The following is a 71584-nucleotide window of genomic DNA, read 5'->3' as shown; positions in this document are numbered from 1 at the left end:
GGCAGTTCAAAGTTAAAATTAAAGCATGGGTACTGCAAACAAATCTAGCATACAGTACTTGTAGCTATCCAATTATTGGCTGAAGGTGATTGTCCTAGCTATGAAGCTGTGTATACAGCTGATGCATCTGGGCTGGCCTGAGTTAAATTTTAAATTGATTTTAAATTGGGTTATCTTAATTTCGGCCAAAATATTTAATTATTTTAATACTGTTCTTAAATTTTGTATGCTTTGTTTTTATCTTGGCTGTGCACCGCCCTGAGTCCTATTTGGAGAAGGGCGGTATAGAAATTTAATTAATAAATAAATAATAATAAATAAATAAATAATTTGCGAAGTGGGACCAAGAGCTAGTTTGGTCTGGTGGTTAAGACACCAGGCTAGAAAGAGTGAGACCCTGAGTTCAAGTCCTGCCTTAGCCATGAAAGCCAACTGAATGACCTTGGACCAATCATTCTCTCAGCCCAATCCATCTCACAGGGTTGTTGTGGGGAAAATAGAAGGAGAAAGGTGTATTGGATATGTCTGCTACCTTGAAGGAAAAATAATAAAGGCAGGATATAAATTAAGTTCAAAATCTGATAGAAGGGGCTGTCTTCTGATATGTAATTTTTTTTTTAAAGGGTTACTCCATGGGTATGTTTGGGACTATGTTAGCCAAAGTTTGTTTATTAAGAAAAAGTGAGCAGTTGTATTGGCTTAGAATATGAAACAATCCAACTTCCCCAGGTTGACAGGTTTAAAATGTAGCATCCTATTTCTCATGGGTTATTTATTCATTTATGGGTTTATTTATTTGATTCAATTTACATAGCTGCCTATCTCAATAAACTAATATGGGTGGCAAACAATATCTAAAATGTAATTTAAAAAATACAAACCATACAATCAGAACTACAACATACGTAGCAGCATGCTGTATATATCCCTCCTCCTTCACCCAATATGTTGAACTGGTAATACTGCAAGGCCAATGTTTTTGGAGGGCGCTATTTTGGGGAAAGTGCTTGCCATTCTCATTTAGAAAACACCTGCTGTTCTTCTCTTTATTTTGTTCCGAAAAGCCTGTGTACTCAATATGGTCAAACTCTGCAACAGTACAGGACAAATAACAAGCCCAAACGGTAGTGATTTAACCTTCCAACTTCCAAAACATTATTTGAGGAAATAATGCTGGCTATTGTCATAGACTTCTAAATTAGTTCATAAACTTTATTCCAACTTCATGGTAACCTTAACAGGTAGACTTGGGTGGTTATTAAAGAGATGAGTTCTCATCTGAGATTCCCATAGCTCACTTTGGCTGAGAGCAGCAGGGTTCAGTGGGAAGTGGGAATTCATAATTGGCAAGATGACATCCAAAGTGTTAAGATAAAAGCCCCAGCTTTTTTTTTTTTTTAGCATGTGTGTGATGTCAATCCAAGTTCCAAAGGGGCGGGGCTTCATTATGCCATTCCTGTTGCCATCTTCCGATTTTTGACACTCCCTTGTGAATGCCGTTGGCAGGGAAATTTAAATAGATGGTGCTCACATACTGTAGGTGAGTTGAAAAAAATGTTTTTAAGCAATCAAAAGTAATAAAAAATGATTTTTTTATAATTAAGTTCATTATGCCTCATTTTGCCATTAAATCAATTTTAAACTCTTTCAAATAAATAGGATTATCACACTGCAATTAAAATACTGGCTAACAGGCAAGTGCAAGATAAAGGGATAAAGAAAGCAGATTTCACATTCCAGACAATTAATTTACTGCTGATTATTACTTAGTGTCTCTGTCTTAGCCTGGTGTCAGTGTGCAAAATTTGAACGAAGAAGACCCGGGAATTCAAATCCCTGCTCAACCAAATTCTTAGGCCTAATCACTGTAGCTCTATTTACCTATCTCTCCCATGTGACTCATGTAAGAGTATACTGTCAAATAATCCTACATTATCTTTGAAAAACAATAGAAAAAAATTAAAATTCATGCTTCAGGGAATATTTATCAAAATATGGCTGCATAGTATTATATGCTCTTGCTTGGGATAACTGAAATCAGTTGAACTTACCCTTGAGTAAACAAACATAATTTTTCTATTACCCGGAAGAAAAAAACTAAATACCGTACGTTTGTTTTTCTGAAAAGCTACTGAAAATAGTTTTGCATCAGCAGCAGTGGTGGGTTTCTACAGGTTCACCCCAGTTCGGGCGAACCGGTAGTGGCAGCGGCGGGAGGCTCCGCCCACCCGGCCGGATGTCATCATGGATGCTCTGCGCATGCACAGAAGGGCCACAAGCGAGCAAAGCGAGCGCACACGTGCACTCCCGGTTCTGAACCGATAGCAAACTAAGTGGAACCCACTACTGATCAGCAGCCTTCTAAAGGAAAAGTAATACATCCTCAATTAGTTTGTAAGTTTCAGCACACGTATATGATTATTACCAAAGGAGTAGGAATGCACGTCTGCTCAGAAATATAATCCTACCTAGATTCCCACCATACATCCAACCAGGTCAAAGACTAGGGTTACATTCTCAAAACATGCTGTTTGTTGATTGCAGATGCTTCTAGTTTCTGAGTACTGCTGATTCCAGGGTGCTTCTGTTTGCTCTCTCTCTCTCTCTCTCTCTGTGTATGTGTAACTGGAGCATTGTTTGCTGCTACCCTAACTGAGGCAGCTTCCAGAGACTATAGCAAAGCCCACTCCCCAAAGAGCCAGTTCACTGAGCAAGCAAACAGTGACTTGTCCCTGAGAGACTCTGAGTAAATTGGACAGTGTAGAAAGCTTTGTGGTGCTCTGCCAGGCATAAGCAGCGTTTGCTCTCTTGCCTGAAGTGAATCCAGGTGACACCCACTGAACATGCAAGCTTATTATTATAGAAATAGAAGTCAAAGAGCTTGAGGAGACAGTACTGTATCTACTTTTCAACAAATGAGGGAGGGTGAGAAGTTCCTGGACAAGATAAAGCTACTCAGAAGAGGCAAAGAAGGGGAGTAGCAAAAACACCATGTGGAAGCCATTTGGAAGCATATGATCAATAGTGAGAGGATCAAGAAAATGACGATGATGATAACAGCAATAGCACTTAGATTTATATAGTGATTTACAGCCCTGTCTAAGCGGTTTACAGAGTCAGCATATTGCCCTCAACAATCTGGGTCCTCATTTTACCCACCTCGGAAGGATGGAAGGCTGAGTCAACCTTGAGCTTGGTGAGATTTGAACCGCCAAATTGCAGGCAGTCAGCAGAAGTAGCCTGCAGTACTGCACTCTAAGCACTGTGCCACCATGGCTCTGATGATGATGATGATGATGATGATGATGATGATGGAGTTCAGCAACAAGTATCAAGCTTTCACTTTAGGAAATGATACAGAGAAATCCTGCCAACCCCAACAAATAGGACAGAAGACAGTTAGGCTTCTGTGAGGCAAAAAGACCCAAGAACTACTTTGAGGAAAAAATAGGTGTATTGTGCCCATGGTGATTTTCTGCTGAAAGGAACCAAGGCCACAGTAGACACACTTCATATGATATGTTGTCTTCAAAGTGGTGTTATCCAGGGTGCAACAGCAAACTGCCAAGACTCTTCTAACCATCCCTGTAAATAGCCATTCCTTCTGATTCAAGTAGAGATGAATGATACTGCCATAAGAACCTCAAATGTATCTCCAGAGACCACAAGAATCTGGCAGGCAGATGAAGGAATGGGAGCACACATGTAGTGTTTTCATCAGCCCTTCTAATTGAGAGTCTTACCATAAAAGATATCCTGGAAGCCAAAGCCTTTCTAAGTAAGTGGTGCCAAGGTGAAAGGAGTCAGCAGTAGTCAGAAACAGGGGGGAACTGCAATCAACAAACAATCCCTATCTCTCCCAGTTTCTTCACCCTCTTTTCTCTCCTCAAACGATCTCTTCTTGTTGCTCACTCAATGCTGTTCTCCATTCAGTTTTACTTTGCACTTGCCTTTAATGCAATCTAAAGTCACACAATTACCTGGCTATAAATATAAAATATATAACAATCTCCACTTCTGCTGGGCTGATCATTGGATTATATGGCAGACTTTTTACACTGTGCAGAACGCTTACTCACTGATAGTACTCCATGAAGGACTCCTGGCAAAAGATGATTCTATGTCACGAAATCTGGGTAGCAAAAGCCTGGAACTGAATATTTCACTGAGGACTGGAGCCAGTGATACAGGTGATAAAGCATCATGGGGGAATGGGCAGCAGACAGGAAAATGTCAGTAGGGAATTCCATTCATAATCTCAAATGTTTTATTTGGGAAATGAATAGGAAGCACAAATACATCATAGGTCTCCCTGAATCCTGGTGTAATGACAGATATAATCAAAATACAGACACACATAGTACACTGCAATGTTTTCCAAAGACTCAAAAAAAAAAAAAAAAAGGACAGGATGTTGCATTATTCATAAACAAATGCCTTCATAGAAATTCACAAATTGGAGCATGGAAATCCTAAGATAGTTTCAGTTAAAAAAAAAAAAAGGAAAACAAAGAGCTATCAGTTAAATATAGACACCTGAAGAGGCTGAAGATAAACAAGACCATTGTTTATCAGGTGACCAAAGCTTCAAAGAAGCATCCAAAAGTGACAATATAAGGTTTTCACTGTCTAACATTTGCTAGGAATCTAACTGTGCCAAAAGTTCTAGGTAAAAGAAAAAGGGAGTCTGCTAATTTGAACCTACTGTAATTCCTACTGACAGGAATGGGTAGAAGAAGTAAAAGTAGCCATGTTATTCTTGAATGAACAATAATAAGATTTCAACATGAAAAAACAGTTGTATAACCTTAACTGGTTATTATGTCATTAATGGAAGGAGAATAAAAGAATAATGAGTCAATCTAAATGAACTGAAGGCTCCAGGACCATCTGAAGGAACTCATATATGGGATTATAGAATTGTTAATTAATCATTAAGAACTCCTGGAGAATTGGCAAGGGCCCAGAAGACTGAAGAATAACATTTTCCATATCTTCAGATATGGATTGAGTGGAAAGTGTCTTCTACCTCTATATCACCAAACCCTAGCATTTATACCAGAACAAGTTAAGCCCTCTGCTTGAAAGCTGGGGTGACTGGGTTGGGATGGGCTGGAAACCTTTCTCCATTCCTAGAAAATGTAGTTAGAGATTCCTTCATCTGAGACATATCTTGTCCTGAGAGAAGGGCAGGAGGTGGTTGCTAAGAGAAAGCCCTTTCAGCAGCAGAAAGACTGATGGGATAGTCTCAAGATCAGTCATTGGCTGCTTAGAGTTAAATCAGTGCCTTCCTATCCTCAAGCACAGAAGACTCAGAGTCCCAAACGTGCTTTTTTCCCAAGAGGTAACTGGACTTTCTCGGTTTTTTTAAAAGAAGTTTCGCTTCTCATCCAAGAAGCTTCTTGGATGAGAAGCGAAACGTCTTCAAAGAAAAACCAGAAAGTCCACTTGCCTCTTGAAAAAAGCACCTTTGGGACAACTATGACCTGGATGACTGAGAATCTCCATAGATATTTAGAGAAGACTCAGAGATGCTTAGAGCCTAATTAAGTAGGCAGAATGCCCATGTGCTGCTAGGCAACACCCAGCGTGGTTGCTCAAAGATGGGACGGGAATCCTGATAGCATTTGGCATCCCTTTTTCACCTTGCCTTCAGGATAGATAAGCGGCCTTGTATGTGTGCAATAGCAGTGACAGAGAGACTAGTAAAGGTAGCTTCTTTTTCAATAATTTTTTTCTGGTAGTAAATAAATAAGAGGGATTCCCTCTGGAGGGAAAAATAGCTGTTTAAGGAAGAGAGATTTGTAATCTTGCCTATAACCAGCAGGAAGATTGTGCTGAGAGAAAGAGCTGTGTGGAAGGTGGTTGGAACACATTTACACCATGGAGGAAGGTGGCTGTTAGTCTCTCATGTTCTTTGGGCAATGATAGCAGTGATAATGGGGAGAAATATGAACACTGATGTTGAACTGCAGGCCTCTTGATTCTAAGCCTCAGTTGTGCCAAATGAACAAGTGATGGCTTCCACAAGTAACAAAGAAACCATGCAGAATACCTTCAGGTTATGAGGTTCCTTATGCTAGAGGCATCATGTTGCAAATACCCTGTTTCTCCCAAAATAAGACATCCCCTGATAATAAGCCCAATCAGGCTTTTGAGCACATGGCAATAAGGCCAAGCGCTTCTTTCAGGGTTCAAAAAAATATAAGACAGGGTCTTATAGAATACAATATAATTTTTTATTGGCCAAGTGTGATTGGACACACAAGGAATTTGTCTTGGTGCATACACTCTCAGTGTACATAAAATAAAAGATACGTATAAGGTACAACACTTAATGATAGTCATAGGGTACAAATAAGCAATCAGGAAACAATATCAATATAAATCGTAAGGATACAAGCAACAAAGTTATAGTCACACGGTCATAAGTGGAAGGAGATGGGTGATGAGAATGATGAGAAGATTAATAGTAGTGCAGACTTAGTGAATAGTTTGACAGTGTTGAGGGAATTATTTGTTTAGCATAGTGATGGTGTTTGGGAAAAAAAACTGTTCTTGTGTCTAGTTGTTCTGGTGTGCAGTGCTCTAGAGCATTGTTTTGAGGGTAGGAGTTGAAACAGTTTATATCCAGGATGTGAGGGGTCTGTAAATATTTTCACAGCCTTCTTTTTGACAGGGTCTTATTTTCAGGGAAACACAGTATATACTAATGACTAATCAATAAAGCTTCTACAGTTTGGGCAAAAATATATTACTTGCTATATTTAAATGACATGATACACAAATGCAGATTTCTTTTGTTTGCATATGGTAAATTAATTACATGAACATTGCTGACTTCTGATTCTAGATAAGGCATGCAATTTAGCCAAATTAACAATGGCAGTATGAAACATTAAATCACAGAATCATTGAGTTGGAAAGAGCCTCATAGGCCATCTAGTTCAACCCCCAACTCTGTGGGATTCACTAACTAAACCAGGGCTGCAGGGGCGGCTTCCAAATCCCGTCACTACTGGTTTGCTCGTGTGCGCGGGGTGCTTCTGCGCATGCACAGAAGCGTCTAGGCAGGTGGGTGGAGCCTCCTGCCGCCACCGCTACCTGTTCACCTGATCTGGTGTGACCCGGTAGCAACCCACCACTGCAGAGCTGTCAAACTCCCAGCCCATGGGCCGAATGTGTCATGCGCTGGCCACGGCCACACCCAGTTTAGCGAAAGGGGGAAAAGCTCCAATACGTCATTTGACACCGCCATGATGACGTGAGTTTGGCACCCCTGAACTAAGCCATCCAGCCTGTTTGAAGACTATCCATGAAGAGGAATAGATCAAGGCCACCAATCCACTGACTGATAACTCTGTCAGGAAATTCCTCCTAATATGTAATTTAACTCTACTTCCCTATATCTTCAACCCCCTGGTTTTGGTTCTACTCTCTGAGACAGCACAGAATAAGTCCTCTCCCTCCTTTACATGACAACCCTTTTGGTATCCGAAGACCGCTAACAGGTCTCCTCAATTTTATCTCCTGGGGCCTGGGCAAAACACCCCAGAACCTTTACTTTTTCCTCATAGAAAAGGGCTTCTTGTCCTCTTATCATTTTAGTAGATCTCTTCTGAATTTATTCTAGCTTGGGAATTTCCTTTTCTGACTTAAGTGCCTAGAACATTTGAAAGGGGGTTTGACCAAAGCAGAGTACAATGTATGACCATTACTTCTCATTACCTGGAACCTATGCCCTCTCAAAAGCATTTGCTTTTTTAACAACTGCATTACACTTGTGATTTACTGGAACAGTTAGAATCTTTTCCCGCATAATGCTATCAAGTCAAGTTCCATACATCCGTTGCTTTTTATTTTTCTCCCCTTATTTCACCTTTCTTCTCCTTAAATTTTAGCCTCCAATTTAAACCATTTTCAAGCATCACTGGTTAACAGTTAGATTTTGCGAATTGTTGCATTCCTATCCAAATGCTCTGCTACATTCTCTTTAATAATCTGCTTGACAACCTTGTTCAGTATAGAAATCACACTGACAGATCTATATATTTCATGGGCCTTTCTTCCACCAGTGAAGTAGTTATTGTAAGGTAGAAGTAGGCAGGCTCCAAGCATGATACAACTCTTTTGCTTTTACTAGGCTCCAAGATTCACTGACTGCAGCCATGTAGAAGACAGAGGCTGGTTCAAACATGATACAGAGCCATGCTTTAATTATGGTTTAGTGACAACCACAATTACAAAATTAATCAGTCAAAAGTTTTAAGGACTGGTATGAAAACTTAAGAACCAGTAAAATTATTGATGTTTTTAAAACACAATAAAAGAATATATTTAAATATTCATAATTGCTTACTATTGGAAGTAAGTTGTGAATAATTTCTCAGGAGAGTTTTTTTAAAAATTATATTTATCTGAGATAATAGAATCCAAATAATATAAAGATTTTAGGATTTTATCTATGTACACATACCGATACATACTGATACATACACACATGTAGTTTGGCTTGCTGGAGAATTCTGGGAATTGGAAGTCCATACATTTTAAAGTTTCCAAGATTAAGAAACAGTGGTTTAGATTTCTGATTTCCCTTTCTTCAACCCTGAAATATGATATAAAATGTTTGGGGACCTTTTGTAGTCAAGGTGCAAGGCAAAGGGAGGAAATATTCATGGCTTACCCTTGCATATAATCTTCAGGTTCCCTAACACCTGTTCTTTAATATAATATTGTATCCTAAATAATGAATCAGAATATAGATTTCCCTACTATTCACTTCAATATAAATTACTCTGGAAAATTGTACTTCCTTTTTATGATGGGCCTGCCTGCATGATTGATATTCCACCCAGAGATACAGGATGCATAGATAAAAAATAGGAATTTTGAAGGGGAAACAATAAAAAAAAAACCCATGGATCAGAAATCTTAGAGTTGAATTCACCAACTGAGTTAAATAAGTTTAGAAACTCTTTTTCCAACATGTTTTATTATCACAATCTCAAGTAATAGTGACTTCATGGTACTTTTCCAGCTTTCTTAATCATTAATACTGTAAATTAGTACAGAAGTCAGAAAAGTACTATGAAGTCATCATTAATCTATGGTAGTTGATGAGATCATTAGATCAGTATCTTTGAAGTCATCATCTTTATGGTATAGTATTTGACTTCTAATGAGCTCTTACTCAACTATGAGATTTTTTTTTCTTTCTTTCATGGAGCAAGGTGCTGGCATTGTTTTCAGGATATTTAGCATATTTTCTAAATCCTTACATAGGGAAATAAGATAGATTTCTATTAAATGTGGGCATTTTGTAACACTGAAAGGTGAAATAGAGCTGAGATTATAATTGTAATTTATGTTGTTTTCAAGTACTGCTTTGTTTTTTACAAGTGTAAATTTCCTGAGACAGTAAATCGAGATTATTTTTTAAAAAAATTAGGAATAAAATTAGCAAATTTATAATGGGATGCAGAAATTCAGTCTGAAATTTTCTCTATCATATCTTTGATTACACACACACACACAAATCCAAATACTTCCTCCATAAATTGCTGCTGTTAAAAGAAGAGAAGGTGTGGCAGAAGCTGGCAATCCATATAAATTGACTACAGGGGATTTAAGAGTTAGTGAAGCAATAAACCTGGTCAAATATATTTGTCACAGCAGGCAAGTTTAAATGCAGAATAAGATCAGGAAACAGTAATTTGCTTACAACACAATGTCTTTCATAGTAGAACACCAAGATTTTTATAAAAAAAAAAAAAAACCGGTACTCGCGATTTGTGACTATTAAATCAGCCTTTCAGACACTGGTAGTAAAGGCGCTCATTTTACACGCAAGAGAAAGGGATCTAGTAACAAAATTAGAGATGGTGCAGAATCCCACAGCTCTGAAATGCATAGAAGACGTGTGGTTTGGGGAGGGGGAGAGAAAGAAAGATTTAAGTTTCTCTGGTTTCGGGGTGTGTGTGAGGGAGTAGAAGGAGCAGGTGTACGATGTACCTGCAAGCAAACACTTGGCCGCGCCCCAATTCCTCAGGTAACTCGCCAGCCCAACGAACGAGCCAAGGGCGGGAAAAAAAGCGCGGAGAGAGCCGGGTGAGGGTGTGCAGCGGGAAACGACGCCTTGTCTGGCTTCCCCTGCCCCAGAGCAGCCTTGTTTACCCCGTACTCGCCCTTTTGAGGACAGATGTCCTGCTCGCAGGCCCCCCTTTAAAAAGAGAGCAACGTCGATCCGTTTTTCAACATCCAACCCGGAATTCAGCTATGCAAAAAAAAAAGGGGGGGGGAGGGAGGAAAGACTCCGGGAAGCAGGCTTCGGATAGATGTTTCCCCTCCTCCCCCAAGAGCTGCTTCCCGGCCTCGCCCGCCCCTCCCCCCCGAGTTTGGCTGTCAGCCTCGCCCCTCGCCTAGCCTGGGAGCAGAGAAGCAAAGCCTCCGGAAGTTGCCCATTGTGCTGGCCCAGCAACATTGGCCCTGCTCCCCTCTGTCTTGATTGGGAGGGGGGGCAGCGAGCAGGGACATTCACGCCTCTTTGGAGAAGAAAACGCACGCCGGAGCCCCTCTCCCCAACTCTCTGGAGGAAAGGCTTAATTCCAGACCGGCAGTATTAAGGAAGAGGGGCGTGTGTTGTAATATAAAGTCAATCGCTCGCTTAGTCAAATACAAAACGAAGTCCTTTGCAGTAATTAATTTTTTTACCCCCTGAACGGGGGATTTTGCAGATCAGGGAGATTTTCGTGCTAATTAAAGCCAAGAGGAAATAAATTCTGATTTCAGTGGTTCTTTGCTGGCGGCTTACAGCATTTTTACAGTTCCCCCGGTAAATGTTCCAGGCTCATCAAATTCACTCACCAGCGGGGCAAAATTCCTGACTCTCTCTCAGCCTCGCCTCGCCTTTTTGCTGAAATGCGAATTTGAGTTGCGCCGTTACTTCGTTCAGAGGGGGAGGGAGGGGTTGACGCATTGTCTGACATTTGTTCGGAGGGGGAAAGGTTATTGTTTTTAAGCGAGTTTTCACGTCGTTGCAGCGTCCCTTTCCCCTCTCCTTTTCCTTGGATCTTGGCTCTTCCCCCCCCCCACACACACACACATCCCCACCCCACGCGCACAAGTGATGAATGGGGAACTGTTCGGTCTCTTTGTCTGGAAGATGCAAGCAGACTTGGGATGCTGAGCAGAGGAAGGGGGGGGGAATTACCTCATCCTATGCGCCCGGAGCCAATCGCCGTCCTCCTCTCGTGCCTTCTCCTGGCAGATTGGGGGGTCTCGACCAACCGCAAAAAGCCTTGGCTGTCCCCATGGTGACGGGATTGTATATAGGCAGCCGCCTTAGACTATGTGCTACAAGTTCTCTTACATCGACCTCATAAGAGTCGCGCTGTAAGCAAGCACCCGCCTCTCTCCGGTTCGAGTACCCCAAAGCTCGGCGACAAAGCAGCAACCATGGTAAGTGCCCGCGGCGGGTCTCCAAAGAGAGGAAGCCGGGAAAATCGCCGCAAGGCGTGTGTCTATGACCCCTCCTGTGCGCATTTAGACAAATCTCCCCTGTTCCCCCTTTCTGAGTCTTTTCTCTGTCTTTTCCCGCTCCTTTATGGCGGGTCTTTGTTTTCCCGATCAGTTAAATCGTGCATAACTTTAAGATTCTCGGGAGAGCTGTGCAAATGCCGGGGAAAAAAGCTTTCCTCCTCCATTTCCAACCCCCCAAAGATGGACTTCTCCCCTAAAGGGCGGCAGGAGTCCACCTGCTGGTCCAATGACTTCAATCTAGAGAGGCAGTGAAAGACGCGGGTGACTCCCTACCCGCCTCCCCAGCCTTTCCTGCTGCAGAGGGTGAGCCCCACTTCGGACCGGAGGCGAGGGCTGACCGGGAGCGGATGAGGAGCAGTTTGCCTTTAAGGCTGCTCTCCTTTTAGGGAAAGAAAGCTCGTTGGGTGGATCTTACTTCCAGGTCAGGGTGTCTCTGCCGGTGCTTGCTTTAAAACACATCATACGGTTAGATCCCCTTTGAATGCATTTTTTTAAACAAAAAATCGGCTTGAAACGATTGAAGCCTGCAGGGGAACGCAATTCAAAATGCTGTGGCCGATTACCGCATCGCCTCATTCATCAGTCGGGAGGAAAGGCGTTACCAAATTGGGTGATGGGAACTTTTCGTGGTGGAGGAGGGAGGTTGGAGCTCGCCCTTAAAAAGCCGTATGTCTGAATGGGAGGGTCGGTGGATTGCAGCTCGACCCGCCTTTATGTGGAGTTAAATGTCATTGAATTCAAAGGGATTTGCACGGGAGGAAATTCTGGCCACTCGAGGAGGTCCCAGTACCCACTATTTCCTCTGAGAAAAGCGGGGATCATCATCTGGGCTGAAGATGCCACGCCCTTTCGAGGCTCTAAAAAAAACCCTTGCCTTAAAACGAAGCATTGTTCCATCATCTGTGGCCGCAGGGAGACACTGCCTAGTATCCCAGACTGCAGGGAAGAAAAAGTAGATCCCTCCCCTTAGAGCATCCATGCCCTGCAGCAGATTGGTCTGTCAGTGAATAGAAGGCAGAAGCTGCTGGCTGACGGAGCAGACAAAGAGTCTCCTCTGGCAGATGTGACCAGAATAATGAGTGGGAGACAATGCTTTTCAGAGTCCCTACAGTGGCTTGCTGTTTTCAACAAGTGCACTCCAATGGCTGGACTTTCTTTTAGAAACGTTTTCTAGCAGCCCATTTTTAATCCTGGCTGCAACATTCCTAATATATTAGGAATTAAGATTTCTAGTTCTGTAACACTCTTTATGTTGGGTATTTGGGTGTGGCGGAGGGTAAGACTAGTGGGCGCACAGTTTTACCCTTATTATATACCTCATACTTAATTTAGGGATTGATGTGGGAGCTTTATCTTCTGATCCAGCCACCCCATGGATTTAGTTCTCATTTCCAAGCATGGTTCTCAGTAGAGCTGAGTCAGAGGAAGGAAAACTGGCAAAACAGTTTAATAAGATCATGCAGAAATGACTCCAGCTATGTTAATTCAGGGCACTGCACACACACCGGCTGTCAGTGGGGGTGTTGCCAGAAAAATCATGGCTAGCTTTATGTTGAAGAGCATCTACCCATGTTCTTGGCCAGGGCGTGGCATTCCTTGGCAGTCTCTTTGGTTGAACTGGTCCTCTCATATGATAGAATGACCTCTAGAACAATAGGCAAGTAAAATGAGAACATAACTCAGGCTGAGCAGATTCAAATAAGAAAATGAAGAAAGAGTGGACGTGACATTTCAGCACTTTCACCAAGGTGTGTTAGAATCAGACTAATTACATGGCTTATTTTTTTTTATTATTTAGAATAGAATAGAATTCTGTATTGGCCAAGTGTGATTGGACACACAAGGAATTTGTCTTTGGTGCATATGCTCTCAGTGTACATAAAAGAAAAAAAATACATTCATCAAGAATCATCAAGTTACACCACTTATTGATGGTCGTTTCATTCTTAAATTGAGGGATTTCATGGGTTTTCCCCTTTTGGCCTCCCTAGTTTCCATTTGAAACTGGCTTGTTTTTAAGCAGGAACTAACAGCTGTGGTAATTGTTTTTAATTTTACTTGTGAATGTTTTTACCTTGAGTGACCAGCACACACACTGTGGGTGCATAAATTCTTAAATTCCCATATCCCACCAATAACAATGAAAGACTGCACAAATCATTACACATTAACCTTCTGTTTTTTTAGACAGAATATACCAATACATAAACCGATTTATACAATTTTTTTCACATTTAGCGTGAGTGCATCTCCATCCACGTTGGCCAAGCCGGTGTCCAGATTGGTAATGCCTGCTGGGAGCTCTACTGCCTTGAACATGGCATCCAACCAGATGGGCAGATGCCCAGTGATAAGACCATTGGGGGAGGAGATGACTCCTTCAACACCTTCTTCAGTGAGACTGGAGCTGGCAAACACGTCCCCAGGGCTGTATTTGTGGATTTGGAGCCAACAGTGATTGGTGAGTGTAAATATCAAAATGCCCAGCTGACTATGAGTCCAACTTTTCCCAAACACTAGGAAAAGATTAGTGAGGATGTGTCTTTACTATGATCTAATAAATTTCCTAATTCACTTATATAGAAGGCAAAGCATCTCCATTTAATTTAAATCTTTATTTGGCACATAACCTAATTAAGCATGCATTTGAATATGAATAGCAAAAGGATCGGTGACAACCAATGAGATCAAAGGAATATTTCACAAGAAAAAAACCTCAAAAATATAACTCCTACGTTGCATAATTAGATTGTGTCTTCTGATAGAAAGGTAATTTTTTTTTGCTCTTCATAGATGAAGTGCGCACTGGAACCTACCGCCAACTATTCCACCCTGAACAACTGATCACTGGCAAAGAAGATGCTGCTAACAACTATGCCAGGGGGCATTACACCATTGGCAAAGAGATCATTGACTTGGTCCTTGACAGGATTAGAAAACTGGTAACTATTTTGTTTTATGGATTATCTGTAATATAAAGAATAGAAAACAAGCAACAATGACTTATGTAATTCTGATGTATATCATTCCAAAACATTTCGGCCAACAAAAATACTTCACTCAGCTGGAATATACTTCCTGTATAATAATAATTATGAATATATATTCGAACTTGTAATATTTATGATCGGAAAATAGTAAGATAACTTAATTAAAAAGCTGATTGTTAAGTTTAAGAAAATAGACAAAAATATCTTTTACTTCTACCTATATTCTTTAGATGATTATTGGTATTATTCATGTTAACTTTTATTTGTTCTAACAGGCCGACCAGTGCACAGGTCTCCAGGGTTTTCTGGTCTTCCACAGCTTTGGTGGTGGCACTGGCTCTGGCTTTACATCCTTGCTGATGGAGCGCCTGTCCGTAGACTATGGCAAGAAGTCCAAGCTGGAGTTCTCCATCTACCCAGCTCCCCAAGTATCCACAGCTGTCGTTGAGCCCTACAACTCCATCCTGACCACCCACACCACCCTGGAGCACTCCGACTGTGCCTTCATGGTAGACAATGAAGCCATCTATGACATTTGCCGACGAAATCTTGACATTGAGCGCCCCACCTACACCAATTTGAACAGGTTGATAGGCCAGATCGTGTCCTCCATCACAGCTTCCCTGCGATTTGATGGTGCCCTGAATGTAGATCTGACAGAATTCCAGACCAACTTGGTGCCCTACCCTAGAATCCATTTCCCTCTGGCGACCTATGCTCCGGTCATCTCTGCTGAAAAAGCCTACCATGAGCAGCTTTCTGTAGCAGAGATCACTAATGCTTGCTTTGAGCCAGCTAATCAGATGGTGAAATGTGATCCCCGTCACGGTAAATACATGGCCTGTTGCCTGTTGTACCGTGGTGACGTTGTTCCCAAAGATGTCAATGCTGCTATTGCCACCATCAAGACCAAACGTACTATCCAGTTTGTAGACTGGTGCCCCACCGGTTTCAAGGTTGGTATCAACTACCAGCCCCCAACCGTGGTCCCTGGAGGTGACCTGGCCAAAGTGCAGCGCGCAGTCTGCATGCTGAGCAACACCACAGCCATTGCTGAGGCCTGGGCCCGCCTGGACCATAAGTTTGATCTGATGTATGCCAAGCGTGCCTTTGTCCACTGGTACGTTGGGGAAGGGATGGAAGAAGGGGAGTTCTCAGAGGCTCGGGAAGACATGGCTGCTCTGGAGAAGGATTATGAGGAAGTGGGTGTGGATTCTGTTGAAGGAGAGGGTGAAGAGGAAGGAGAGGAATACTAAAGCAAAATGTCACAATGGTGCTGCTCATACAGGGAATATTAAGCTATTTAACAACATTCAGGTTTTGGTCTGATCGGTTAATTTGTGCAAATTCAGATACCATTGTTATCCCTACAATAACTGATCTGTGCTTTAAAACATGAAATGTTACAAGCTCAAACCATCCACTAAGGTTTTGGGTTTGTGAATAAAAGGCATTCCCTGTCCTAGAGATGACTGTGTTCTGTCTTTATTTGTTGCATATTCCTGGATTGTGGTAGGATACTGGCCCAATGGTCACATTTTTACAGTGTGCAAGAAAAAAACACGGCACTACAACAACAATAATGGTACAGATTAGTGTGTTCAGTTTGGAAGGGGCAACTCCAGCCCCCCCAAAATTAAGTACATAAATGTAACATGACATATATGTCCCAATGTGTCTGGAAACACCCTATTATTTAAGGGCTGAGGCATATGTAGAATGAGCCAACTAAATCTGTTGGCATATTGTTGACAATTACAGATAGTATGTGGATATGTACAGTACTGTGATTGAGTTCAGCTCAAATTCTTCTTTAGCTTAGCTGGCCAGAATGACAGTCCCACATTCCACAATTTAAGCTAAATTATATCTTCCGTGAATCCACATAAAATTTTCAAAAAAGGCCATGATTTCTGCCACACACTCTTTAATTTCAGAGAGATAGGATAGTTTTTCTGGACAGCAAGAATTGCATTTATATCACATACTTAACCATTTTTATACACTGATTTCAAGATAAAACTAAGCAAAAAACAAAGGTCTTTTCTTAGCAAAAAATCTACAGATTTTATTTTTAAAAAGTGAAAGTGCAGTCCTGAATTCATTTACTTGGGAACAAGTTTCTCTGAAACTGTTAGGATTTCTTTCTGATTGCGTTTATTAAATTTATATGCTGCCCATATCGCCATCTAAAGGGTGTATACCCTATATGTATAGTGTTCTGCTGTAACTCGGTAAAACCCCAATAATTTTGTTCTTGAGTCTCAGTCATAGGAGTAAATATTTTATAAAATAATAAAAATGTAGAGACAGATGTAAAATTAGCTGTATTGAAAAAGGCCAGACTCATACAATTCATGTTTAGAATGAAAACCCCTAGGGGATATATTAAAACAGCATGCTAAATATATAAATATGACATGTTTTAACATCAATACATTGTTTCATCCTTAAGAATCTTACTAAAAAGTTATTTTTAGATCTTAAAGATCTGTTAACTCTCATGGAGGAAAGCAAGTGATATTATCTAGTAAGCTGCCATTAATTTACTAAATGCAATTAGGTAGGTTGTCCATAATTATAAAAAGTGATGCACCTGTAGATATGGGAGACTTGTGTCCAACACATGTTCCCCATAATTATAGGAATATGACAGGAGTTCATTTATTTAACACCAAATTGTTCCTATTTTTATTTGAGTTACATATTTTGTTACACTGGTTCATTTAGATACAATCATAATGGGTATACAAGTGTTGTTCAAATAAAGAGTATATTAGTGTTCTTCAAATATTTTTGAGCAGAGAAATGCATTTAATCATGCTCCAAAATTACACGGAGAACATTACAGAACAAAGAACATTGCTGGTCCAGGCAAAAACTATTTTTAACTGTATTAAAAGGCAATTAAATATATATATATTACTCCAATATATTTATCACTTTTCCCTTTCCAACGTTTGGAATAGCTCTAGAAATTTTTAAACAAATTGACAATACTATGATAAAGAATTATCATGCTACACATTTTCCTATCCTTTTAATTTTTTAAATTATTTGCACGAAAGAAAATGAAAGGAATTTTTTACACAAATATTCATTATTCAAGGACTATTGAATTCCTATATGCATAATATACATATAGGTATTTAGACTGACATAACTGAGTTGACTTTGGTAACTTCAGAGACATATCCATGTAATACTCTGGATAATCTGGGAGCAGATCCCCACTCAGCTACAATTTATTGGGTGAATTTGGGCCAATCATCTTCTCTCAGTTCAATTTACCCCACATGATTGCTATAGGGAAAATGAGGGGAGACTTCAGGGAAGAGATCTAGACTAGAGCATTAAGAGTAAAAGTGAATATAAATGCAATAATAACAGTATCAATAGATACATTACATTTCTTCCCTTTTGGTTTTGTATGACTATGATTCTTACTGCTTTGTGGGGAACTCTGTCTACTTCAGTCACTTTGCATACTATATCAAATACATTTTTATCAACCATGGTCATTCACTGCACCTTTGCTGAGCAGGTTTGAGATAATTGGGAGCTGGGGTGAACCTGGCAAGAGTATTGACAATTTCCCTTTCTATTCCCACATAACAAGACCAGTTGTTACGGCAACTTGGTAACATAGACAAGGAACCCAGACTGAAGCAAGAGACAGTTGTTTTAATGCAGTTATGTGAGCTTTGTCCTGCTCTACCCCACAATGTTCCTCTGCCTCACCAACCTGTCAACAGAACTATTTTGCAGCACATCTAGCAATTTTTATATGTATACAACCAATACAATACAAAAGAAAAAGAAAAAAAACCCATTCAAATTAACAGAAGAATAAAGATAGGAAATGTAGAAATAAAAAAATATAGTAAAGAAAATTAAATATATAAAGAAATTACTTTCCCTTTTAAGACAAGTATAAATAATTTTAATAACTTATCATCTTCTTTAAAAATAAAACAAATGATCTCTTCTTCTCACATCCCATTTTTTATCTATAAACAAATCCTTAAAAGTCTTGTAGTTTCAATCCTAATTAGCAAAAGTCCATTAAGGGTTACTAGAAATAACTTACCTATTTTAACCTTGATTAAATAAACCACATTTATAGTCCTTCATTTTACTTCTGATTTTTAGCCCCTTGAAACAATGACCTGGAACTTGATTTCTTTTCATTTCTTCTTTGTCTGTTCTACAAAATTATTCAAAGCTTTAACAAGTCCCTTTATAACTCTAATATAGAAAAATTATCTAGGTCACTTTCTTGGTTTGTTATTTGTATATTCCTTTTAATGATTAGACATCAGTCAGCTTCTTTTGCATATCCAATAGAGCATCTTTTTCCATATCATTCTTATAGCTGCCTTTTGTATTTAAATCCATATTCAGATCAGTCTCAGTGTTGTCAAATATAGCTTAGTTGTCAAACATCTTTCAAACACTAAGTATAGAGATAGATACAGATACTCTTAAAATTAATTTCAGAGTCCATTGTTCAAACATATCCTTCAATATGTCCAATATTACAATATTTTACTTCAATTTACAGTAAGTCACATTTAAATGTTCTTGTAAGGTGCTGGATTTTTTTCCGCTAATGGCTTGTTAACTTTTCTATAATTACCTTATTTATCTGAAGACCTTGGATTCTTAAGCACCTGTTTCAATGGATCTAGCCAGTAGTGAAATCCAATTTTTTTTTACTGCCAGTTCTGTGGACGTGGCTTGATGGGCATGGCATGTGAAGGATACTGCAAAATCTCCATTCCCACCCCACTCCAGGGGAAGGATATTGCAAAATTCCCACCCCACTCTGGGGCCAGCCAGAGGTGGTATTTGCCGGTTCTCTGAACTACTCAAAATTTCCACTACTGGTTCTCCAGAACCTATCAGAACCTGCTAGATTTCACCCCTGGATCTAGCCCAACATTGCCAGGTAAAAGCCTCACATTACACTAGTCCAAATCTGCCCTGCCATACTTTTGAGCTATTGATGGTGGCTCTCCTTATAGGCTGCTGAATCTGATGCTGAGAGGGAGATGGAATGAAGCTAAAAGAGTCTACAATCATTGCCTTTAAATTGTCCTACACAGTAACACTGTTAAGGGCAGGGCTATTCTCAAGTCTTGTTAGTGAGCCAGGCTATGGAATAGTTCCTGAAGAAACACAAATTATATTGCCAGCTCAAAGACTGGAGGAATCCACATTAACATGGCTGTGGAGAAGAGCGGTGTCCATCGCCGCCTACTATCCACAATACCTAGTTTCACAAGACATGTTAAAACCAAAACCAGATAGCAAGCTTTAATTAAATTAAGCTGAAATCTGCAAAGTGATATTACAGTTTACCGCTAGCCAACACATCAGACACACTTAATACCTAAGTGCATCATACTAATATGGAATGTTTAATCCTTGGCAGTCCAAGCTGTTATAGGGGAGTGTGCTATACATGCCACCCTGAGCTCCTGCAGTAAAAGATGAAATTATTTTCGGATGTTTTTAAAAAAAAGGCTGGAGAAAACACAGCGTCCAATTTTGTCCCCTGGCTGAAAGCAAAAAGATCGGCGACCACACGTGCCCCCAAAATGTGAGCGAATTGCGCAGCCTGGCTGCAGACAGGAAGTGGAAGAATCAGCGTGGCCCCTCCCTGTCTGGGGAATGTGTGTCACGGCTTCTGCCAGGTGCTGCCAGGGTTTGGTGGCGATTTAGGGCAGGCGATCACCCAAAATTAAACCCGATTTTGCCGTGTACCACACCATAGCGGGGCAAGGGGAGGCAGGGCAACATAAACCAGGACAGAGAGTCCAGCTCGTGTAAAACGGGAGCAGGGGGAGAAAAGGGGGCATCATCAATATCGTGCGCGCTTAGGAGGCTGAACAAGAAGCTGCAGTTCATCGGGAATGTTTGAGAGGATTAGAAAAGCGATTCGGTTTGTGGAAGGCTGCGGCTAGATGAGGGAGGGCCTGGTACAATGAATGTTGCAAGAGACGCCGCAATCTATAAACGGTACCGGCAGAGCGAGCACGTGCAAGAGTAAAGATGGCGCTTCCTTTGTAGAAGGCGTCCTCGCTTCCTTTCCCACTCCTCATTTTTCGGAGATTTAATTTTAACTTTTTGCCGTTGTACAGAATAGAATAGCAACGTCGGGAAAAAGGACTCTTTTTTCCCCCTTTTCTTCAGTCCCAGCCCGATTCTTCTCTTAGATGGCGCAACTGAGAACGCTTTGTTCATTATTCAGCATCTTTTTCGGCTTTTTTTTTTTTTTCTTTAACTCTGCGACAAGGACGTGGCGTTTAGGTGCCTCTGTCGGGAGGCTTGCAGACTGCAGCCGCAAAAACGCTGGTCGTCATCTGTGCCGCAGTTTTTCTCTGCAGGATGAAACTGCGGTCTCATTGCTTACTCTCACTTCGCCCCCGCTCTGCAGCTCTGTTATTTATGGCTTCCGGAACATTCCTAATGTTCTCCATCTTTTGATCCTATTTAATCCTTGCCCACGTCAACACGCAGGTTTCTTTGGTCTTTAAACTAAGATAAAGGGTATTTTTCTGAGCCGGGTTCAGCACCCGATCACGCTGCAGGTTCAATGAGCAACAAGCTAACTAATATAAAACGTAATCGTTACTTTATTTCTTTTCCTCAATTGCCCATCCTTACAAAACCCTCCCTCGATTCCGACGTCGGAAGGAAATGTGGAATGAACTTAAATTGAACCTCAGTTAAAAAAAAAACATGTCGGTTATTTGAACAAATATGCAGAAGCCTTTGCAGCTGTCGACCATTTGTCTTTTTCCCCACCCAATTCCAGCAAGACTTGGAGCATTACAAATGTTTGAATACTGCAAGCGACGTTGCATAATTTAAATGCTATTTTAAAAGTTTATCACACTTGCGCTGAAAAAGTACCGTAAATGAATATATTGAGATGTAGGGAGGATTGCAAACTACAATCCTTCCCCCACCCCTGCTTTAAATTAGAGTCCAAAAATTGTATGAATAAATGTATCTGTACTTTAAATGTCAAGGATTTTTTTTTTCCTTTAAGGCAGGCAGACTTAAATGGACGGTAAGTATCAATTTGTGGCGATTAACTCCTTGGGGATAGAGTATAACAGGAACTTCCGATGGGAGCATGCCTCGCCTAGTTTCTCTGCGGTTCTTCCTGTACAACTGATGTCTTAGATTTTGCCTCTGCCCCAAGAATTACGTGTATCTTTCTTGATTTACCACGTTAGAATTGCCACTCCGAAGAAACCAGTGATTCGTCTCTTTGGATTCCTCTCCTGAGTTGGTTAAAAGATGGGTGGCGTTATGTTTTAAATACTTTTTAAAAAAATAAAATATTAAAATGTTTATACCTTATCCTTGAACTACTCTAACTCGTTCCTGCAAGGCTTTTCAGTGCAAACAGACTTGAGCGATTACATAAAAATCTTTCGCTTAAGACTCTGCTGGGCTGCTTCCTAGTTAAAGAGGAAGAACGGATTACTTCGCCGCCTCAGCTATGCGATTTTTTTTCCTCTCTTCCACCCACCAAAAATCTCCTGTTTCCCATAGCAAACGGAGGGTCATCGGTCTCAGCCAATCACTGATTATGAGCTCACAGATGGACGTGGAGGTTGGCCCAATGGCAACCGCGTAATCAGTTCATTATACTAAATGCATGTAAGGCCAGCTTTCCCCATCCAGCCCTGAGAGTGAGATGTGATATAAAAGCAGCGGGGCGGCCCCTTCCTCTTCCATTCTGTTACTTACATCGACTCTTAGCTTGTCGGGAGAAGTAACATCCAAGGCTTCCATTTAATTCCCCCCTTCTCCTGTTTCTTGCCATTCCTTCGTCAGCATCATGGTAAGCGCTACCATGGAGGAGGAGGGGAGGGGTGAGATGGGTCGGGAGCGAATCATCCAAGAGAACTGAGCTGATCCAAGAGAACCTGGGGTGGGGGTGGGGGTGGGGGGAGACTGCGAGGGATGGGGCGGGTTGCGGGGGGAGGAGGCGAAAAGAACGCGAAGGCTGGGCGGGAATTCTCGGAAAGTCAGGAAAAAAAATCAGGGGAGGGAGGGGGAGATGCACTTATTAGCTTTCCCCAGCCACGCGCCCTCCAGATGGATAGAAGCTGCAAAGCACTAAAAGGGGGGAGAGGGAGGGAGGAAAGACCATAGATGGTTAATTCCTAGAAAGGGGTTCTGGTTCGGCTGTCCCGAGCGGATCGGAGAAGTGACGTAGGCTTGGAAGGCAATCCTTGGAAAGACACCCAGGGAAACGGGCGGAGAGGAGAGAACGATCTGGAAGGCGGTTCTGCTCGCTCTGGCCACGGCTTGAAATCGAAGGGCGGGAACGTGGGTCAGTCGCATTCCGAGGACTGCGGGGGTTGGGGGCGGAGTACGCGGGAAATGTTCTGGAACAGCCTTCCTTGCTCCGGGGTCCTCCGGATGCGCAACTACCTGGGTGTGTTTTTCTTTTAAAGGTACAGTAGGGCCAGGCGTCTGGAGGACGCCAATTGGATTACGCCAATTGAATTACGCTGTCCTGGAAAATGGGCGGGAGGCTCCCCCCGGGTTGGTTGTCATGAAAGAAACGACCCAGAGGTTGCTCGGGGGAGATCGTTAGGAAAAACTGGTCGCCTTTAGCCTTACGCCCATCATCCCGTTAGTCACGATACTCGCACAGAGTGATTCATTGTTTCTGGCTGCAGGTCCTGAAATGGACTACTAGGACTTCATAACGTCCCGCCTGTGTTGAAGAGAGCGCGAAAAAGCCCTCAGGTTTTTTTTAAGGATTGATTTGAATCCAGTCCTAACTAGTCTAACCCTAATAACTAGATCACTACATCGCCCTGGGCTGACGTAAGGCCGGCCAGCTGCGAAATGTTTCACTCGAAGGGAGAGATGGCCGCTTCCCTTCGCGGCAGAAAGCGGCGGTTTCCCTCGGCCCCTCCCACGACGGCCGTTACACTTTCCCGCGCTGGATGCCGATCTGCCTTGAGGTGAAAGAGCGGCGTGCGCATGCGCGCCCCCTCGAGATGGGCGCTGAAGCTGCTCTGGTGGAGCTGCGCGAGCGCTTTCAGTTACTTGAACAACTGCTCGGCTCGCCAAATGCGACTGGGATCATGAATCGGTTTTCCAAACGAGAAGCGTATCCAACCTCCTAACTCAGTGGGGGACATTACAAGTTCTAGAAGCCTCACAGGAGGCTAGGCAGGGTTGTGGGAAGCGGTCATCTGAATCAATAGCTAGAGGTAGGGCGGGTGCCTGGGCCCCACAGTTTAATGGAAGGGATATGAGGTCAAATAACCTGGCCCTGTGGATGAAGGGCTTTATGAGTGACTGAATTGAAGGGACTTGAAGTTTGTGAAATAGTGATATGGTATGGACGCATCATGGTATCCCCATCATAATTTGTGCTGCTGCATTCTGGCTTAGTTGTTCGTTAAAAGTGTGTAAAATACCTTGCAATTATTCAAGTGAGGTGGCCAGGGCATGGATCACTAGAGTCTCTCTTTGAAGAAAAAAAAAAGATACCAGGTGCAATTGGCATGCAAGGTGAGCCCATTCAAAGAATCTTTTTGTCATAACTGGCATTTGCTCTTAAGGCAGAAACCATGAGTATAGGAGGATTCTCAGATTGCACCCAGTTCTGACTTGGGGAATGCTATCCCTTTGGGAGCTAAAAATAGAATATCTACAAATCTAGCAGGTTCCAAAGCCCTTAATCTCCAGACTTTGAAGGCATCACTTGGTTGGCCACCTTAATACTATATTTAATATCCCTCCCGATACTGTCTGGAACTAACCTAGGATGAAAGAGGAAAACCATTGTAACATGGTACCTTCTATTCCTAACCTCCTCCCTCCCCCCCCCCAAATTTGTGCTGAGAACCAGGGTGGATAGACTACCCACAGATAGTAATGCCACATATCATCTGCAACTGTCATTAATGTCATCTCAGTGCTTTATTCCAATCTGAAAGTTGACTCAAAAGGATCTAGATAATCCATTCTTTCCACTGGACCTTATGGAGCTGCAAATTTGACCACCTTTCCTAAAAAGGGGAAGTTTAGTGATATGACAAAAATGGTCTAGAAACATTAGATCCAGGGGACAGACACACTATCTCTTTTAAGAAGTACCAGAACCATACTATTCCTTAAGGGCATATTTCATGCAACACACATCTTCCAATAGGCCTTTAGCCACTTAGGAGGGACACAGATATTTGAAGAGTGCTTATTTTCCCATGACCAACAGTCTCAACTCAGATAACTAGTGTAACCCAATCATCTCCAAAGGATGTAAATAGCCAAAAGTCCATTTCAGATCAGGTTCAAGCAATTTTGTCCCACAGATCCCTCAAATAGCCTTCATGGCAGTTCTGCAGATGTACTCCAGACCAAATCCTACCTAAGAGGGACTGGGTTACTTGAGTAGAACTGCTGGCTGTCTATCTGCAGATGCAATAAGAGGGAAGATATAATATTTTACCACACAATAATCATTAATAATAGCTCTTCTTGATTTGCTCTTCATTTTTCCCCAGAGGTGCTCTAGGTTATCTGCTTTATCCTTGAAAACCAGGGAATCCTCCCTGCAGAGGGGAGTGGCTGCATTAAGCAGCTCTGCAGTGCAGTGGGAAAGCTGATACAGTAGCAGTAATCCACTGACACTTAAACTTATCAACAAGACTTGTCTTTCAACTACAACCCTTTTTTGAGGTTATATTCATACTGTATATGTATCTATGCTGTTTGTTTAACTGGGATTTACTCTACCTATTTTTTAAATTGATAGGTCACACTGAATCATAAATCAGAAATCTGGAATACAAAAATCAAGATAATCACTAGATGATAGAAAAAATCTAATGCAGCCTGGATTTTTACTCTTGGAATGTGGTATCTCTGTCAAAACTAACCATTGACTGATAAGCTAACTAGCTATGGTTGGCTAATTTGTAGCTTAAAGTTCTTTGAATCCATTTCTACTCTGATATATAGTAAAATACATATGTACATATGGTTAAACTGTTTTCAATTCTTCAGGATCTAGATCTCATCCCTCTTAAAATCTTCCCTGCATTTTGTAATTGATTATCCTTTAGAATTTAAATGTACAAGTTTGCTTTGCACATGTCTCCAAATTGAACATATGTATAATGTATTTGCAGAGGTGCACTAATTATAAACTACATAATTATTTCATACAAATGCTGCAGATTGTATCAGACTTCTTGCAGATACAAGTATGTGCATTTGAGTGCATAAATTCCTAGTATCCTGCAGATGCCATCGCAGATCTAACACAAAAATCATGTTTTCATAGTGCATCCCTGTAGAAAAGTGCACACAGAAGTCAGTATAAATAGTGAAATGTGTGCATGTTTCAAGTACATGGCTGAAGCAACTGTTAGTGGTCATAAGAATTTAGTACAGTTCTCAGATTTGAACAGCTTATCTGCCTCTTTAGAAGGCAGTCTCCTGTCATTTAAAAGGCTTAATTGCCAGACATCTTTGTGCCATCTGTTGAGTGTAAGATTCTTAACAAGGTCTTCAAGGAATGTGTTACAACAGGTGGTGCTCAGCAGGTTGAGCTGGGTCTGTGTAATGAACACAAACTCATGAAGGGAGTGCAGGAGGATGGGCATGTGCCAGGAATTTAAAGCAAGGCCTTAGATAAATAGAGCAACAGGCTGTAAGCAGATGTTCCACAGAGGAAATCAATGCTAGGGGGAAAATCTGCTTGGCCTGCTTCCTCTGTAGACGTGGGAGGCTGACTGCGTCCTTTTTGCTTTCTGGCTTGCAAGAAATGCAACTACGGTACAGGGAGTGGCAGCAGGGAGTAGCTCATTCATGAAGGTTTTAGAGACTACAGAATTCCGATCAGACTAAGTCTTAGATATTAAATTTTATCGTACTTGGAAATAAAAACTAAAGAGTGCATTTCTTTAGTGTTGTAAACTGAAATAACAGTTTTAGTGGGATTCTAAACTGGAACATAAAATGTCCTCTGTTACATATTAATAATGTGTGTCTAGTCTAATACATTTATCAGTTTTATTTGAAAAAGTTTGAATGCTGAAGGTCTTCGTTTATGGCTTCTTTGGAACAACCTGGCTTAGATAGTCTTGTGCCATGGTCCTTGGCTTGTCATTGGTAATTTTTTGTTTTTTAACTTCAAACATGATATGAAGACATGCCAGACATGAAACAGAAAAACAAAGATAGGATAATGCAGAATTAAGTTGGCAGTGGTTTGTTTGTTTTTTTGTCACCATAATGGAGGCTAGGTTCTCTTTATAAGCTGCTGAGAATTGCCTCGAACTACAATATAGGCAGCATATAAATTTAATAAAATAAAATTTTAATAGGTAAATAGAAGAGGCTCAATAACAGATGTGGCAATATTTAAGAATCAAAAGATCTTGACATTTCCAAGAAAAATAATCTGTTTTTATCTTTAATTTTTGATTTGTTTTTTATACTATAGCTGGTCTTAAATTTTTTGTGAGAGCTTCCACAAAATGCTTCTTCCCATTAGATTTTCACATGCAATATCTGTTTATAACAATTTCCTTTTCAATAGAGATCTAATTTACATACAGTTATGTTTTATAAAGGATAACCCTCTTAATGCAGACCAAAAGCTCATTAAGTCTAACATCTGGTTTGCTGCAGTGGCTAATCAGATTTCCTGAAAGCCCTCAGCCAAGAATGATAATCTCTTCTTGGAAATTGACTGGCATGTAGTCTGGAGGTCTGCACTGACAGTTTTAAAGTTCAATATTTAATCTAGGCATGGGCTGATGTGAGTGAGAAAGGTAGAATGAAAGAGAATTTATCAAATTTTTATACCACCCATCTCACCTAAGTGAGAAATATGCAGCTTTACTGTTTCTCTATCCTTGCTACAGCGTGAGTGCATCTCCATCCATGTTGGCCAAGCCGGTGTCCAGATTGGCAATGCCTGCTGGGAGCTCTACTGCCTTGAACATGGTATCCAGCCAGATGGACAGATGCCCAGCGATAAGACCATTGGGGGAGGAGATGACTCCTTCAACACCTTCTTCAGTGAGACTGGAGCTGGCAAACACGTCCCCAGGGCTGTATTTGTGGATTTGGAGCCAACAGTGATTGGTAAGACAATTCATGTATGTTTTCTCATGCATACATATTTTTTATTAAAAGAATATAGAGGTCTTAATTTGGGGCATTTATTTTCCAAATAGATGAAGTGCGCACTGGAACATACCGCCAGCTATTCCACCCTGAGCAACTAATCACTGGCAAAGAAGATGCTGCTAACAACTATGCCAGGGGACATTACACCATTGGCAAAGAGATCATTGACTTGGTCCTTGACAGGATTAGAAAACTGGTAAATAACTTACATATTTGCATAAGTGAACATTTGGAATAATCTTGATAGAAGAAAAAGAACTTTTGAGTAGTTAGCATCTGATATTCTGGAAATAGACATTCTTTTAGGCTTATGTTATCTCAGCTTGAGTTATCTCAAGATGAGATTTTTTAAAAAAAGTTTAATTTAGTTTATTTGATTTATATAATTTGATGCCATTTTTTCTAAGTGGCAGTTAAACATAAATATGTTGCAACTGTGGTATAGTGGACTTGGGCTAAATATTTCACTTCCTGGCTTTGAAAGCTATTAATTGAATTGAAGAAATTTGACTCACCATAATCTTACAACACATTGCTGCTTTCTGGTCACCTTGGACAGTGAACAATATTAAAATACAATTATAACTACAATTATAAAAATTAAAATAGGTAGTCAAGCAAAGTATCACATTCAGGACTGAGCACCGCAATAGGACTTTAGGGCCTGCCAAAAGACCTGTGGGGTCAGGACCATCCTCCAGAGAGAATATTCCACAGGGCAAGTGCTATGATAAAGAGCCCACCTTCTGGATCCTGCAAACTGGGATCTCTTAGCTGATGGGACCCAGAGCATGCCCATTCTGCTGGACCAGACAGGACTGGTAGAAATCCTTTTTATCCTTTCCTAGGACCATAACCTTTTTTTCTTGAAGCTTGATAGGAGTTGATTACACATGAACAAAATTCAAAACAGCCCTGTTTGATATTGGCTTAGAATTTGCTTTCATAACTTTATATTAATTACCTAGTCTCTTTACTAGTATGATTAACTGTTTCTTGTATGCTTTAATATTGGGCTATTATTTATAGCACCATTTTGTTGGTGCTTACCCCCTGAGCAGAATCTTGATGGATTGGAATAATTAAAGTGGCAGCAGACTGGAAATTTACAAGCTTAATTTTGGTGGCAAGAATAGCATAAGCAGAGAGACAAAATGTAATACATATCTGTTCCTAACAACACTGATGCAAAAGGAGAAATGTACATTGAGGTCTCATTGCATGCAAATACATGTATGATACAGTTGCATCATGGTGCATGTGTCTTTCCTTCCCTGATCCATACAGTCTATGAAACTGAAAAATGCCCGGTTATTGCAAGCAGGTAAGGACAGAAATAAACTCCGTGACCTAGAAAAAATCATTCCATGAGGAATAATGACAGAAATATTGTTTTTGTAAGCTAAAAACTTAGGAAGTATCACATTTTGCACTGTAAGTAGTAACACTACTTTCAGTCCCTTAATTAGGCCTTGTTAATAACTTTATACTTTAAAATAATCTTAAAACAGGCATGTTTCTGTTGATTTAATGTATTCAAAGAGAGAGAAAGTTCCTGAAATTACTGCATGAAATCTCTTTGTTTTTTTCCCCAACAGGCTGACCAGTGCACAGGTCTCCAGGGTTTTCTGGTCTTCCACAGCTTTGGTGGTGGCACTGGCTCTGGCTTTACATCCTTGCTGATGGAGCGCCTGTCCGTAGACTATGGCAAGAAGTCCAAGCTGGAGTTCTCCATCTACCCTGCTCCCCAAGTATCCACAGCTGTCGTTGAGCCCTACAACTCCATCCTGACCACCCACACCACCCTGGAGCACTCCGACTGTGCCTTCATGGTAGACAACGAAGCCATCTATGACATTTGCCGACGAAATCTTGACATTGAGCGCCCCACCTACACCAATCTCAACCGCCTTATCAGCCAGATCGTGTCCTCCATCACAGCTTCTCTGCGATTTGATGGTGCCCTGAATGTAGATCTGACAGAATTCCAGACCAACTTGGTGCCCTACCCTAGAATCCATTTCCCTCTGGCGACCTATGCTCCGGTCATCTCTGCTGAAAAAGCCTACCATGAGCAGCTTTCTGTAGCAGAGATCACTAATGCATGCTTTGAGCCAGCTAATCAGATGGTGAAATGTGATCCCCGTCACGGTAAATACATGGCCTGTTGCCTGTTGTACCGTGGTGACGTTGTTCCCAAAGATGTCAATGCTGCTATTGCCACCATCAAGACCAAACGCAGCATCCAGTTTGTAGACTGGTGCCCCACTGGTTTTAAGGTTGGCATCAACTACCAGCCCCCAACCGTGGTCCCCGGAGGTGACCTGGCCAAAGTGCAGCGTGCAGTCTGCATGCTGAGCAACACCACAGCCATTGCTGAGGCCTGGGCCCGCCTGGACCATAAGTTTGATCTGATGTATGCCAAGCGTGCCTTTGTCCACTGGTACGTTGGGGAAGGGATGGAAGAAGGGGAGTTCTCAGAGGCTCGGGAGGACATGGCTGCTCTAGAGAAGGATTATGAGGAAGTGGGTGTGGATTCTATTGAAGGAGAGGGTGAAGAGGAAGGAGAAGAATATTAGATCTGCTTTGCCACATCTCTGCTGCATGGCTCGTCTCCATGATGTTTCATTTAACACACTTAGCTTACTAGTTACCTGGGGCAGTGATACTACAAAGGAATGCAGCAGACACTAGGATGTCTTGCCATTCCACCATGTGATCATGTCAATTTTCCATGTCTTTTAAACGTATCATGTCTGTGAAATAAAAAGCTATAAAACATTTTGAGTACGTGCCATTCAATACATTCTTTTAACAAATGTCTCGAGTGTTAAGATTTTCTGCAACATAAATATAAAATCTATTTTAGGCAATTAACTTCGGTGTACTACCTACCTTGGCTAATTCACAAAATCAGCCATACAAGTTAAGTTATAGGCGTTAAAGTTTCTTGGCGTTATTAACCTGTAAAATAACTAGGCAAAAATTTTATACAGATAATTTCTTTTGATTTTAGGTTCTAAATTGGTATACATGTGCATGGTCTCTGATTAAATCTTTCCTATATTGAAAGAAATTGGTAAATTCCAACAATCGTCCATCAATTATTTCACTCTTCTATGGCTGAAGAGGATGGTCTATAATCTGTTAACACAAGGGACAAATTCAAGATATTGGGGTATACGTTACTTTTGTAACAAAGCATTTTACTCACTTTAAAAATTGGTCAGAACTGACTTCCAGTTGGCTTTTATTAAGCCTGACCTATTGAACTAATTTTTGAGATTTCATGGTTTGAGTACTTCCTTTTGGTCATGTCTTCAATTTTGCTTATATCTGCCCAAGACGGCAAAATGTTTGAGATTATCTAGCATGACACAATTTTATTTATCTGGAAATGCTATGCTCTGCAATTGACTGATACATAACACCAACAAGCAAATTGAATTAGAAGCCTACTTTTAGTAATCCCACATATCCAAAGAGGCTGGGTTTGATTTGGGTGTCAGCCATAATGGCATCTTGATTGCTGGGATCTCTACAGAGCCCATCCGTTCTGACATATTTTCCACTTTGAACTGCAGCAAACCAACCAACACCGCATTTAAACTGGGAATGGTGGCAATTTTAATTTACATAAATGCTCCAATGCTTAAGATTTGTAGAAAGTTAAGAGTGTCGAAATGCTTACTAATCTTAAAATATAGCTTCCGATGAATTACAACACTTGTATGTTTTGTAAAATCTACTATCCCAAATAACACTTTTTGGTCTTATATTTATTATGTTACTTATTTTTAATTAAGTATATATTGGACTGCAATCTCAAAAAAGATTTTGCTGGCTTGGAAGCATAATGGATACATAAAGAAAAAAAGTGAAATTTGATAACTAAATCAAGTTTCAAGATTTTACTAAACGATCATATGGCTAAATTTCTATTTGCCTTTAAATATTATCCTGTATTTCCTTTTTACAAGCCCCATTACATCAGACCCATCAAATTAAGAAAGAAAATTAATTGGCGCCACTGCTGAACACTTAAAAAATGAAGAGTTTTGGGAAGTGATTTTTTTATTTAAGGCAGTGGGTCTCAACCTTCCTAATGCCGCGACCCTTTAATACAGTTCCTCATGTTGTGAACCCCAACCATAAAATTATTCCTAAGGCCATTGAAAATATGTGTTTTCCGATGGTCTTAGGCGACCCCTGTGAAAGGGTCATTCGACCCCCAAAGGGGTCCCGACCCACAGGTTGAGAATCACTGATTTAAGGCATACATAAAACAATGAAAAAAGCATAATAGAGAGGGAAGCCCACATAAGAAACATCCTGATAATTCAAAAGCCTTTTTAATATTAAAGCAAGATGCAGCTTTTAAAAAAATGCAATATTTCTATAGAAAAAACACGTCCAAGAGCAATTTATGAGAAACTACATCCTAATTGCTGAAAATGAACAACGAAACCTAAATAAAACCATAATTAAAGAATTTTATTAATTTTTCAGCCTTGCACTTCTGCACTTCTAAATACCACATAAAAAAAAAACACCAGCACCCCAATCTCAGTATTTTGCTATACTAAGTCTGGCAGCTAACAAACTACAGGTAGTTTTCGGCTTAACAGTTCCATTTAGTGACCATTCAAAGTTAACTGCACATTGAAAAATGTGACTTATGACCGTTATTCATAGTTATGACCTTTGCAGCATCCCCCATGGTCACATGATCAAAATTCAGATGCTTGGCAACTGATTCATCTTTATGACCATTGCAGAGTCCCAAGGTCAGGTGATCCCCTTTTGCAAACTTCTGACAAGCAAAAGTCAATGGGAAAGCCAAATTCACTTAACAGCTGGGTTACTAACTTATCAACTACAGTGTTCACTTAACTGTGGCAAGAAATGGAGCAAAACTCATTTAACAAACGTCTCAACAACAGAAATATTGGGCTCAATTGTGATCATAAGTTGAGATCTACCTGCATATTTTCACATCCAATGACAGCAGTTGAGCTAGTAGGGGAAGCTCTAGAGGTCTCAAATCACCTGTCTCAAAAAGCCTTTTTGTATGTACCCTAGTTATGCTTCCTGTTCTGGTGTACCTGCTTCTTAGTTTACACTGTGGCTGCTTATGTTCCAATGGAATGCCTTTATTATACTTGGCATCTTATCCCAGAAATAGGGCTCCCATAGTCTTGGCATCTTCTGATTGAGCAGCTTTTTGTCATGTCCCTGGGGAAATCAATTCTCATCCTCCTTTGTCAGGAGAATGATCAATCTCACCAGAAAAGAGACAAAGAATGAAAGTTTATTTAAAAAAGGGGGGGGGAGGGAGAGAAATGTAAACAACTGTTTTTAATTTAAGTTGTTTTAGAGAAAGGGATTACAGACGATTCAGATTCCCCAGCATCATCTTAGAAGAACCTCCAATAGAAAACATGCAGAAAAAAATTAAAGCTCTTAGAAGATTCTGAGGAAAAGGGACAAAGTGACTAGAATTCAGTATGGTACCCATTTCCTCAAAGCTTGCAAAAGAAATGAATAAACTTAGAGACTGCCACCAGAGAAAACATGCATTAAATTAATTAAACCCATCAAACCCTATTGCTTAGCGCATTGTAAGCCGCCCTGAGTCTCCGGAGAAGGGCGGCATATAAATCAAATAAAAACAAAAAACAAAAAAAACCCACACACAATAATTTTAATAATACAATTTTAAAGTAGTATGATGCCATCTATTGACTATTTTGGAGTCCAAGTTTGATTCCAAAACTTGTGAGGATTTGCACAATATTGTTTTTGAAACTTTTAAATTTTTTTTTACCATAATGCACATAGTTCAAACCAGGGGTGGCTTCTACTTACCTTTACTACTGGTTCGCAGCGGGAGCACGCACACACTTCTGCACATGCGCAGATCACCCATGATGATGTCGTGGTGGGTGGGTGGAGCCTCTCGCCGGTTTTATTACCGGTTCTATAGAACTGGACCGAACCAGGAGCAACCCACCATTGGTTCAAACCCTTTGTTCATACTTTTTAAAAAGCGTTTCAGGAGAATCTGTTACATATAATGTTGAAACACTTTTGATTTTAAATAGTATGAATATTGTTATGTTTTAGGTTTAAATTTCTGATGAAACTCCCATCATTTCATCTGATATCCTTTTACACGTTATGGTCAAGAGAAAAAGATTTCCCATCAATATTCAAATCTCAAATTCTATAAAATCTGTTTTCTTCCCATTCTGCACACAGATCATATTTATCCGTAACATGTTTAAAATCTGATATCAAAGAATGGAAGAAAAGGGAAGAATTAGGACTCATAATTTGCCTCCGTTTTGTCAAATATTAAATTAAATATTATTATCCTTATCAGATATTTAAATAAGGATGCTATAATTGTAGATATGATTTTAAAAATGTTTAGGTAGAATAGTGTAGTTCAAATTGATCTGAATTCCAATTTTCTTCAACCTACTGTTTTCTTGCAAGGGTAGGGTCTGCTTTTTATTATTATTATTTTTTATTAATTCAATTTATATGCCGCCCTTCTCCGGAGACTCAAGGTGGTTTACAATGCATTAAAAAAAAAACATTACAATGCTGTAATTTTGGGATGTGAAAAGGGCCTATGAATTGTTGGATTGGAATTATCTATTTTTGGGGTTTTTTTTATTGATTAACGTTTTATATTTATGTTGAGCTATAAGGCAAGAGAGTTATGCTGGGGCATGCAGAAGATCTGGATGTTACCCCATTATGAGAATGGGAATTAATAATCCTGAAGAAAGCCACTATTACAGATATGGATTACAATTATAAAGTCACTCGGGTGGTTGTTTTCTTTTTTTTATATATATGTGAAGATATTCATTACTGATGGGGGCAGATGATAACTGAGAATTTTGAATACTCTGTTGCAACTGGGATGTTATGTTACCCTAGTCCGGATGATGGACTCAGCAATTCAGTGGAAAGACATCAAAGAAGATATTATATGGATTATAAATTTAAAGTCATTGATTTTGTTTATATAAGGGAATATTTTTTTAGTAGGATGGGCAGAAGAATAAAGATATTAAGAATTGTTGTGCATGGTAATCTTGTAGGAAAGTGGGTGGAGACAGGCTAGTGTATTGATTGTATAGATTAAAAAAAGGGATGCTTAAGAGACATATATATGGGAGTGGAGGAAATGGATAGAGTAGAATAAATGTAAAACTAGAATTCATGGGGAAGGCTGCTTTGAAATGTTATATTAATATACGCAAAAGATTAAATGTTAAAGTAGGATTTATTATATAGTTTTAAAGTGGAAGGTTGTTTTGAAATGTTATATTAATATACAGACATAAGTATGGGGAAGGGGGGAAAAAAAAGGGCAGACTATCGATAAATTGGGAGTTATAATAATATTACTGTGTTAAATCAGAAGTTATCATACAGTGTTATAATGGAATGTTATTTTGAAGTGTTTGGTAAGAGGGGGAAGTAATAATATTAATAATATCACTAGAAGTAAGGGTCAGTATTTGGAGGGGGGAGTAAGGGGATGGTAAAATATTATATAATCTGTTATGTACTAGGTTTTTATTTTGAAGAAGTCACAGGGGGGATGGGGTGGTGAGGGGGGGTTAGGGAGGAGGGGGGGGGAAAGGGGGAAAAATTTGTAATTGAAAACTTTTTCAATTAAAAAAAACATTATAAAAAGATTTAAAAATTAAAACATTAAAACCCATTCACACCATTCATGGCCGGATCTCACAAGATCGCAACAACGGCCCCAGGCCTGCCGGAAAAGCCAGGTCTTCACCGCTTTTTGGAAGGCCAATAGGGTGGGGGTGGTCCGGACCTCAGGAGGTAACTGGTTCCAGAGAGCTGGGGCAGCCACAGAGAAGGCCCTCCCCCGTGGGTCCGCCAGCAGGCATTGTTTAGTTGACGGGACCCGGAGGAGACCGTCAGATTAATTAACACCATTGCATGTGATCAAATGCAGCAACCCAGTCCAATGGGATAATCTTCATTTCAGCATTGTGTCCTGCTACTTTTGCTTTTGTCTTCCGTGTTGGTATTTGCCATCAATATTAAAAAGGTAGGCAGCGCAAGCAACAATGTGGAGTACTGCTCGTAAAATGTGGCCATACCATATTCCCAACTTATGTTGAGTTTTGAACAATAGAAATACTTTTCATTTTAAAGGATCAAAGCAGTATTTTAGATGTAATATATGCAAGACTCTGAAATGCTTTTGTTGATAGCACAGGATTTGCCCAATCCTGATTTTTAAGTAAAATTATACATTAATTAAATAAAAGGAATTATTTTGCCATGAGTAGAGTAAAAGCAAGGAATAGACAAATAATAGAATTTTAGGAAGAAGTGATACTTACATATGTAGGATATCTTACCAAGCAATAATAAAAGAAGACCGTTGCTATGACATATTTTTTAAATATTTCAACCATAATTTTCTTTAACTGATGCCAAACTTTTGCAATAATTACTGAATAATATCTCAATCCATCTAGATAAAAATACAATAGTATAGTATACGGTAGTATAATAGCTTCTTAAACCTGGTTTTGTAGCTCTTTATCCATTGATTCATATAATAAATTATTAAAATTACTATTTTATTATTTATTTATTTACAGATAGTCCTCAACAACAGTTCACTTACTGATAGCCTGAAGTTACAATGGCACTGAAAAAAGGGATTTATGACCATTTTTCACACTTATGACCATTGCAGCATCCCCAAGATCAGGTGATTTACATTCAGATGCTTGACAACTGACTCACATTTATGACGGTAGCAGTGTCCCGGGGTCATGTGAACCCCTTTTATGACCTTCTGACAAGCAAAGTCAATGGGAAAGCCAGGTTCATTTAACAACCTTATTACTAATTTAACAACTGCAGTGATTCTCTTAACAAATATGGCAAGAAAAGTTTAAAATGGGGCAAAACTCACTTAACAAATTATTCACTTAGCGACATAAATTTGGGACTCAATTGTGGTAGTAAATTGAGGACTACCTGTATTTCCCTGCTTGTTTATTTGTAAGGTCTATATCAGGGCTGGATGCGTCATGTACTGGTCATGCCCACCCCCATTTTAGCGAAGGGGGGAAATGCCGCGATATGTCACATGACGACAATGTGACGCCATAAGTTTGACACTCCTGATCTATATAATTTCTCCACTCCGGAGGCTCAAAGCAATTTCACATGGAACTCCATTTTATACAAGCAGTAACACTTTGATATGGATTAAGTAAACAGAGGGTGCCAGCTCACTGACGTAAAAGTATTTAGTTCAAATTGTAATTAAATTATATCATTGGTAGGATCTGAAATAATCATATCAGATGCAAATAGGTTTAATCCATAAATTCTATTTTTATATTGTTCTTGAACATGGACCTTCCTCCCAATACTTTGATAAAGAGATTGAACTAAAGTGGGGAAAAACAGGAAAGTGAGGTATTGCATGATTCCACTGATAGTGGAATCTACAGAAAATTCTACAGATGTCTCTGGGGAAATTAAAAGAAGCTGGTTTTTTTTAAGCTTTAAGATAGTCCTGTTATAAAACCAATTTTTGCCCAATAGGTCTACATATTCATGTCCCAGATTTTTTTATTGGCATCATGTTGTCTTCTCAGCAAGAAATCTATGGATGTTTCTAAACTTTGCAAGGCCTCTAGATGGCGACTTTTATATGTAGATGCTTCTCTAGGAGATGAAAGGCTTGGAATTCTACCTACTATTAATTGTGGCAGGGAAATCTACCTTGATGAACTATTATTGGAGCTAGATGGCAGCAACAAGGCAAAAATAACTAAACAATATTTAATACTTTAATATTTTGTATCTTAGTTTTTATGTTTGTAAGCCACCCAGTGTCGTTCAACAGTGAGATGGATGGCATATACATTTAATAAATAAAATTTTCTGCCATTTTAGTAGTGTTAAATTTTAGTAGTTTAGATCTGGCATTTTGGGGGTTGGTTATATTTCACAACAAAGCACTATCTTTATACAGATAACTCCTTATCTGTAATTTATCAGAAGGAGACTGGTAACACCTTTTCTGCCTAACTAATTTTATTAAAAGGCATACGCTTTTGTGAGCTACAGTTCCTCAAATAAAATGGAGTGGCTCTATCACTTGTAACTGAACATTAAAGTAAATTGTAGTAGAGTAGAAATGTGGAAGAGGAAGGAAGGAAAGAATCCTTTTTTCCTATAATTAAACGGGGAACACTTAATTAATTAAAAACTATGGCAAGAAAGGTCGTAAAATGGGGCAAAACTCACAACTGTCTCGCTTAGCAACATCAATTTTGAGCTTAGCAACATCAAGTTTGGCCTCAATTGTAGCCGTAAGTCTACAATTACTTTAGTTTACTTTACCTGTATAAGTAAACCTTCCTTGATATAACCGAAACTTCCCAAATAATTAAAACCCTGCAGTACAGTACAAAGAAGGCGGGGCCAACCACTAGAGGCTGCTATTCCACCACGGACAACACTGGGCGATAAAATAACGAACGTCCAGCTCAGCCTATGCACTGAGCTTTAATTTCCCGAAACAGCCAATGAAAAGCCGCAGGTTAAGCCTTTATCTAGCCAATCGGCTCTTTTCCTCCGGAGGGGATGTGGGAAGTATAAGCTCTACCTTTTCCTTTCTATCGTCATTAAGCTCATCGCTGCATTAGCGGAGGTTCGTTGAAGGCAGGCGATGCTTCGGTGCCTTTAACGATGCAACGCGGAGCTGCCTCCGGGCCGGGTGGACATTTATTGTGACGCGGGTTGAGTGTTGCAACGTTCTAGACTCTAGAAGTTGCCGCTTAGGAGGAGGAGTTTTCGGTTCGTGGTGGCGGCTACGCTGGGGTTCTGGGAGCCCCGTCCCCTGCTTCCCCCGGCCGCTCTGCCAGCCCTACAAACTTTCAGCCATGCTGACCAAAGGATGAATTTGGGGGATCACGACCTGCTGTCTGCGCGGGAGCAGTTATTCCACGAGAGGGTCCGCGAGTGTATTGTGAGTACGCTGGTTGTTAACGATAACAATTCTGGTTTCTGGGATAAAAACCCTGGTTTCTTCCATGTAACTAGAATTTTAGCCTCCTTATTCCCAGTTATTAGAGACCTGTAGTCCAACATCTTTGAAAAAGGGGAAGGATTTGTATATCCCCCCCACCCTGAAGACAAAAAAAACAAAACAAAACCCGACTATGTTAGCTACGGGGATGATGGTTTTGTCAAGGAGAGTGGAAGCACTAAGGAAAAAAGAGACCGGGAATTTAGAGCTGAGGAGCAATGAATGTCATCAGCCTTCTTGATTGGTAAAATTTGCATTTTTCTGTGCTCTTTTATCCAAGGTAATTGAAGAGGAATTAGGAGAAAAGCAAGCTATAGTTGAGAATGAAATGGAATTGCTTGCTGCCAGAGACAAAAGCCAATCTGTATATTTACAACTTGGTGCCCTCCAGATAGTTATTTTGGACTGCACACATTGGCTATGTTTATGCATTAAATCATGGTTGTCAAAACCAAAAAACCATATAAGGTATTGATCTATCGTGTGAATCAGGTCATCATGTTGCGCCATTATGCTTTTTTTGACTAAGCTTGTAGTGTGAATATTAACCTTGGTTTAATGTTTAGCATTAAGTTTCCTACTAGGTGCCAATTTGGGAAAACTTTTAAAAATGTCCGTTTCTATTGTTCAGCCTTTCTTCAACGACTTGGCAATAAGTTCATTTGCTAGTAATGAAAAGAATACTGGTAATTAAAAGATAAAATTATGTGGCTGTTTTCAGCTCTATTGCACAAACTTCTGTCTCTCTTTAAATTATTTCCCCCCCTGTTTTGTACTGTTTTCAGTTGGAAGAAAGGCAGCCAGAGCCAGTTTGGTCTAGTGGTGAAGATACCAGGCTAAAAAGCAGGAGACCCTGATTTCTAGTCCTGCTTTAGGCATGAAAACTGGCTGGGTGACTTTGGGCCAGTCATGCTCTCTCAGCCCAATTCACCTCACAGGGTTGTTGTTGTGGGGAAAATAGGAGGAGGAACTCATGTTGGAAATGTTCGCCCCTTTGAGTTATTTGTAAAACTAATAAAGATGGTACAATTCTCTTAGTGACCATTTGAAATAACAGTGGCACTGAAAAAAGTGACTTATGACCATTTTTCACACTTATGACCATTGCAGCATCCCCATGGTTATGTGATTTACATTCAGATACTTGACAACTGACTCATATTTATGATGGTCTCAGTGTCCTGGGGTCATGTGATCATCTTTTGCAACCTTCTGAGAAGCCAAGTCAATGGGGAAGCCAGATTCACTTAACAACTGTGTTGCTAATTTAACAACTGCAGTGATTCATTTAATAAATGTGGCAAGAAAAGTCATAAAATCAGGCAAAATTCACTTAACAAATTTCTCACTTAGCAACATAAATTTTGGGCTCAATTGTGGTCATAGGTTGAGGACTGCAAGAAATATATCAAGACAGGCAAAAAAAAAATCCTTCTGGAATGTCCAGCTTTGTCTTCCTGAAGTTGCCATGCCACCTGAAGTCAAAGTGGATTTCTTGCCCAATAAATGTGGATGGAATGCACGTTTATATATAGGTATAGGATATGATCAGATATATATGAATGAGTGGGTTTAAAACTAATGATTAATATCGCCTGCAAAGTAAAGGCATTTCTTTCTAAAAGGACTTGGTCACTCTTGCATAATATCAACCACTTCCTCTTGTATGTTTACCGATTTCCCACACAGAAGCCCACAAGTAATTCCCTTTCATTGAAATTATATGTACTGATAAAGGAGAATATTTGTAGCTTGTGGTTGAAATTAGGGGTCCTTGGTGCTCTCTAAGCTTGGTTGTTTTCTTGCAGATGGTTCATTATTCCAAACTAGGTAACATCATCAGTGCTTATATGTGCACCTGGGAATGAAATGATGTAGAGGACTCTGGAATGTTCCATTCCCTCCTCTGGGCCACACAACTTTGGCCCTTAAAGGAAGGTGGTGGTCTCGCAGTTTTTAGAAATTAATTCTCTGGAATGGATGTAGTTTGGATTCCTGAGCTAAACAGGCTTCTTTCAGGATTGAGCCATATCCAAAATGCCACAAACCCCATTTGGCTCAACAGATTAACTTCCAGACAACTAGCAGAGCATTTCCAAAATGGCAGAATCAGCCCAGTTCTTAGGAATGGGAGAGCAGGATGTATTGCACATCTCCACCTCTCTCTTTTGAAGGCAGAAGCTTTTTAAAAAGAAGAGAGGAAAATAATGGAGAGGGGTTGAGAGAAAGATACAGCTGGGAAAGAGAGAAACCTTAGAATCTGGAAAAAGGAAATTCTAGGCAAGCAACCCCTCTATTCCTCCCACTCTTCAGTGGCAATTTAGTGAAATAATTTTTATCAGCACTCTGAAAACAGTGAAGTATATGAAGTAACAAATATGTTAAGGAAATTAATAGTGATTGGACTCAGGTGCAGAAGCCTTGGAGGTTGAGGAAGATTTTGGGGCTGGGACTTTTGGGCTTTAGATTTTTTAAAAGTAAATACAATATTTTTTGCGTCATCCAAGTGCATGAGACGCTTCATTAAAATGTATACAAGTCTAGTGAGACTTTTGCCTTGGGGAGCTCACTGTCCTGCTTTATATTTGCAAATCTGTTAGAAGTGAGGAGGTTTACATATTACTTTGAAAGTGCACCTAGCTCTTCATAAGCAATTTCAGTTTAATTCTGCTTGCTTTATAAATATCATTTGAAATTAAGAAATTGTAATGCCCAGAGAATTGAAATAAGTAATTATGAAGTTTTGAATGAAAATACATTCAAATGTTTAAATACCTGTTGTCGGGTAGTTCTCAAAAGCAGAAAAGTTCTGGCTTACATGTATATTAATGTGACTTATTAAAGTCATGCATTGCTTCATTTGAAACTATGTTGATTTTACACATACGGCATGGTATATGGCTTTCTAGAAAAAAACAGCAGCTTCATCTTTGTGCCAGCTAAAGCTGAATTTCTGGGTTACTTACTGGGGATTATTGCTATTCTGTTAAAATAATGAGCTGAACAAAGGCAAGTTTTTTCTTGCCTGTCTTTCACAATTATGTGATACTTCCTCTACTACCCACTTAGTTGTCTACCTACAAAGCACATTATGGTTTCATACACCATCCTGTGTTTAACTTCCATGAAAGCTTGAGAATTTCAACAGGGTATTGTGAGAAACTAGCCAATTGTGGTTTATTAAGCAATTTATTCAGTTTATTGTTATTTCTTCCTTTTTGATCCAATGTCATGTTTATGGATGAGAGCATTCACTGGTACATGCAGAGAACTCTATTTGATATCAAACGTCCAAGCAGTTAAGTTAGATTTCAGAGTCCGTTGCATCTTTATTTGTAGGTCTTTTTCTGTTCAGAGCAACCATTCTCAAAGCTCAGCATGATCTAAACAGGTTGTGAGAACCTTGGCAACTTTGATTGGGAGGAGGGGAATGGGGGGAATTAGCTTTCCCAGCGTGGCTTTGTGTGCCAAAGGTTAGTCCAGAGTTCCATCTCTGTAGTCAACATATTAGTAGGCATTAGCAGTTGTGTAACGTCTATGTGTCTGATTAGCAGGCAGTATATAGTACTTGGAGTTATACACGACAAGCATTTAGTCCTTGGTGCCCAGTTGGCATGCATAATGAGTTTTCTGGGTATTATGTTAACCTCGGAGAAATATTAAATCACTGGCACATATGAAAAGGGAGCACTGAGAATTTAAGAACAGAAAGCCCCCTCTTGATCAAGTTCCACCTGGTCCAGTATCTGTTTCTTCAAGATCAAGTACTGTAAATGATTCTGAGAATCACATATAATTCCCCTGTTGTGAACTGGCAACAACCCTGTTGTTGCCAGTTCACCCAGCAATAATACTCAGTACTACCCCTTCTAATCCTGGAACTCTTTACTATCCTGACTAATGAAATTCATAGACTAATACTCCATGCATATCTAGTTTCTGAAAATCATGTTCTTTGGTAGCCATCATCTGACTTGTGGAAGTTAAAGGCATACTTCTGAATTATCTGCCAGCTGACTTCACTGACCCTGAGATCATTTGTTTTGGAAAGAAAAGAGAATCATTTAGAAATAATCCATCATGTAACCTTTTTATTGGCTAGGTTGTGGTGATTTATTGACTGTGCTAAGTTATTCTTTTATTTATAGCTTGTTTTAAAGGGATAGTCATAGTTAGTTTGAAAAGGCATATTAAGCTACAGATTTATAAACTGATTAAACTTAGACACTCTACTAAGACCAAAAACCACATAACCCACAAACTGAAATGGCTTATTTAGATGGCATCTTGCCATCTTTGTCATATAAACTAAAATCTACAGAGATGTGTATTTTTTTCAATAGGGGAAAATGTCCCAATTTGTAGATGATTTTGGTGAAATTGAGCATCTAGAACTGAATACCATGGCTAACAACTTTTCTACTTTCAAGATCTATAGTCTGGCTATTATTAGATAGGAACTTCTTATTGTAATCAAGAAACATATTCACTACTGCTAACCTAAACACATTACCTTTCTTAAGACTCCTGTTCTTTTCGGAGGCTGATCTGTGGCAGATAGCATCTTTTACAAAAATGGTTTTAAAAAAATCTACAGTTTACGGGAATTGCAGAGCAGCATATAGCCCATAACAAAAATGTTTAATATTTTACATATATTAAATTTAATTCTTTAAAGCAGACATTAACTGGCAATAGAGCATATTTTTAGCTAGCATCACCAGAAACTTGGCAGATTAAGTTGTTACAATCATTTGAGTGTCAAATATGTTCTAATTTGTAAACTTTATGTCTACAATACTGCTGAGTATTGCTGAGAAATCATACAGACCGATAAACATACCATTAGTTGAGATTTGTATATAGTTGATATATACTATTTTATTCATGCTGATTATTACAAAGTCTTGTTCAACCATGATAACCCTGCAGTCTGCTGAGTAAGGGTTCTTATTATATCAGATTTGGTACTAAAGTCATTGTGACAGTTATGCTTATTCATTCATTCATTCATTCATTCATTCATTTCAAAGAAAGCCTGGTAACTGAATTGCGAAAGATATCCCCTGATTTGAAAGAATGCAGAATTAAGCTCGGAAGTCCAAGTACAGTATTGTAATTAATTTAGACTGTGAAAGCATACGTTGCTAGGTTCATCTCCCTCCATCCTGCCCACAGGCATAATATTTAATCTGATTGAATAAAACCATGTGAAAGTGAATTTAAGGTCTGCAGCATAGCTATTGGCTCTGTCCATATCAGAACTTCTTTCTAAACGTCCTCCAGATGTGTTAAATTACAGCTCCCATCATCACCGATCAGCATTACTATTAAGTGTTAAGGTAGGAATTAATAAAAATAATAGTCTAATGCAGAGGTCTTCAAACTTGGCAGCTTTAAGACTTGTGGACTTGAACTCCCAGAATTTTCCAGCCAGCTATGCTATGCTATGCTATGCTATGCTATGCTATGCTATGCTGTATGCTGGCTGGAGAATTCTGGGACTTGAAGTCCACAAGTCTTAAAGCTGCCAAGTTTGAGGACCCCTGGTCTAGTGTATTTGAAGGAGTAGCACCATTGGAAAATCCTCTCAATCATCTGAGATGGGCTTTGACCCTATAAGTGTTCTGAAATTCATTGTGTACCTCTGCAGTTCCAAGTATTTGAAGGCTGTCCTGACACTCATCTGACCTATAGTGTTAGTATAGTCCCACTATACTAACATTCAAAAGACATTGAATGTATTTACGTATCGTGGTAGACGGTCGTTTTATTCTTGAATAAGCCATGTTGGTTGGATTTAGACAATTTATTAAGCCAAAGCTAAGCATCTCATCATTATTTAATACTGGAATAGAATTAAAATATTTTTGGTCTACTTTGTTCTGGGAGTTAAAGGGCTGGCTTGGGAACCATGAAAATGCGAGTTCTAGCCCTGCCTTAGGCATGAAAGCCGGCTGGGTGACTTTGGGCCAGTCATTCTTTCTCAGCCCAACCCCCCTCACAGGGTTGTTGTTGTTGTGGGGAAAATAGGAGGAGACAGGAGTGTTATGTATCTTCACCGGCCGTGAGTTATTTATAAAAATAAAGATCTAATCTAACATCTAATAAATGTAAGTAAATAAATAAAAGCTCTGGCAGTTGTTTCCAAGGGAATAATACCCATGGAGTTTGTATGTTGGAATAATTTTGGATATAGCCTACTTTGTGGTCTAGGGACCGTAGGTGCTGTGTATATGAACAAAGTTGTTTATATTGGAAGTCTTTGAAAAGAGCAGAAACGTGTAGAAAAACCTTATCAATTAAACGCACTCGCCAACAAGCGCTTTGAAAACCAAAATCTTATCTCTGAAAGAGAAGGAAGAAACTTTGTTATTGTCTCTTCCATGCCAGGGAGATTCCATGATGCTTGTTTACTAATTATATTCTCCATCCTTCCATGTTCTAATTTTCAGTTAATTAGAAGTGCCATGCTGGGTGGCTTTATTCAGCTGGGCCTTGCTTGGCCTAGATTTCAGGGCAACAGGGCCTACTTTCTCATGCCATCTTATTCTAATTTCATAGCACAAAAGAACGAGGCCAAGATCAATCCTAACAGATAGGGATTTGCATGAGGAAACCTGACCTAAACAACGAAGCTGTAATGCTGTAAATGTCTTTGCAAATCAGAATTGGTGGTGCAGAAACCGATTTGCAAATTGATGCAAACGCTGCAGAACTGGGGGAATATTCTTGCCATCCAGAAATGAGATAAAACACTTGAAGCTTTATGAGCATAGCTGCCTTTTTTCAGATCCAAGCCCAAAGACATCACAGTGAAATCCAATCAAGTCCAATCATTGACTTGCTTACACCTAATGGACAGAATCTTGACAAACTAACTAAAGCTATAACCTCCTTACTTACTAGACATATCCTGAGAGATTCTAGGGTATGGCTACCCTGAACCTCTTCCTTCTTTCCCCATCCAGTTTGGGATTGCGCAATCCCTTAAATTGGGCTTTTGTATAGAATGTGTTGCCTTGCCTCTGCCTTGGGAAGCCTTAGTGCTCATGCACTAAGGAGAATTCCCCCCTCCCCCCTTCTCCAGCTGCACATTCCATCACAGTTTTGAGCACTGGAATTATGTGCTCTTGGTAAGGATTGGGGATAGTCATTTTGCAACTCGATTCATATATTGGAGCAGCATGAGGAAGAGAATATCAAAAGGTACTTTGTTTGCATTATTTTTTGCAAATCTCAGTCCCTTCATGTGAGCCTGGAAGCGAGCTACATCCACAGCATTCAAATCCACTTGAATTTTTGAAAATGTTTTTGTCTATGGAAAACTTAGCTTGTGATCCTGTGCCTGGAAAAAATGCACTCTGGTGCAGAATGTTTTTCTCAACCTTCAAAGTGCTTCTCTCTCCCCCTCTTTCATGTGTGTTCCTTCTCTGGGCAAATAATCCTATATTCTCTTTTGAGCAAATATCATAAAGGTCCAAGTACTGTTTAAGTGGAATCTTGGAACTGGGGTTCACTCAAAGGAACAGCGAGACAAATTGGTTGCAGGACTCTGGTTTCTCTCCGCTGAAACCATGAGGCAGTTGTTATCTGCTTCCTCCCCAATCCAAATTGGCCAAATTCCCAGAAGAAACTCCTTGCTTCAGCAAAAGACAACGTGGAGCACTAACTCTGGACTTTCCGTGTCCGATTCTTTGCTTCTGCTTACGTAAGGTTTGTACCTGCCGTGATCTCTGTTTTTGCAAGGAGAACTGGAAACCGGATAGCAGGGTTGCTAGGCATGCCTGGCACAAGGAACAGGCTCCTGCTGCTGCAGGATTCTAGTGGAGTCAGTTTGGGAAGAGGCTGGCATTGCCATCTTCTCCTGGGCACCCTGTGTTATCATAGGCTACAGGTAATGCCCCCTCCTACGAAAGAACTGGGCAGTTGGTTTAGCAGCCTGAAGTATAGAGTAGGGCATGAGTCCTGTCTCTATTCACATATCACATAAGTTGTGTTTGATTAACCATCCATTCTGAATACGTTCAGTTTATGTATTTATATACTATATATACTTACATATAAGCCTATTTGCACATAAGCCAATCCTCAAATGTTCACGAAAAATGCACCACCTGTGGATAAATTGACCTGCATTAAAGTGTCTCCTTACCTAGGAATGGTCTTATATTCAAGCGTATATGGAAATACAGATGCTTTGAAAAAGAATTCCCATACGTTCCTATGGATTAGCCCATCCTCACATAAACCAAACCTGATTTTTGGGAGCATTTTGGCACTTAAAATTCTTGGCTTATCCACAAGTATATATGGCATATTATGTAAATACAAACAGTATGCAAAGCCACAAATCATAGCTTATAAATTACACATTTTACTTTGGACATGGGTTTATTAAAAGAATCATCAATAGCTCTCAGAATTTTTTGTAACTATATTTGTATCACACACTCAAAGGCATTTTACATCAATGATGTAAAATTAAATGGTTTGATCCTGACTCAAAGTTGTTTTCCTTTCTATTGTCCGTGGAACACAAAAGAAGACTATAAGCCAAAAATGTTGCCTCGAGCTTGCCGGGAGAGATGGATACTTCTGAGATACCCCAATTGAACAATTTAAAAAATTCTTGTGGTACATAAAATGAAATAAAATAAACGGCTAGCACCTCTTCCATTATTTAGTACAGAATTCTTCAACCTTTCCGGCTTTGTGGACTGGCGAGGGAGATGAGTTCGTGGAAGTGGCTAGTGCACATGTAGGTCCATTTGCACAAGTGGCAGGCACGTGCAAACGCTGCTCATGCAAATGGAGTGCATGCACACCACACAAGCGGGTATCCATATTGGTGTGTTAATACAATGGCTTGTCTGGTTAGCAGTTGAACCAATATGTCCAGAAAGAGACACATTTAGGCACTGAATAATAAAATTTATGGCAAAAATAGAGTGGATAATGATCCACAAAATGGAGTGAAACAAGCGCTCCCGTCAATGAGAACATCACAGATCTAGGGTGATTCATTTAAAAAAAAAAATCAGCAATATTCTGGAGCAGAATCAGAAGTAATTCAGTTCCCATAAGGTGAGTGATTACAGGCAGTCCTTAACTTACGACCACAAGTGAGCCCAAAATTTCTGATGCTAAGCGAAACAGTTGTTAAATGGGTTTTGCTGCATTTTTACGACTTTTCTTGACACAGTTGTGAAGTGAATCATCGGAGTTAAGCTAATAATATGGTTGTTAAATGAACCTGGCTTCCCAGTTGACTTTTCTTGTCAGAAGGTCGTAAAAGGTGACCCTGGGACCTTGCAGTCGTTATAAATATGAGTCACTTGCCAAGCACCTGAATTTTGGTCACATAACTACGGTCATAAGTGTGAAAAGCTGCCATAAGTCACTTTTTTCAGTGCCATTGTAACTTCAGATGGTCACTAAACGAACGGTTGTAAGTCGATGGTTTACCTGTACACTGTGAAATATATCCGATCCGGAGCCAGCAGAAGAAATTCTGAAAGGCGCAATACTTAAAGCTCCCATTGAAGATTACTTCATCAGTTGTGACTAAGCAAACCTTGGGGATAGCATAGCGTGTGAGCCAGCCTATGATTTAGGGATCTATAATGCTGATTACATGGATTAGTGCAGTAATTAGTTAGAAATGCCTGGCACGGTCTCCAGCTTTTGGAGTCTGTCTCTTCCAGAGGTTTGAAGCCCTCCAGGTTTCTTGATGAATGGCCTATGCAGCATTCAGCTTCCTCTCTTAATAAAGCTCGGAAGGCGGGAACCATCTGTGTTTACATTAGAGTAGCCCATAAGGGGAGCCTTTTAAGAAAGGTTGCCTGCTCTCCTTGGCTAGGGGTACTTTAATCTGGTAATGAAGAAATGAAATAAAAAGCTGCCTGGGTCTCTTAGTTTGGAACCCAGGATGCTCCTCTTCTGTTTGAAGGTTAATTTTGGGGCATCATAAAGGCGGTGGAAAAAAACCACTTCTTCCTGCCTGGCTGCATAGCACTCTGCTAGGTCATCTCTCAGGCAGCAACGCCAAAGCACATCATACTACAGGATGCCAGCTGGCTTGGAATGATTTTGTTTTGCTCTTCTGCTTCCCTTTTGGGTGAGAAGAGACTGTAACACCACAAGCTGTTCGTTCCTCTTTCCACCCAGAACAGGGCAATGGGAATGGGATTGATATAAAATTGAAGTCATGGCTTCCTACTTTAGAAAAAAAAATAAAATACTTGCCTGCCTCTTCCTTGTTTTCTCCCAGCCTTGGTTCTTCCCTTGTTTTCAAATTTCTGCATTTCTGTATTTTTTTTTATTAAGAGTTCTGAAAAGAAGGTTAAAAAAAGAACTAATATAAGGTAAAGAAAGGGGGAAAAAATGGAAAAATAAAATGGAAAGAAATAGAAGCAGCTTCCCGATTTTTTTGCAGCAAATACAACTACAATGGGGTCCTTGGCGCTGTCTCAGTTTGCTTGTTTTTTGCAAACATTTCAATACTCAAAACTAGGTAACGGTATCATCATTATCGTCATGAGTTTACACTGATGATATTACCTAGTTTGGATAATGAAATGTCTATAAAAAAAAAAACAATCAAGCTCAGAGAGCACTAAGGATCTCACAGTTCAACCCCTGAGCTACAAATATTCTCTTACAAATATAACTACAATTACAAAATTACCTCTTACTCTAAGCTTTTTATTTTTTTCTAATCATCAAAGCTGTAAAAGTTAAGCTCATTTTTTTTCTGTTTCATGCAAAAAGTCTATAAGGGGTTTCCGATGAGCAATAAACCTAGATATTGTCTTTTCCCTAATCAAGGAAATTAGTTTGGCCTTCTTGGCAAGCTTAATCATTTTCAGTATACTTCTGTATTTCTAAAGACTGGAACCTTGTTTCTGATGTAAAGCTGAGATACCACATATTTGTGGCCATCTTTCTTACTGTTGAAATTCCTTTGAACGGGATTGGTTACATTTTAGTAGCAGTCTCTCTTTTTATAACTTCAATTCTTTGATATGGTTTAATCAGGGATGGGCAAATATTTTACAATAGATTCTGTGAGAATCCAGTTCTATTGGCTATTAGGGTGGAGGGATTTTGGAAATCCATCAAATCTGGATAGTACCAGATTGAAAAAGGGTAGTGTGCAACCTTTGTCACGTTTTAAAATAGGTCTCTAGTGTAAGGTGGGCTAGGAGCCTGCAGCATTTAATCATCTCACAGAGGGTTGCTTTCTTTCTTGAAGAACAAAATTTTGGAACCTAAGAATGCAAAGAGATGACCCTTTAAATTAAACCTGGTATGTTTTCAGGAGCATCATCTGAATGTTTGTGGGCAGCCCAGTAAACCTATCATGTGGCAGATGAAGCATCCGTGTTTTCTTTTTATATAACTAGTACTTGTTGGGACTGGAGAGCAATTTAATGCTCATTCTACAAAAAATAGCTGGAGGATTATTTTGCAATGTTTATTTGCCTAGAGAGCTCTGACCATTCAATTTTCAGATTTAGTCTTGTTTGTTTACATAGCTTCACTGATGGGATCTTCTTTTCATGCTTAGTTTTGTTGTTTTAACTTCTGAATCCTGTTTCAGAAATGCGCGTATTTGGGGAGAGTATGTGTTCCATTTTATGTGAAGTTCCTAGAGGAGGCAATTTGGCTTCAACTGAAAGAATGTCTGAAAAGGGGAAATCACAATTTTTCACAATTTTTAAAAAATTACTGCTTTGCTTTCTTCCCATAGTTATGATATTCCGAGTATTGAGGATGAGCTGGCAATGGAGTAGCTAAGATGTAGAATAAAGAATCAGAGATATATAGCAGTCAGACTAGAATAAAGGTTGAAACTTGCTGATCCACTCTTCCTCCCACTTCACTTTTCCGTTCACTCCTTCAGTTGTAAGCGTGACTTGGGGGGATGGGATGACTTCAAAGCCTTCTTTAGAAACTGGCGTTTTCAACACTTTCCTGAAACGGTTTCTCTGTTGCAATTATTCTTTCCTGTCACACACATTGATGCTCTAGGTATCATTCCTCAATCATAAATGTGGTTTTCCAGTGTGGGTGCTCTTCAAACCTATCCTATTATTGCTGCCATCTCTACCGCCATCTTTCCTTTTTGTATCTTTGAACCCAGTCTAGATCTGGTATGTAAGCACGTAGGCTGCAATTGCAGGAAAAGGCTGACAATTTCCTGCTTTCATGTTTCCTTGTTTTGTTTTGCTCTCTCCAGTTCTTAAATCATTGCCCCTTCCCAGGTTTTGTTTAAAAGTATGTTAGAGAACCCAGATAAAATTAGAGGAAGAAATGTGGCTTTGCTCAAACCTGCTGGCTGCTTGTAGTTTGAACTTTTTTTAAGCTATTACCATCTGGTAGACGGTACAGGATAATAAAAACAAGGACAAATAGGCTGAAAAGCAGCTTCTATCCCAGGGCAGTAACTATATTGAATTCTACTGTATAGTGCAATATTAATGCAATATCGGTTTTCAATTCAGTTGTATAGAATGTGAAGGGTGTGTGTTTGTGTTTTATTTTTATAATTATAATGTACACTGAAGATGGCATTTAATTTCGTTGTACGAGGTGCAATGACAATAAAGTAAACTAAACTAGTTTGAAGAAATGTCATAAAGAAGTGTTGATAAAGGAAAATTAGAGGAAAATTTAATGCAGTGATGGGAATAGAACAGTTTTGCTCAGTAACTAGGATAGAGAAGATGATGATCCTACAGTATCCCAAATTGTGTTCCATTTGCCCTGGATGAAGTGGGGTGCATATCCTCAAGAATAACTGGGAAGAGGTGACGATGAGTCATGACCAGCATCTAGTAACCAGTTTTTCTTTCTCCTCCCACAGATCTGCACCCTTCTTTTTGGCAGTCTCTACATCCTGTGTTACTTCATCTTAACCTACTTCAAAAGGCACACAGACTTCACTACAGGTAACTGGGTAGGCGGGCAAATCAAGGCCATTTCTCCCCTACCTGAATGGGCAGATTTCAGTGCCAAGAATTCTCAGCAAACGCCAGACCTACTGGGAGCCGAAAGTCATCCGTCCAGGAGGTGTCTAGGTTTGGGAAAGCTGTTGTAGGTACATGGTTTCAGAAGGCAGTTTTATTTATTTGTTGGATTCCCAGCTTTGTTAGATGCCTTTTCTTCAGAAGTGTAAGTTTTTCTCGTTTTTCCCAGGAGCAACAAACTTATGACGTGGGCTGGGTTGAGAGAGAGAGAGACTGGCCCAAAATCACCCAGGGAGTTGAACATAGACTGGAACCTGTGTCTCCCCTTTGTCATTCCCAGTCCTGAACCACTATACTATACCACCATTGAAGTTGTGGAAGCCATGCAGGACATGGCTTTTTAGAGTTTAGAGGGAGAATGAAACTAGCAGTGTCCCTTGATTTTAAAATTTCCAAAATATGCGTCCTGCTCAATTATGCTCAGTACTGTTCAATCAGCAGAGTTCACATTGCACAAAATGTTCTTGTTTAATGCTGGGTTTGCTGAACAACCCACAACTTAAACTCACTAAGGTCTAAATACTACTGTGGCTGAATTCACATGCAGTATTACATTATGTCAAAATTAGGCAAATTGCTTGATGATTTAGCGCACTGTGGGAATCTAGCCTTCTGTTATGCATGTCTTCAAAGTGAACATCTCTGCTGCAACAACATTTGCATTGGCAAAGGTTTGGCCTCTCTCAACTAGATGTACGCCAGAAAATCATTGGCTGGATTATTACTTCTACAATTCCCAAAAGGAAAACTAGTCCCAGGTCAGCACTGTTGTAGCTGTAATTCTGATAGATCCAGGAGGGCATCAGATTGAGGAAGGTTGTACTGTTATAAAATCTTGGATGCTTCTGCAACAGCTCAATTAATACATTAAGTTGTTCTCCTTTAGCAGATAACAACTTCTTTGTTTGATCATGAACATCTCTGTCAGCCAGTGTGAAACTTGATGATCTTCCATAACTTTTCTCAACTGCCTTGTATGAACCTCAGAGCATCTATCTCAAACTTGCCAGTTTATTTTAGCAGAATTGGCAAATGTCCCTTTGCAACCACTTGGACTCTATATAAATTGTACACAAAGCAATGCATGAGTGGACTCTGTGGGCTCCCTCCAGTTAGCTCCCTCAGGCTTCAACTCTTGAATAACTTCTATGCAGATTGCCTGCAAATGAAGCTTCCAGAGACAATACACTCTCTCTGCCCCAAATGGAAAGATTTCTTCCCCAGAGTTCTCCTGCTTTGCAACAGCACTGAGGTATCTGCACCCAGTCCCTGTAGAAGGATTTTTTGTCTTTTAAATTAAAGTTTGTTTGTGCTGCTGATAGTTTAGTTGCCTTGACAGCAGTTGGCCTAGGGAATTTAGCTCTTTTTCCAGCTTAGCAATTTTCCAACTGCTGGGCTTGTAGTTTAATGCTAACACTTATTAGGCATAAGGAATATGAGGAAACAGTGGGATGTGGCTACTTTTAAGATCAATTTGGAGAGACAATTTGGTTTTGCTCCTATACTGTAACAGAACATTTTTCCTAGATAGATAACTACAGCATAGGGATTCCCACAAAACCTTCCTTGTGCTACTCTAACCCTACACAATTGAACATCAGATTCATACGGAAATTTTTATGTGTGCAGTTCTAACCACCCAGTCTGTTGTCCTATGGCTGGAGAGAGGCACCAGTCACCACTGTTCCCTTAGGATACAATATACAGAACACAACTCCTGTATATTCTACTTTGTATTCTGAACTTCAAGGAAACCACCTTCTCTGAGGAGAGTTGAATTTATCTGCAGATGGCGGAGGAGAAAAAAAACTGTATCTATCTCTTTGCGATAGTGAAGACAGAGTACCAGAAACTTATAGAGTTTTTTCCTAACTGAATTGAACAGTAGCTTCTGTCATCCCTGATCAATTAGCCTGTTCAAATTTATTGGATGAGTTTTTGTCTTCAGCTGCTTATTTTATAATTGATTATGCTGAACAAGAAGTAACTTCTACTAATCCTGGAGAATTCCTCTCGTAGCCAACTTTCTTCTGTGTTTCCACAGTATTTATACTGTATATTACATTTTGCCCTTGCATAAAGTCATGGCTTTGCAGTGAGCTAGGGGGACACTTTGCACTAAAGCAGCGATGGCTAACCTTTTTGCCATTGCGTGCCAAAAGCGTGGGGTGTACAGGGGGGGTCACACGCGTGCATGTCCACACCCATAATTCTATGCTCCCCGCGCATGCGTGTGACACCCTGCGTTCCCCCCACTTTTTGGCACGCGATAGCACAGGCCCGTTTTTTGCCCTCCCCAGGCTCCAGAGCCTTTCTAGGAGCCTGGGGAGGACGAAAACAGCCTTCCCCACCCTACCAGAGGCCCCCCGGAGGCCAGAAACGGCCCGTTTGCCAACTTCCATTTTCACCTATATGGCTCTGCATGCTACCTGTGGCACGCATGCCACAGGTTCGCCATCATGGCACTAAAGTGTCCTGAGGTGGGTTTAAAGGTTGCCTTTGTTTCACCGGAATTCAAGCAGATCTAATATAAAATATTCTGTCACCAACATGGAATATGGTAAAGACTAAATGGCATCTTTACACTTCCTGTTAGGAATATTTCATGTATGTTGCAATTAAAAGTTTGTCACTGGATGACACAAATTCAGATCTCCACTCCCCCATGGTAGCGGGCGGTCATAGGAGGAGCTTAGAGTGATGAATAGTCTACTTCAGTACACTGGCAAAATGAACCTTAGATGTTATCTTGGGTTCTTTGGCAGAAAAGTAGCTTTGGGCACTTACTATTACAACAGTAATAATAACACTTTTTTTTTTCTATTCTTAGTTGATGAAGATGCTGCGGTCAATCGGATTGCGTAAGTTCCCTCTTTTTTCCTCTTAAGATATTCATAACTTTCCTTTCCCCTTCCTTCTTCCCACTTTTGTGTTTTTCTTTTTTATCATTTTAGGACTATTTTTAAAAAATTGAAATGTCCAATAAAAATGCATCTAATGTGGATTTCAAATATGAGGAGGAATTTTGTATTTCTCTTAGATCTGGGCATTAATGGTAGAGAATGTATTATAGGCAGCCCTAGATAGCTGCCTTCAGACTTTCAAGAATCCCTGTCCTCTTCAGACACTCTTCAGTGGTTTGATGGTAAGATGGGCAGCATATATGTTTAATAAATTTAAAAAATTAGAAAAGGCATTCTTTTGCATATGTTTATATAAAAATAAAGCATGCATGCTTATTCAGATTCACATACATAAGGCATTCACGTGGAATGTTAAGCATACTGCATTATCTTACCTCCCCATTAGAGGTTGCTTCTCATCCAGAAAGTTAGGTTTCAGCTGCCCACCAAGCCTGAAAGGACTACCACTTGGGAAAAATTAAAATTTGAAAGCCTTACTTATGACTTCAGGCTTTCCTTAACTGGAGCTGCTGTGAATTTTGATAAGACTCAAGTGAAAGAACTGGTCCAATAGAAGTGTGTGTGTATGAGAGAGAGAGGGGAGGGGAGGGGAGAGGGAGAGACCCTCATCAAACAAACTTTTTTGCTTCCTGTGTGAGGTGAACACAGCTGCTCTTTCCTTGTCATACTGAAGTGTCTCCTTCTCATCCTTTGAACATGGCGGACCAAGGAGATAATGTCTTTCTATTTTGGGAAGAAAGTCGTAAATATGAGGAGTAGTCTGTGGCTTTGCTGTGCAGCAAGCAGTGTCAGATGGATGTGGACAAGCATCTTTATCCTTTCTTTTGTGTTCTTTTGCTCAGGCTGTGGCTGTGCACCTTCACTCTGGCTGTGTCCCTGGGAGCAGTACTTCTGCTGCCCTTCTCCATCATCGGCAATGAAGTCTTGCTTTCCTTCCCTCAAAATTACTACATCCAGTGGTTGAACGGCTCCCTCATCCATGGTGAGGTCCCTGCAATGCTTCCTCTTTGGGCATGGAGGAGGGGGCCATCTGTCTCTGTGGGGAGAAGGAAGGAAACTCTCCCCTCCTTCTGCAAACTTTCATAATGGAGAAAACTTGACTAGCAAGAGGGATTAGAACTCTCAGGCAAGTTGCAAAACCAAGTCTTAGCAGATGATGGCACCAAGTTGACCTTAGTTGATCAGAAGGTCAGATCTAGTTGGTACATGGATAGGAGACCAAGGGTGGTAAAATGGATTGGGACCTCAGAAAAGCATTTGGGGACATAAGAATGGGAAACCTCTTGCGTAATACTGCCAGTTGCAGTCCTGAGAAGGCAGTTTCAATTCAAAGGGATCTTTTTCCCCTTTAAAAAAAGGGAAGAAAGCAAAATTAGCACCAAAATCTGCTTTCCCTCTTCAGAGTTCTCTGTGTCTCCCAAATCCTAGCTTCTCTCCTTTGAAAAATCCCACAATCGGCAACATTTGTGTTGTAGAAGCAAGACCCTGCAGGAAGAATCCTCTTAATTGTCTGGAATTGGCTCCGTCTGAAAAAAGCCACTTCAGAGCAGGGGCTGCTTAGGGAAAGAACATCGGTTTGAATTCTGTACCAAGCGTGTGTGTCAGCGCACCCTTTCTCTAAAGGTGGCTGGGAGTTTCAGCTTTGAGGGGGCTCTAGGATCCATCTTGGAGAGGAAATGGGTGTCCCCACCAGAGTTGGGCCCCTGTGGATTATACCAGAAATCAAGGTGGCTAGCGGGAGCCCAACAGGAGAAGGAACAGGGATATGCCTTTGAAGAGCATAAGGGAATTTCTTTCCCTCTTTTCTGTTCCTAGGACTCTGGAATCTTGTCTTCCTCTTCTCCAACCTCTCCCTCGTCTTCCTCATGCCCTTTGCCTACTTCTTCACGGAGTCAGAAGGCTTTGCTGGATCAAAGAAGGTACCAACTTCCTCTTTTTTTAAAATTTAATTTATTTTTATTTACCCACTCACACAAACACACACATACACACACATTTGAATTCCTACACAAAATAAAATTTAAAAACCATCTTTTTAAAAAGTAGGGTATGAAAAGTGCAAGGAATAAAAAAAGAAAGAAAAATAATACAATAAAAGTAACTTCCAACTTTCTTCAAATACAGTTATAAATACCAAAAAATCCTTTGCTCTAAAATTTAAGAGAGTACAGTATTTCTATAATCATAAACAATTCAAATCGTCAAATCCCTCAAATTAAAATTTCCCTGCTTTCAGTTTCAAGCAAAAAAGTCCAAAAGTGGTTTCCACCTAGAAACAAAATAATACCAGCTGCTTCTTGAAGGCTTCTTATCCTATTCCCAGCTCTGGAGTGGAAATAACTGTCCTCCTTTTCTCCTTCTGTGCAGGGGATCATGGCTCGGGTATATGAGACTTTTGTAGTCCTGCTATTGCTAACCCTGTTGGTGCTGGGAATGGTCTGGGTCGCCTCTGCTATTTTGGACCAGGACGGAGCAAGCAGGGAAAGTCTCTATGGTGAGTTATAGTAGGGGAGGCTTTTCGCCCCCTACAGGGATATACCTTCCATTGCAAGGGGAGATTTGAGCCCCCGGTAGCAGGGAGCTGTGAGGAGGGCCCTTGAAGACCCTTGAATCTACATTGCCAGGTACAGCACTGGTCTTTATTTATTTATTTATTTATTTATTAAATTTCTATACCGCCCTTCTCCAAATAGGACTCAGGTCTCTAGGTTGCCCAAACTTTAGCCCGCAAGCAAAAATCATCTTGTTCTTATCCCTCATCATCTCATCAGTGGAGCTGAGTTGTGAAAGAATTGTTTGGTCCATTTGTCCAATTTTTGTTTGTTTGGTCAGTTTGTTAGGCCAGTTGGGTCTAGCAGTTAAGATATTTCCCTAGGAACCAGGATATACGGTGAGTTTTATCCCTGTCTTAAGCATCAAAAATTGGCTGGGTGACTCTGGGTCAGTCACTCTCTCTCAGCCCAACCCACCTCACAGGGGTGTGTGTTGTGGGGAAAATAGGAAGGAGTATTAGGAATGTTTGCTGGCTTGGGTTATTTATAAACAATAACGAAGGCAGGATACAAGTCAAATAAAACAAATAAATTAACTGGGTGCTTCCGACCCAAGGTTCTCCATGTAGACGAAACACTCCAGTGAATAAACAATAAGCTTCTAAGAGCCTAGCTCCCCTTGGTCGTGCCTCATGAAAACCAAGCAGGAAATGAAACACACGACTGGATGGTTGGTCAGCTGCAGATTCAGAAGAACCAGTTCTGCCTAGCAGTGATGTTTGAGATGAGAAGGACCTTTTTCTTTCTTTGGTCAATTCAGAAATGCTTGAGAGCAAGAAGCAGCGTAGTGTAGTGTAGTGGAGTTTTGGTAGAATGAGAGAGAGCCAAGATTCTAGTTCCCCCTCAGCCACGAAAGCTCAGTGGGTGACTTACTTTGGGCCTGTCATTCTTTCTCAGCCTAATCTACCTCACAGGATTGTTGAGGGGAAAAATAGGAGGAGGGAATGCCCAGAGCCGTGGTGGTGCAGTGGTTAGAATGCAGTATCACAGGCTAACTCACTGTTCACTGCCAGGAGTTCAATCCTGACCGGCTCAAGGTTGACTCAGCCTTCCATCCTTCCGAGGTCGGTAAAATGAAAACCCAGATTGTTGGGGGCAATAGGCTGACTCTGTAAATAGCTTAGAGATGGCTGTAAAGCACTGTGAAGCTATACATTAGTCTATTGCTATTGCTATATGCCATTGGTCACCAACTGGTGGTCTGTGGACCACTGGTGGTCCGCGAGAAAATTTTAGTGGCCCGCAGAAAAATTATTTGCATTTTTTATATTGCACTAAATCGGGGGTCCTCAAACTACGGCCCCTGGGACAGATACGTGCAATGAATGTGTTGCTGCAGAGAGTCTCCCCCTTCGTGGTCTTTTTGTGCTGGTTGGAGGAGGGCAGAAATTCGGACTTGGGGTCTGCTTCGGTCTCCTGGGGCGGGGCTTGGGGCGAAGGCTGGAGGGAAGTGCCACTGGTGGTGAAGAGCCAGAGGACCTTGTTCCAGTGGGACTGCATCATGGCCTGGAACTGGCTGACCATCTCAGCCCGCTGAGCCTCCAGGTGCCAGTACCTGGCCTTGCACTCCCGCAGGTCTTCCCTCTGCTTGGAAAGCCTATGCTCGTAGTCCTCAGTGAGGTGCTTCTACTGAGCTGATCAAATTTGAACTGAGCTGTTTTGCCAACTCTTTCTCATGGTGGCTGCTTAGCTCCAACAATTGCTTCCTGTTGGGGCCCTAAGGAGCCCAGGCGAGGAGGGGCTGAAAGGGGAGGGGTGAGTAGAGGCTGGAAAGGTGCCCCTCGACATGAGTGACATTGAGTTGACCACGCCCACCAAGTCACATGACCACTTAGCCCCGCCCACCCAGTCATTAGGCAGATCATATTAATGGTCCGCAGGATTTAAAATTATGAATTTAGTGATCCCTGAGGTCCAAAAAGTTGATGACCCCTAATATATGCTACCTTCAGCTCCTGTGTAAAATCCATGATATAGATCTTAGAAGTAATAACTTGGGGTAAATATAATCAGATGGCCCTCGTTCAATATTTTAATTCCTGCTTTCTGAGAGTCCTTATTTTGTATTTAGTAGGATCTTCAGCTCAGTCCTGGGAAATCTAAGAGCCTTCAGATATGGCTGAATTCAGTTCCCAGCTTCCCCTTGTTCTTGGCTCTGATGATTGGGGACTGTTGGGTTTTGAAGTTCAGCAACATCCTTGATATTTCCTAGGCATGGAGGTCCATGTTTTTTTTTCTCCTGGGCTGTAACCTGATTGTAAACTTTTTTCTCCTACAGATCTCTGGGAGTACTACCTTCCCTACCTCTACTCCTGCATCTCCTTGTTCGGTGTCCTTCTGCTCCTGTGTAAGTTTTCACTTCAGTCATGTCTGCTGCTTAAGAGTTTGGAACAGAGAAGGGGTGTTTTTATCATCTGCTGCATAGTTCTTTGAATTGTCAATACTGGTAACTGACAATGTCGGTTGTAGATGTGGTCTGTTATAGAAGTATTACGGTTTCCTAGAGTGCTGGGTGTTCAGCTGGTCAGTTGAGACCCAGCACAGCAACTTTTTCTAACCACCTCTGCGTGCATATGGACTGCAACTCCCAGAATTCCTAGCCAGCACTGTCCTCACCTGATAGGTCAGAAACCCCACATTCATCCATGTTAGCTCAGAATTCTGAGGGTTGAAATTCTAAAGCATTTGGAAAGAGTTGGAGAACGTTGCTGTGTTGGCTCATCATTTGAAAGAAAAAGTGCCTCTTTGAATAATGCAATAGGAAAATGGTAGATAACACGAATGTGAAGATAATAACTTGAAGAGCCCGAACTCAATAATCTGTTGCCCTGTAGAAAGAAGTGACTTGGGTTCATTTTTTATTTTTACATGCTGGATTCCTAGAATGGCATCTGTTTTCCACACCTGCTCTGTGCTGGACTGAGAACAAATGATGGCATTCTGGCACAACAAGCAGAGAGACTTCCTTTCCTGGCAGAACCTATCAACTTTCCTAGATTGTGAAGAACAGTGCCACCTTCTGGCAAGAGATGATCATTAGGAAGTTATGTGCTGGGGCTAATCACAATTGTTCTCTCTCCAATTCTTTACAGTGTGTACACCCTTTGGTCTGTCACGGATGTTCACTGTCACAGGAACACTGCTGGTAAAGCCCAGGGTAAGATAACTTCAGTCTTTCTAGGCTCAGTTCCAAAAAAAGGGATAGGGAAATTAGCATCATTTATGATACCAAATCAAGCTGTAGGGATGGTCTCCTTTCTAGCTAATAATGAGCAAACCATTATTTGGGAAGGAAGTGAAACAAGCAGGGCCAGAGGTAAGAATAGATTAAAGGAGAGGTGGGGACACATCAGGACTGCAAGATCCCTTCCTTCCTTCCTTCCTTCCTTCCTTCCTTCCTTCCTTCCTTCCTTCCTTCCTTCTCTCAAATCTAGTTCAATGGGTATTATGATTTGCATTACATAACTTGTTGCCCAAAACTGTTTTGATTGGTAGAATGAAATAAAGTCACCATTCTTCCACCTGAAAATCCATTGCTAATTATTCCTTCTCCTCCTCTTCCTCCTCCTCCTCCTCCTAAACTGCTTTAAGCAACATACTATTGTTGCTGATGTTAAAACACTTGGCAGATAAAAATCCCTGCCATTATTGCCAATCCCACAGATCTATCAGTTAAACCATCTCTTAACCACCTACTCTGCAACTTTACTTAGTTGATTGGGAAAGACAAAAGGCATCAGCTGTAGAAATACATTTTTCTGGAATGGTTAAAGCAAACAGCTTTATTCCCAGTAGGGTGTTAAGTGCATTTTTCCTGTCTTTTCAGCTCCTGGAGGATTTAGATGAGCAACTGAGCTGCACGGGATTTGAGGAAGCTGCCATTTCTCGCAAGATCAACTCTGGTAAGTGCCCATTTAAGGCTGGACAGAGCTGAGGCTTGGGAATTCTTGTGCTTGGATTTAGCAGACAGCTGAAATGACTATTCATTCGCCTATTTTCTATCCCATTGCAATCCGTATCGGATTCTCGATGGTGTACAGCACCACAGACCAACTAAACCATTAAGACCTCTACAATAAATACTAGTTCTATATAAAATCCATTCAGAAATGACAGAGCTGACATACAGCAATCATCGTGACTGCATACACACACCAGTCTACAAGGGATCTCCAGAGGAGCTCCATTTTTAACATGTTTTGAAAGGGCAATTACAGGTAATCCTTGCTTAATGATAATTGGATATGGCAACTCCATTGCTAAGCAACTCCATAAAGCATAGTATCGCATGACCATGCCAATTTATGGCGGACGTTGCAGCAGTGCCAGTTGCTATTGTTAGATGACTCCAGTATGGCTGCAGCATTCTGTAGTTACATGATTGCTATTTGCAAGCTCCTGCTGGGTTCCCCATTGCTTGTCAGAGGCCACCTGGAAGGTTGCAAGTGGTGATCATATGACTGAAGATGCTGTGACTTGTAATTGCGAGGGGTTGGCATGCATCCAAATTATGATCATGTGACGGCTGCAATGATGAGGACCCATTGTAAATCCACCACATTCATCTCCAATGTAACTCACTGAATGAGTAGTCATTCAACAAGAATTACCTACCCCGTTTCCCCCCAAATAAGACATCCCCTGATAATAAGCCCAATCGGGCTTTTGAGGGTACGGCAATAAGGCCAAGCGTTTATTTCAGGGTTCAAAAAAATGTAAGACAGGGTCTTATTTTCGGGAAAACATGGTATATATAGGGCTGTGTCCTGGTGCAATGAGAAGCAGGTTGCTGCATATGGGCATTGAGGCTGATCCAGGTTCTATCTCTTTACTCTCTCTCTCTCTCTCTCTCTTTTTCTTTTTTGCTTTTGTTCAGGGAAAACATCCTGCTGGCTCAATTTTGATATGGAAATGTTGAGACAACAATACCTAGCCATTCATGCACACAGGATAACACTAGGTAAGAATAAAATGCAATGTGGAAAGGAGCTGGCTGCTCCTGCTCTTTTGTCCGTGGAAATAACTCTGTTGCCCCTCTGTTGATTCCACATAACCAACATTTCTAAATACTCTGATTTGCTCTATCAAAACAGTCCTATTTCCTATCCCTTGTGTTCTGTTTGTTATTGCACCAAGCACTGCTTTTATTTTATTTTTTTAAAGTATGGATAGATCGAACAGTTATGCAATGCTAGCCTGGGAGTACTCAGATTAATTTCCCTCTTGCCATACAAATGGCATACTAAGATTTTCCCAGATGCATTCACATTCTCTATTATGTATGCCTTCCACGCTTTTTCAGAAACTTGCCAGGACTTGGGTTTATGAATTTATGATGGCACAGCAGGGAAGCCTTCGCCCTTGATTGCTATCCTAAATCTGCTTATGCTTCATTTAGAGCTAGAGCAGGAAATGGATGCCTTCCAGATGCTTAGGCTATAACCTTGGTAATCTACAATCTGTTGGGATCTGGATTAAAATTATGAAGGGGAACCAGTGGTGGGTTGCTACCGGTTCGCCCCGGATCAGGCGGCCGCGGGGGGCTCCACCCACCCACCCAAGTGTCTCTGCGGATGTGCAGAAGTGTCGTGCGTGAGCGCATACGCGTCCACGAGAGAACCGATAGCGATGGGATTTGAAACCCACTACTGAGGGGAACAGATTACTTACCTTCATCTTCTAAACTTGAGATGGGGCCATAGGAGACAAGATGACTCCAACCTAAGAACTAACATCACAAAGATGCCGGGTCCTTAGCTTTGGAGAAATACCTGAGAAAATACAAGATTGAATATGTAGTGGGATCGAGGCCTATAAATTTGAACAGCATTTTTGCTTTTTATTATGATGGTTGCTTCTTCTTCCTTCTGGGCCTTTCTTTCAGGCTTCTCTCCACATACTTTTTTTTTCTTTTTTTAAGAATTAAAAAATACGTTTTAATACTTTTAAAGTATTTAGTACTTTTAATACTTTAAAAATACTTTTTTTAGTATTAGCTCCTTTTCTTTATTAGGTGTTATTTTATTGGAGGCAAACTTCTTATTCGAGGCTGACATACCTCACTCTATTGCAGTTAGGTTGTTCTTCTCCTTAGGAGGGAAGAGAGCTTAAATGGGGTTATCTTGGAAGTGAAAATTGCCTCAAGAGGCCATGGAAAATTTTCATTCTTCATCCAATATAACTTCTCTGTATCGTAAGTGCATTTCCCCCCTCCTTTTTTTGCAGAAACCCGCCGCAAAGCTTCTGCTTGGCAAAGGAACCTGGGCTATCCATTGGCTATGCTGTCTCTGCTGTCATTGACGGTAAATTCTGGGGCTGAAATTAATTTTAAATTTCTATTTTGGTTTATATCAGTCTTTAAATGGTATTTTATCAACAGCACGCGGCCATCCAGATAACACTGGACAGTAATTCCTGTTCATCACCACGGCCGTGTTAGAACACAATGTTTGCAAGGCGACCTCTTCCCTGTCCCTCATACAGATCGGCCTCTCCCAACTTTTCTGCATTCCAGTTTTTGGGAATTTCACTTTTCCATCTCCAGCCTTTAGACTTGCCATATCAACCTCCTGAAGTCAGGAAAATGGTCTGTAAATGATTCCTAAGAAGTTTTTTTTAATATATATATATATATATATCTTTATTTACATCTACTGTATATGCCGAAGAACAGTGTATTGTTAAACTGTAAAGTAGCAAAAAGAGATACATGTAGATGTTTATGTGTTTAAGTTAGCCTAATACAGTTGTTTCTCAACCTCAGCAACTTTTAAGATGTGTAGACTTCAGCTCCCAGAATGCCTTCTGACTGAGGAATTCTGGGAGTTGAAATCCACAGGTCTTAAATTTGCTGAGGTTAAGTAATCGCTGTAATAGAACAAGGTACGCAGTAGTATAGGTAATTCCACCCTGAATGGAGTAGCCACTTGGAGGCAGCAAACAGTTGTTCCAGAGAAAGTTATTGAAGACTTTAGAATCCTTGTTTTTACCTGTCCTATTAAGTCCATCACACCAGATTTTGGACTTGATTTGAGTGTAGTGCAGGAGTTTCTAAATTTTTTGCCGTCAGACCTCACCTCCCTTTAGTGAAATCATAATTGCACACCCGAATAAACACAATGAAAGTAATATAATGAAACTTTGGGGAAAGTGGGTTTATTCTAACAATGTAAAGGTTCTTCACACCTTCCCTGGACTCTGCATGCCCCTCCCCAGGCAAGGGACACCACAGTGTTTGGGAAACTCAGGCTTAGTATAATGTGTGACTTTGTTGTCATTGTGATCTCTAAGCCATAGTTTATAGATTAAATTTAGCTGGTTATAGGACTTTATACTACAAGGTCTGGTTATCAAATCACATCTTGGGCAGTAAATGAACATGAATAGAATTCACTGAGGCAGAAATACAAATAATTGGTTATGTTATGCTGAGTCTGTAGGCAGCTGATGATGTATGTATCCCTAAAAGAGATTCTTCTTCCGTCAGCTTTCAAGTGTTTATATCTAGGATCAATGTTTGGCTTGGGAACCAGGTTTCAAAGGTGCCTGAAAAGTCCCTGCTATTATTTTCAAATGTTGCAGATAGTCGTTTAAGGTGCAAGCTCAGGATGCAGCATGGAATCCTCTCTTCTCTTACCTTTGACCTAATACTCAGGTTTACATGGTATTTTCTAGGGTATCTCTGTTCTGGTTGTCTGCTTCCATGTTCTGGAGCTGCTGTTAGATGATGCTGCAATGCCTCGAGGAATCCAGGTGAGGGCACAAAAAGCACCTGATCCCTCCTTGGTGCTTTTCTGATGCCTGGTTTTCATGTGCTGCTTCTACACCCTGAATGACTCTGTCAGATGTCCTTATTCATCATTCAGATGGTACACACTTGCTTTAAGTTGGGGCAAAATTCCCAATTCAGGAATCCAGCATCTATCCTCCTTTCCCTAGGGAGAACTGGTATCCCATAAGCCACGGATGGCCAATTAATTTTCCCAAGGAGCCACGTGAGAAACTGGGACTCTTGTGAAGGGTCAAAGCAATAGGCTGTGGAGGTGCATAGGTATGCACGGAGACACATATGTAAATTGAAAAAAAAAATAGCAGTTGCCTTCAAAATAAAGGCAATCCACACAGACTGGATAGGGACAGCCAAAGGGCCAGATATGGCCTAGGGACCATAAAATGCTCTAGTCTGCTATAAGCTTTTGCCCCAGGAGTGTACTTTGCCCCAGAGAATAAACTGGGCTCCAGAAAGATATATTCTACTATTATACATAGTGCATGGAGTAAACAGGTTCCCTTGAAAATGAAACTCAGCTGCCTCTACCTTTTACTTCTCCTTTCTGCATCTTCTGATTTTGTTTTAGAGCTCCTCAATCATCCAGAACAGATGCAGAGAGTCTTTATAGAGAACTCAAGGGAGAGATGGTCATTGCCTTCCCTTTGTCCAGTTGATAGAAGCTTCTCCTTCCATTGAAGAGGCTACTGGGAGGCAAGCCATATATTCTGCTTTGTTTGATGATGGGAAAATGCAAAGAGCTAAGCAGGGATTTAAGCTCGTCAACCAACTTTAAAAGACAAGTTTTATGACAGCAAGGAATAGCAGGATGTTTACAGAAAGGGATTCCCCCAGCAAGAATTTGGTTTGGGTTTCAGCACTTGAGTTTTTAATATGCAGAAGGCATTGTAATATTTCCCTTCCCAAAGTATAACCCAATTCCTTTTCTCATTCTGCAGGATGCACCACTTGGAAAAGTTTCTTTCTCTGTCTTTGGCTCTTTTGGGGCAGCCATGCAGGTCATTCTGATATTGTATCCTTACTGGAATCTCCTTCATTGCTCTTGGTGCAGTTAATGCCATTCATGTTTAGCAAGAAAACACTCGTTTTTTCCATTGATCTGTTTCACATTTATTTTCACTTGGTTGGACCCTCTCCTAATTAATAATCTGCTCTGGTTTTCTTTCATCCTGTCTCTGTTATTGAAAGCCATCATGTAACTATTATACTGAGAGTCTTCTCTTCTATGAGTTACTCTATTCCAGGGGTGTCAAATTCTTGGCCCGCAGGCCAGATGCATCACGCGCTAGCCATGCCCACGCCTGGTTTAGTGAAGGGGAAAAAAGTCACAATATGTCACGTGATAACTCAAGTTTGGCACCCCTGGTCTATCCCCTTTCTGAAGCCATCCAAATGGGTATCTCCCTGAACCCAGCACTGTCATTTGCAAAGAAATCTTTCCTTTTTATTGTCGTGAATTTTCCAGCTTCCATTTTACTATAAAGTTGCATAATCTGTGTATAATATGGATAGTTGTAGTCTTTCTTTTCTCAAAGACCCGTAACATAAAATTTAATTGATTTCCATCAGCTGAAGATAAGTCTCTTCTATTCTTCCTTAACCTTCCTTAGTTATTTAATGATCTCCTCTGTTGTGGGATTCTATAGCTCCCCGTTTTTCATTAAACTGCTGCCTGAACAACACAACACAGCCATGACTAAGGTAGGTCTTCGTCCTATAACATTTTATTATTACTGTACATATTTTCACTAGTGAAACCTCTGAACCGTTAGTTGAAACATTGTTCATGGAATGCTAGAAATACAGCAAAAAGGAACAATCCTTTTAGCAGTTACAATATTGGAATAGATCAGGGGTGTCAATCTTGGCAACTTTAAGGCCTGTGGACTTCAACTCCCAGAATCCCCCAGCCAGCCATGCTGAAGTTGAAGTCCGTAGTTCTTTTTTTTATTATTAGTGAATTTTAGCAGAGACAAGCAAGGGCTTCTAGTTTGAAAGAAGAACCCTTGTGTTTATTGCCTTAAAATGATCTCTGTTCAAAAGCCAGTTATGCATCTGCATTGTTCAAAAGTCACAGTTTCCTGACTTTCCATGGGTCTGCTAGCTGTTTAAAAATACTGAGATTGACTGAAATAGGGGGTATCCATGCCTTTCCCCCATCTTCATAATTCCAAGGGTGAGAAGAGAAACTGGAGACTAACAAGTCTCCCTCCTACAATCTTCCCCAGCCTTCAAAAATGTTCCCAAATCCCAGTTTGGGAATATTGTCACAGGGTAACAGATATGAGTGATTTGCCTTCCAGATGTTTCCTGCTCCCCCTCCTACCAGTGGTGAAATCCAATTTTTTTTATTACTGGTTCTGTGGGCGTGGCGTGGCGTGCTTGGTGGGCATGGCTTGGTGAGTGTGGCAGGGGAAGGATACTGCAAAATCTCCATTCCCACCCCACTCGGGGGCCACCCAGAAGTGGTATTTCCAGTTCTCCGAACTACTCAAAATTTCTGCTACCAGTTCTCCAGAACCTGCTGGATTTCACCCCTGCCTCCTACCCTTTAAATCTCCAAAGAATTCCAAAATCAGTCTGAAAAACAGCCCTTGGGAGGAAATTTGCCACCAAATCTGGCAGCACAATGTCATTGGGAACTGGCTGCGGTTTGCCGCAGTTCTGGATTAAGGAACAAATCCCCACGCATCGCATGTAGCTATTTGACAAGCTAGATGTTGCTAGTGTTCAGCAGTCAAACGGGACTGATGCAGAGATTGCCTGCATTTTGGAGCAGAAGTACTGTAGAGTAGCGATCCCCAACCTTTCCGGTTTGGCAGTCCGGAAGGGAGGGAGAGGGGACGGTTTACCCCCTCTACCCTCTTGATTGGCCCGGGGGGTGGGTGGGCGTTGGGGACCCCTGCTGTAGAGAGATGCTCTTTGCCAAGAGCTTGGTCTTTAGATCTCTCCATGCAAAGTGAAAGGTGTGTAAAATGCTGAAGACCCTCAAATTGCGGAGAGATCACTTGCAGTCTCTTCTGTCCCTCAGAGGGAACAAACTGAACCTGGTAAAGAGAACCTATGGGTAAAGGAACAATTAGAGCCACTTTGGTCTAGTGGTTAATGCACAAGGCTAGAAAGTGGGAGACGGTGAGTTCTAGGTCCACCTTAGACAAAAAAACTAGCTGGGTGACTTTTGGGCCTATCACTCTTTCTCAGTCAAAGCCACCTCACGGGATTATTGTAATGGGGAAAATAGGAGGAGGAAGGAGTATTACATATGTTTGCCGATTTGTTATTTGCTAAAAAATAATAAAGGTTGTATACAAATAAATAAATTACAAATTTTTGTATATGTTTGAATGTGTGAGATAAAGGCAGCCACTGGCAAGAATGCACATCATTGTTTTCAACTGTATTTCCTGGCAGATCATTGGGAACTGCGTCTCCCTCTTGGTGTTGAGTTCTGCACTCCCTGTGTTGTCTCGCACGTTGGGTGAGTCTTGTTCTTATCCGTACGGTTATCTATAGCTTCCTGGGTCTACATATCAGATTGATCAGTCAAATAAATTTATAGCCTCATTGTAAAAACTGGAGCTGCTTTAATTATGAAAAGATATGCACAGATGAAACCTTAAATACTGTGGTAAATAAAAAAAAGGTGAATATAATTATCCTGTTTCTGCCAGTAGCTCTTCCGAAAAGATACAATAAATGGTAGAAGCACTAAAATGCTGTTTCCTTGGAAAGCTTTTCAAAAACTTTTGGTGCCAAATGGGATATATTACTTCTTTAAATGAAAGCAAAACTTGTTTAGGTGCTCAATTCTGCCCCAGATTTGAAATGTCCTGCTAGTCAAGACAGTCCTTCTCCAAGAGCCAAGATTGAGATTGGAAGACGAGTATATTTCTGGTCCATTATTGTCAGCCTCTTTCCCTCTACTTTTTGTTTCAGGGATTACAAGATTTGACCTGCTGGGAGACTTTGGGAGGTTTAACTGGCTGGGAAATTTCTACATTGTTTTCCTCTATAATATGCTCTTTGCTGGACTCACAACTCTTTGCTTGGTGAAGAAGTTCACCTGGGCTGTGCAAGCAGAGCTCATCAGGGCAGTCGGTAAGTATGTCTGGATGGTCTTCTGGGATTGGGAGGGGGGGGAAGGCAGCAGGTGGCCTGATCAACCTGGAAAGGAAGATCTCTTGCGTAGCCTAGGGCTGGAAGCCTCTTCTTTTTGGATGGCCAGTACCTTGTTCACCCATCGCATTGAATCATACTATCCTTTTTTTTAACTTAGTGCCTTATGTGAACCCAGTCAATTGTTGTTTATTCAGAAAGTTAGGGCTAAACCAGTTGGGCTTAGTGTATGTGTATATATCTGTGTGTGCCAAGCTTTTGAGTTTGAGAAAGGCTTGGAACTTCTGTTAAGTTGGCCTGCTTTCTGTTAAGAAGACCTTTCTGCCTTGATTGCAAGCTGGCTTGTTTTGTTCTTTTTACGTGCTAAACCTGTTGGCCACTCTTAAATCACTTTTTGCAAATGGCTTGCAACGAACAATAAAATTGTTGTGTCGCATTGGCTTTCTTGTTGCCTAAATAGCAAAGAACGAGACTGCAGGCTTGACTTGTTCAACTATTTTTCTTTTCTCTTCTTTAGGCCTCCACAAGCTGCCTCTGCCTGTGACCCGGTCTTACCAACCGAACAAGCTCAGCTAAAATAAGAGTTGCGTCTGGATTGAGCTTGGCATTGACTATGGATGGACCTTTCTGAGTTTGTGCTCGTGTTCTGAGCCAATCAGTGAAGGGGGAGGAGGTCAGGAACTTCCTTCTTCTGATCCTTGTTTTGACTGACATCCTGACAGGACCGTGAAATGAAGAAGCCACGTCCTTCAGTCGCATGGCCTCTTGTTCCTGCCTCCCAGAAGCCTGAGGAACGACAGGCTTCAGTACAAAAAAGGCCTTTGAGACTTCTATTAAGGTGCTTTTCTGGCAAGAGCAAGAGAATGTGCAGTTCACTAAAAGAAAAACAATCAAAGGCAGCAGAAGTAGGTTATGAAGAGGACAAAGAACTGAGACCAATAAATAAAATGAGCTGCTGGACTAATTTTTAGGGGGCAAGATGAAGGTTCAGCCTGCTGGAGATAGAGCTTGTGTCCCTTATCATGTTAAGAGATGCTGCCGTTCTCTATTATTGGGGGCTTTCCCCTTCCCTTTTGTTTACATGTGTCTTAAAATTCATACCTACCCTGGCCTCCTTTCTCTCACAAAATCCTGTGGTCCAAAGAGGCCAAGTTCTGAGTGGTTTTTTAAACTCGGTTTCGTACCTCACTCAAGTGCAATATAAGTTGGCATTATTGGGCCACGTATTCCATTCAGCAGCCAACTTTGTATGTTTGTGTGTATGTGTGCGAAGGAGGATTGTTTGAGTTTTGAGCGTGTGTGTCATTCAGAATGACTACTATAACGCGTTATGCTTTGCTCTTTCATAGCAATAGGTTTCCACATAGGATACAATCAGTTTTTCCTTGATGAATTTTTTCGGTTTAGCCCAGCCAGGAAGAAACCACTGCCATACCATTATGGGGCAGCCAATCTTCTGAGTCCAAAGCTCAAATGTCAAGAATATTCATACAGCCTCTCTGTCTTCTTCTCATTCATGTCCGCTTTGGGGTAGTAAATTCCTCACTGAGTGGACTTCATAAACACTTTGCCTAATTTTCCCATTCATATTTTAGGAAGGGCATCCCAGAGGCATTGTTCAGTTCTCGTAACAGGCCAATTAGTTCCCTTTATTGGTAAATATTGGATGCTTCAGGAATATATGGATATTTATGCAATATGGTAGAGAAAACTGTATTTTTCCTCCCCCAACTATTCATAATTGTTTGAGGTCTTTTTTTATTAATGTCGGGGCCATGGAATGTTACCCCTGCTCCAGAAGTTTTCAGCTTTTTTTGCGTGACTGGCATTCTAGCCTCATGTCTGTATCTACTGTGAATGCTTCCACTGGAAGTCTCTCAGTCCTTGGATGCTGGACCAGATGCCCTCTTATATTCAGCTTTCGTGAAATAACACGAAGCTTGATCCTTCATTTTGTGATGAAAAACTGTAAGCAGGTTGGCTACAAATGGGAAGACGGCCATCAGATGGGCCAGCATTGAACAGAAGGGTTCAATCATCATCATGTGGTCTATCTGACTTGCAAGCATGCTTTTTTCCAGCAACAAAGCTCCTGTTGTAGATAGGTAGGGTTAGCGAGCCTCACAGCTGCCTTGTCTATCGTTGCAGCATATCCCTTTGTGCATAATTGAGAGGACTGAAGATTACATTGTGATGACAGTGAGGCACTTGTCTCCATAGATGTTAAAGCTGGCGCTGAAAAAAGTTCAGTGTTTCAAATTCTGCATTCTCCACAGATCCACTTTTAACCTTGCCCAAAGAGAGACCTTCAGAAATGGATGTCCTGCATTT

At 40.6% G+C, this 71584-nt stretch overlaps 3 protein-coding genes across 4 annotated transcripts; all 3 read left to right on the top strand.

Annotated features, from left to right (window-relative positions):
* The first annotated feature begins 11351 nt into the window (after positions 1 to 11351).
* On the top strand, positions 11352 to 15950 carry TUBA1A (tubulin alpha 1a). The gene is made up of 4 exons (XM_070937760.1): positions 11352 to 11460; positions 13780 to 14002; positions 14335 to 14483; positions 14807 to 15950. Exons 1-4 carry the CDS (start codon positions 11458 to 11460, stop codon positions 15785 to 15787), a joined length of 1356 nt encoding a protein of 451 aa, XP_070793861.1. The 5' UTR covers positions 11352 to 11457; the 3' UTR covers positions 15788 to 15950.
* Positions 15951 to 22266: 6316 nt separating this feature from the next.
* TUBA1B (tubulin alpha 1b) lies at positions 22267 to 30503 on the top strand. Its single transcript, XM_070937759.1, has 4 exons — positions 22267 to 22395; positions 27455 to 27677; positions 27770 to 27918; positions 29321 to 30503. Exons 1-4 carry the CDS (start codon positions 22393 to 22395, stop codon positions 30299 to 30301), a joined length of 1356 nt encoding a protein of 451 aa, XP_070793860.1. The 5' UTR covers positions 22267 to 22392; the 3' UTR covers positions 30302 to 30503.
* A 7951-nt stretch (positions 30504 to 38454) lies between these two features.
* On the top strand, positions 38455 to 70362 carry LMBR1L (limb development membrane protein 1 like). 2 transcript variants are annotated; one of them, XM_070937758.1, is made up of 18 exons: positions 38455 to 38778; positions 51710 to 51794; positions 54703 to 54733; positions 55639 to 55778; positions 56612 to 56715; positions 57164 to 57290; positions 59627 to 59695; positions 60441 to 60505; positions 61175 to 61250; positions 62225 to 62308; positions 63574 to 63650; positions 65023 to 65100; positions 66136 to 66166; positions 66502 to 66533; positions 66713 to 66838; positions 68549 to 68615; positions 69074 to 69235; positions 69771 to 70362. In XM_070937758.1, exons 1-18 carry the CDS (start codon positions 38707 to 38709, stop codon positions 69827 to 69829), a joined length of 1485 nt encoding a protein of 494 aa, XP_070793859.1. In that variant the 5' UTR covers positions 38455 to 38706; the 3' UTR covers positions 69830 to 70362. The 2 variants fall into 2 exon arrangements, with proteins under 2 accessions (XP_070793859.1, XP_070793858.1); XM_070937757.1 differs by lacking the exon at positions 66502 to 66533 and having other exon boundaries at positions 66076 to 66149; positions 66748 to 66838.
* Positions 70363 to 71584: the final 1222 nt, after the last annotated feature.

Source organism: Pituophis catenifer, unplaced genomic scaffold (assembly GCF_029215685.1).
Source record: "Pituophis catenifer annectens isolate HBS135680 unplaced genomic scaffold, rPitCat1.0.hap2 SCAF_2, whole genome shotgun sequence".
NCBI lineage: Eukaryota > Metazoa > Chordata > Lepidosauria > Squamata > Colubridae > Pituophis > Pituophis catenifer.
Note: the sequence above shows the minus strand (reverse complement) of the source record. Positions and strands in the feature narration are given on the sequence as shown.

What these genes read in the sequence shown, in the direction of transcription:
- TUBA1A (XM_070937760.1), top strand. An exon ending in TTTGGAGCCAACAGTGATTG is followed by an intron (nt 14,003 to 14,334) that starts GTGAGTGTAAAT and finishes TGCTCTTCATAG; the next exon opens with ATGAAGTGCGCACTGGAACC. An exon ending in TTGACAGGATTAGAAAACTG is followed by an intron (nt 14,484 to 14,806) that starts GTAACTATTTTG and finishes TTGTTCTAACAG; the next exon opens with GCCGACCAGTGCACAGGTCT.
- TUBA1B (XM_070937759.1), top strand. An exon ending in TTTGGAGCCAACAGTGATTG is followed by an intron (nt 27,678 to 27,769) that starts GTAAGACAATTC and finishes TTTTCCAAATAG; the next exon opens with ATGAAGTGCGCACTGGAACA. An exon ending in TTGACAGGATTAGAAAACTG is followed by an intron (nt 27,919 to 29,320) that starts GTAAATAACTTA and finishes TTTCCCCAACAG; the next exon opens with GCTGACCAGTGCACAGGTCT.
- LMBR1L (XM_070937758.1), top strand. Translation starts at nt 38,707, where the DNA reads ATGAATTTGGGGGATCACGACCTGCTGTCTGCGCGGGAGCAGTTATTC. An exon ending in TTCTCGCAAGATCAACTCTG is followed by an intron (nt 61,251 to 62,224) that starts GTAAGTGCCCAT and finishes GCTTTTGTTCAG; the next exon opens with GGAAAACATCCTGCTGGCTC. An exon ending in TGTCTCTGCTGTCATTGACG is followed by an intron (nt 63,651 to 65,022) that starts GTAAATTCTGGG and finishes GGTATTTTCTAG; the next exon opens with GGTATCTCTGTTCTGGTTGT.